Below are 72,089 nucleotides of genomic sequence, written 5' to 3'. Positions count from 1 at the left end.
TCGAAGAGCTCCAGGAAGAGTCCGACTTTCAAGTGCCCATCATTGAAGAACAACAAGTGCTGTCGGGGGATAATTGTGCGAAAGGTGAGCCGGGAAGGCACCGGGTCCTTGGCTATGAGAGGTGCAGGAAACAAGGTGTAGCAGATGCAATTACCGACAACAGTATTCAAAACAAGCAGTCCGTCTAATTTCTAGTTAATCGACAGAATCCATGATTAATCAATCCCTAATGGAAGCTTAAATGCTCTTACAAGGAAAAACTGGCTTAAATCAGGTGCTTAAACAAGAAATTGATGAAATTCTGCTTACTTTGCCTTTTGCTCCTCGATTCGAATGGTTAATAAGCTTCGAGCAGATTTTGAATGGCTAATGAGGCTTAGGGAAGGTTTAAGACGGCTTATGACTCGGGTAATGAAAGCTTAGAAGATTAGGCTCGGTTTAGGAGATAGAAACTCGATTAGGCTTAGCTTATGGTGATAGATTAGATTAAGAGAGGTTTAAAAAAAACTTAAGCTTGAGGGTTAACTCCGCTCTTGATAGCTTAAGAGCTTTGGATTATGGCTTATGAAGGGCTTTAAGCTTACGAGGATTAAGCAAGCTTGAAGATTCGGAGGAGAAGCTTAAGAATATCCCCGCTTATGAGGAGGAGATTAGGTGCTTCGGGATTATCAAGAGCTTAAGGGTATGAAGCTTAGGAGGAGGAGGAGGGGCCCTTCCGATGATGAGGTGAAAAAATCCCAACAAACCACACATTTGTTCTTTTTATGGATGCATGTCCCCTCTTGCTAAATTTAGTTAGGCACCCATTAGCGACATCGCTAATGGGTCCTCCACAAAGTGAGCACTTCATCCCGATGCATTCATTTCATTTTTATTCCGTCAGCTGCTGTTGCCCAATCTGGCACGGATCTGCAATCGACTTGAACTTTAAACTGCCATAACTTCTTCATCGTAGCTCCAATCGACGAGCCATAAAGACAGTCCAGTAGAGCACATGGAGCACTGCAATTTTAGAGCACAATACCCCATCCATGTTCACTTCAAGCATAACACTTTTTAGCATCATTAAGGCATGTTTTGGACCTTTCAGCCGCATTTGAACTCGACCTGCAACCAACCCTTAACCACTGTTCATTAAACATATAAGCTTCAAACAAACTTAATGTGCATTTTTCTAGCATCTTTCTTTGCATGTGATCGGAGCTGCATGACATTCACCCCCTCTGAACCTGCACAGCCTCCGGTCTGTGCCAATTGCACTTAATCAGCTTCATTAAAATCATCATCAGATATATCATATGATGTATACATAACATGATCCTCTGGAGGTGGATCTGAATGAGAATATTCAAGAACAATCTCGCCTTCTCGTTTCTTGAACAACTTGATTCTTTTTCCTGCTATAGGCACTTTAAGCATAGTACCATCTGGTTCACATAATTGATATGTCGCATTATCAAAAACATGTTGCACCACATATGGTCCAAACCACCTTTTCACCATTTTCCGCATAGCAGAGTATTGGTTCTCCAAGCTACTGTCATAAACAAGTACCCGTTCACCTTCCTTGATAGCATGTGGTTGTAGTCTATGCTTTCCATCAACGGCTGCCTTGTTCTTCAATCTTGCCTCCTTAAGCTTCTCTTTAGCCTGCTCAATATCCTCTTGACGCCTCTCCAACTGCCGAATACGTAGAGCAAGCAAGTCTTCAGTAGACATACCTTCTTCCCATGGCATTATGGTCCAAGTTGTAAGTGCTTCCTCTGTAGGCATAATGGGTTTATTCCCATACATTACTTTGAATGGCATAAATCTTGTAATTGAACTGTGAGTAGTGCGATCAGCCCACAAAGCAAATGGCAAGAGTTTAGGCCAATCACCAATATGTCCTTCACACGCCTTTGCTAAAGCTTTAACAATAGGCGGATGTCCTCTTTCACTCTTCCCGTTACCTTCTGGATTATATGCTGTGGTGAGGGCGAGTTTGATGCCCATATGAGCAAAAAACTCTCGAGCTTCATCTGCATCTAGCTCTCCTCTATCTGCAGTAATTCTGCCAACACATCCATACCTAGAGATAACATCTTTAAGCAAGAACTTGCATACTAAACTGGTAGCTTTGGTACGCAAAGCTCTGCCTTCAACCTGGTTTGTAAGATCTTCCCTGGCAAGAACAATATATCTCATCTGCCACACTCCTACTAGCATCGTAATAAGTTTCACCACCCACTTGTAGTGCATAGCTAGTGGATAGGTGGGATGCAACCCATCTCTATGTCGCACATTAGAGTACTGTTGACATATTAAGCATGATTCCACAAATTGAACCACATCTTTGTACATACCTTTCCACCAATATCGGTATTTAATTTTGACAAAGGTTGCCCAGGCTCCTCTGTGTCCAGCCCATATACTTTCATGAAACTCTTTAATCACCTGCTGTTGGGTCGCTTTGTCGCAAATAATTCGTTGTGGTACCCCTCCTGGGCGCTTCGGTTGCTTCCATAAATGTCCGTCTTTCAGGAAATAGTAATAGGCCTTTTTCGTGATCTTCCTGAATTCTTGATCACTCCATCGTTCTTGTCTAGTGAGAGTACTTAGGAAGCGGCCAATCATAAGCCACTCTCCATCATAAAACTCTTCAAAAAAGACTTCAAAAACACGAGCAATACTACCACAGTTGGCATGTAGATAAGAAGACGTTGTTGGGAAACAAGCAAACTGAAACACCTCTATAGTGATGTCACCCAAGAGCGTTGAAAGAGAGCTACAAGACACCAAAAGCTTTGAAAAATATTTTTGAAACACCACCAGTCCAATAGGAGTAGACCCTTGGGAATTTACTAGCCGTCGCCCACCCAAGAGACTATGTCACATAGGAGCAAAACACTGTCAAAGCATGGATTTACAGCACACGCCGACCAATGTAGATGAAGACGAGAGACTCTCCTTTCACAATCAAACATCACAAACCCATAACTTCAACATCAATTCCACAATTCGTAGATACATGCCCTCCGAATCTGTCTACACACAATTTGCCACTAGGCTGCCATAGCCATAACCCTGCAGAGAACTAGTCGTAACTTGAAGAGAACAACTCCAATTGGGGCACTTTAAAGCTTGAAAAAAATATTGAAAAATGACTGGAGAGAAAGCTAAAGATAACCAAAATTGATTCCATATGCCTCCATGAGCAAAATTGATGCGAACAGAAAGCTGTCCGAACACGACTACACGTAGAGAAGGCTAGTCGGGGCAAAAAACTGCATCCAAGAGCACCAAGGAGATACAACGAGCTAAAACCTGAAAATTTCTGATGTTTGGCTGAGATTTTTTTAATTTTGTACATGAGTTTTAGTTATATACAAGGCTCACTTCAAAAAACTCACTCCGGGCACTTATAGTAGCCCGACAGATGTCACTAGACTAGCGACTTGTAGTGCATGTACATGTGCTTGCTAAAGCAAGCTAAAAAACCCACAAAAAGAAATCCCACATGCACTTTTGACATCGGGCGTCATGTCCATATGTACAAATTTACAAAAAACGGGGTGTCAAAAATGCGCCCAACATAGTTTGCCACACCCCATCCTGCTAGATCATTCATGGTCAGCAGCACAAAAGAGATCTTGTAAACCACATGAGGGAGTCTTCACTTTATCTATCATTAGAAACATGATCAGAAAATGCTTCAAAAGAAGGCTCATCCTCAATCACAGTCATCAACCTTGCAATATACTTCTTCAACCTGTAGCCATTCACACGTGCTTTATGCGGGTACCATCCAAGTCAGCAAGCTGATATGTGCCATTTGGAAACCCGTTTAAGACCAAGAAAGGACCTTGCCACTTGATTTGAAATTTCTTTTGAAAATTTCTATCAAGCTTACTATTTTAACGAAGCACCATGTCACCCTTCTTGATGTCCTTGTCCTTTACCTTCTCATTTGCCTTTGCTTGATTCTTCTTCAAGACCTGCTCATAATGCTCAAAAGCTAACACCCTATCCAATTGTACACATTGCAAATATAAAAGTATTTCCTTGAATTCATCATTGGGCTCTTCTTCAAGCTTTATCATCATCTTCAAGGCTGGTATCTCCACCTCAATAGGGAGTAAAGCCTCTTTGGCAAAAACTAGATGGAAGGGAGAAAAACCAGTACTTGATTTGATGGCAGTCCTGTAAGCCCATAGAGCACAAGGTAGCTCTAAATCCCAAGTCTTCACATTGTTTCTTGTCATCTTTGTAAGCATCCTTATGAGCTCTCCATTAAACCTTTCATTCATGCCATTGCATTGGGGATAATATGGAGTAGTAAACCTATGATGCACATGAAGCTTCTCACATAGATAATCCACCAACTCTCCCCTGAAACCTGGACCCTTGTCAGAAAGTAACTCCAATGGCATACCAAATTTGCAAAAAATATCTTCATATATAAATAAGGAAACATCTTTACTCGTGATGTGCTTAACAGCTTTGGCTTCGGCCCACCTGGATAGATAATCAACACAGTAAGTATGTAACATTTGCCTCTAGCTGTCATAGGTAGAGGACCTATTGTATCAATACCCCACTTCTCAAACACATCTCAAACACATCATAAGCCACAATGGTGCCTCTAATTTATGATTTGAGAACCCTATTTTCCATGCTTTGACACTCTTTACAAGACTTGCATCAATGATGAACATCACGTTGAACACTTGGCCACACATAACCCTATTGCAAGACTTTTTGCAAAGTGATCTTTGAAGCAAAGTGACCACCACAAGAACCCTCATGATTCTCCTCTAAAATTTTGTAAATTTACTCTTTCCAAGGCACTTTTCTCATCACAAGATCAGCCCCCTTCATATACAAGGCATCACAAGTAGCGCATACCTTTTGGCACGACGTAGGAAGGCGTACGTTTTTGGCTTCTCCAACTCTGATGGAAGCATACCGATTTGTAGAAACTCTTCCTCCCTCTCTAAAGCTTCCTTCCCAAATAAAGAGGAGAATCATCCCTTATTACATACAAATGCCCAATTGAAGCTTGCGCTGCACCATGTGCTTCTTCATTTTGAGACCTGTCCACATGCCTTAAGCTCCAAGGTTCAAAATGCTTAAGCATATTCTTCACTTGAAAACACATATTTTTCAGCCTTGGATTCTTACTTTGCCACACCCTAAGTACTTGCTTAACCACCAAAAGAGCATCACCTCTTACCCTCACACGACGGATGCCAAGCTCAAGGCAAAGTTGAGACCTTTCTCCAAAGTAGCATACTCAGCTTCATTGTTGCTTTGTGCGGTAAGCTTCAAAATCCTTTTAGTTACCAAAGCACCTTGAGGATCATAGATTACCACACCTCCTGAAGCTTCATCATGCGCTTTCCTGTAAGAGCCATCAAAAAACAATAGATAGGCATTGTCCATGTCAGGAGCTTCCATGTGTTGCTTCTTCATTGCATCCTCCTTAAGAAGAAGAGGGATTTCCTTATAGGTAAACAAATCAGCCAATGTAGCCCTTGTACTCTCCTCAACAAGAAAAGAGAATTGGAATTCCTGTAGCTCCATAATCCACTTCATGAGCCTCTTTGACAAAGTAGGGCTATTCACCAATTGAGGTAGAAGAGTGTAGCTAGTGAGGAATGTGAATGGTTTAGGGAGAAGGTAGTGCCTAAACCTTCTACATGCATAAATCACGCTTACCATAATGAGCTCCACCTCAGTATAGCCTCTTTCCACCTCTAGCTTCACCCTGCTAGCACAATAGATAGGCTTCATGTAGTGGGATTTTTTACCTCGTTGAAGAAGCATAGCTCCAATAGCATCCTCACCTACTGATGGATTCACATAAAAATCCTTATCCCAATTAGGAGCTTGCATAGCAGGAAGAGAACCAAGAACCTCTTTGATACCTTGAAAAACCTCTTCACATTCATTTGTCCATTGTAGAGGATCCAACCTTGCTACTTGTTGTAGAGGATAAAGAAGTTGAGAGGACAAAGGAATGAACCTTGCCATATACTTCACCTTTTGAATAAAAATAAAAAGTTTTTTTGTATCTTTAGGTGATGGGAGGAGCACCAAAGCCTTCACTTTGTCAAGATCCGCTTCAATCCCATTCTCTGAGATCATATGCCCCAAAAACTTCACTGTTGGTTGAGCAAGATGACACTTCTTTGGGTTGAGTTGACCTCCACTTTCATCATATTGCTTCAATGCCATCCCAAGCTTTGCACAATGATCCTTTCTAGAGCTATAAACACAAAAGTCATCAATAAGATCCTTCACAAACTTGCCAAGAAAAGGAGAGAACACCTTGTTGACGTGCTTTTGATACCACGCACAGCCATTCATAAGACCAAAAGGAAGCACACAATAACAAAAGCATCACCATGGCATGATAATTGTGGTCTTATTTCGATCTTCTAAAGCCAAGGTGAGCTGAAAATATCCAGAGAATCCATCACATATGCTATACCTCTCATGCCCTGCAAAATAATCAAGTATGTCATCTATGAAAGGAAGAGGGTATGGATCCCTCTTCATGGCTGCGTTTAGAGGCTTAAAATCAACACATATCCTCCAATTTCCATCCTTCTTGGGTGTGACAACAACAGGACTCACCCATTCTGCAGTGCTCATAGGACATATGAAACCTGCTTCAAGAAGCTTGTCTACCTCTTCCTTTAAAGCATTAAGTTGTACGTTGTCGTGCTGTGACACATACATAGTGGGAACGCATGCTACAAGATCTATCTTGTAATTTTTTAGATACATAATTATCTTTCCTATAATGTACATATGCATATTTAGGTATAATAATAAGCCTTCTATATCATCCTATTATTTTTCTCAAGGGTAACCTATTCTTACTTTACCACCATCAGAAAATACTATGGGAAAAGCATCAATAGCTCCGCCTGTTTAACTTGGGGAAAAAAACATTGATTCTTTATTTCTACTATCTCATTATCATCTCACACCCTAGTTAGATCCTATATCTAAGTTAAACTCCAATATATATATATTCTATGTATTTTTCATATTTTTCTTATATTTCTTTTTAAATAGCTACTAGGAGGGAATCAAATCCTAGTGGGACACTAGGTGGCATGATTTCAAAGATACACTTATTTTAATGCATTATTGCAAGCATGATTACAAAAATTTGTCAAGGAGCAATGTCATGCTTTCATATGGCATGAGGTGTCCTTTGGAATCAAATGAATGTCTAAGCTAAGGGGACCACAGGAAGAATTTTGTTGCCAGAAATGGACCCTATTTTGATGAATTTTTTACACAAGGTTCCAATTTGAATTGGAAAACGATTTTAAAATGAAAATCGTAGCTAATGAGTTGCATTTTCTGCCCATATTTTTACTTTTTTATTTGGAGCCACGGTTGAGGATATAGGATCAAAATACTGGACCCCAGTCTGCCCACATCATGTAGGGACAGCTCATTTTCAACTTTTCCAATTCCTGTTCACACTGGCTCCTCTCTTCTTGTGTAAAACCTTGGGGATTCCCTTCACCTATAAAAGGGGACCTCTTCTTCCTTGAAAATGAACTTAAGCATTCAAGCCATTGATGAGAGGAATTCTTGAGGAAGTGAGTAGTGATGCCTAATTGTACTTAGCCATTAACATAAGCCTAAGCCTACACTTTCTCCTAGAGGAAGACTAGCCATCCTTGCATGCTATCCTTGGCAGATCAACTCTAATCAAAGAAGGGCGTGGACTTGGCGTATCAATCAAAGTTGAATTCTCCCCTCTTCTTCTCTCTCCATCAATAATGGTGCCGAAGGGTTTGTCAAGTAAGATGTGTTCTACATTGATGTTTTCTTGATTTCTTGTTGTTTTCTTTTTCATCTCTAACCCATTATATATATATATCTAATCTCATCTCCTTAACCAAACCTATCTCTCTCACTCTTAGTAATTCATCCTCTCTACAAATTTTAGGTTCTCCTTGCTACAGGTACATCTCTCCCCGCAGTATCCTTATTGCCTACGGGCAAGAATAGGGCTTGGGAGGGAAACTTCTCATCTCTTCACTTCTCTTATATCTACATTTCTCACATACTATCCTAGATTAATAACCCACATGATGATAATTTCTATCGCTTTCACTCTGTACGATCTATTAGAATTAACGTATGGATTAGTCGTAAAATACACTTTCAACAACGTATAGTGTTTCTCTTTGGCCCAGAAAGGCTCAATGAAATACTTCTATCACCGGATCCCATCATACTACCTCCCATAGACTATAACTTTTCTTTTGACGTAAGCGTAGTTATCTTGCTTTGAACCAAGAGGATTTGTACACACAATTAATCCCAATCACTAGACAAAATATATATATTATGGTAAACACAAAACTACAATTCCAAAGAACAATTTGTAGCATATTTGGTCAGCCAAGATTGAATTCCATTAACTCATCTATTAACCCTTTCATATTACCCATGATACGATATGACCATAGCCTTGATGTTTTCATCTTTGTGTTATTTTGACATTCTCTTTTGTGTTCTTTCTTTGTGCGTGTGAGTGCAAGAGAGAATGGGTGGGCTTCTTTGATTGTACTTCTTTCCAAACCCTAGTCTTCATGGAATCTATGGTTTAACTCCTTCATATAGTTTTTGCTGAGTTCTCTCACAAACTCTCACAGCCATAAGCCCGGTGCTTTCCTGGCAAGACCACAAATTTCTCGACAACGTGCCCAATTCTCCTTAGCTTTTGGCGTACGGGATGAGCTCCTTCCTTGATTGGAATGTGGATTCCCTCTCCATAAAAGCCTCTAATTTCCTCATAAGAAGTGATGAATAATTGGGAAAATTGTTGTATCATATGTAGGTACTCACCCTTCTCATGACTAGTCAAGTCGGGAGACAACATACCTTGTATCAGCTCCTATTTGACATTAGGTTGAACTTTGGGTTGCATCAGCTCTTCAATTTGCTCATAAGGACTAGAGATATCCTCATTCTCCATAAGGCCAATAAATATTTGTTTCTCATCATGCTCTTCTTCAAGAAACAAGGAGGAAACATCTAGATCACTATCGCTGCTATCTTCCACTTCAGTGCCATCATCCCCATTGTCTTCTTCTTCACTTGAGGACTCTTCTTCATCACTTTTCTCATCAAAATCAGCATCCAAAGATTTCTTGCTAGCCATGTCAAACTTCTTGTTATCACCCCTTCTATTGTAGAGAGTGATGGTACCATGTCCCCAATCATGTATAGCTTTGGTTGCCTGTAACCATGGTCTTCCAAGGATGAGAGGGAAAGCACCAATACCTACGGGCATAACATGACAATTGACCAGCACTTTAACATCAAATACATCCATCTCCAAGTACTTTACAACTCCCAAGCATCTCAGCCTTGATTGGTTGGCAAGCTTTATGCAAAAACCTGAATTCTTCACCATGTTGAGTCCCAACTTTGATACACAACCTGAATTCTACACCATGTTGAGTCCCAACTTTGATACACAAGCTTGAGTAATAACACATACTTGTGCACCTCCATCAATATAAGCCTCTCCAATGCACTTCCTCTTATGCCATGCATCCATAGTGGGGCATATATCAGGTAGCTCATTCAAAGATAGGACTCTCACTGACCCCCTTGTAGGCTCCTTCTTCATGGGGTTGACTACGTGCTTCCATTGCCTCTTTAACTTGGGACACATCTCCATGAGTTGCCCAAAGGTAACATCAGACTTTCTACCCACCAAATCTGCCCTTAAACTATAATTTGGTTGCCCTTCTCCCAAAGGAAAGTCAGATGCATTGTAATGTTTCCTGGGCTTTCTCTTCTTCTTCTCTTTACCTGTATCTGTTTCCCTCTTTTATGGCTGGGACTTGCATCACTCATGTCATGATCTCTTGTAACCCTCTTACCTACAGGCATGACCATAGCTCCCAAATCATCCTCTTTCTTCTCCAAACGGATTATGCTTACCACTTTTGTTTTGCCCTTTTCTTCTGCTGTCAATCCACTTGGTCCTACTTCCCGTTTAATCTCAATACCATAATCTTGAGCTCGAGAAGGAATTTGTGGAGAAAGAGGAAACATGTCACCACCCATTCTCTTTGGCTTGTCACATTGAGGGCTTTTTTGACCCGATTCACCACAATTGTAACATTGAAACATATCCCCTCTTCCAACCATGCCTCTTCCTCTACCACCTGTATAACCCTCATTGCTTCCATAACCACGTCCATATCCATAGCTTTGACCTCTTCCACCTCCCATCATATGCACACTAAGATTCTTCATAAGACCGACAACCTCTTGCATCTCCTTGCGAAAGGCATTCACATCATGAGAAGCTTGTTGATCATAACCTGGCTCCCTGATGAGGACCCTTGGTTGCTCTACCACTTTCACTTCAAGCTTTGGCTCGACATTGATTCCAAGTTGATGAAGACGCTCTGCTTTCCACTCTTTATTCTTTGCAATTTCAACTACCTCCTCAAAGGTCCTTGGCTACTTGAGCTCTACCTTCAAGCGTAGGTTACTCCTCAAAATTGCAAGAAACCTGTCCTTCTTCAACATGGCTGGAGGAATTTTAGCCCCGAAAGATGTACACCACTTTGTCCATAATGCATTGAATGCCTTGACAAAGTCTTCTATGGTTTGACCTTCACCTTGTACTAAGCCTTGAATAGACTGCCATACCTTTTGTGGGTCTTCCACCTGTTGAAAGTGTGTAAGAAAAGCATGCCTTACCATTTCATAAGTCATAACTTGAGGAGGTTGGGCTGATTTTAGATCCTTTTCGTAGCCTTCCAACCATTCCCTAGTATCTCCCTTCAAACAGAAATAGAAGATTCGCAACACCAACGCTAGGTCTTGCTTGTCAGCAAGAAGGCAAGCAAACTCCATTCTCTCAATGAAAGCTTTGGAACTTTCATTTGATTTCCCATTAAACTCCGGAAAATTAAATGCTATGTCTTCAAAACCTGTAAACTGAAGGTAACTTGAAGCGATTCCTTGGTGGCGGGCACCAAAATACTGTTGGGAACAAGTAAACTGAAACACCTCTATAGTGATGTCACCCAAGAGCGTTGAAAGAGAACTACAGGACACCAAAAGCTTTGCAAAATATTTTTGAAACACCACCAATCCAATAGGAGTAGACCCTTGGGAATTTACTAGCTGTCGCCCACCCAATGTCACTTAGGAGCAAAACCCTGTCAAAGCACGGATTTACAACACACGCCGACCAATGCAGATGAAGACGAGAGCCTCTCCTTTCACAATCAAACATCACAAATCCATAACTTCAACATCAATTCCACAATTTGTAGATACATTCCCTCCGAATCTGTCTACACACAATTTGCCACTAGGTTGCCATAGCCATAACCCTGCAGAGAACTAGTTGTAACCTGAAGAGAACAACTCCAATTGGGGCACTTTAAAGCTTGAAAAAAATATTGAAAAATGAATGGCGAGAAAGCTGAAGATAACCAAAATTGATTCCATATGCCTCCATGAGCAAAATTGACGCGAACAGAAAGCTGTCCCAACACGACTACAGGGTGAAAGCATGTTAACCTGTCGCGCTTTTTGTGCTAGTTAGCAGTTTCAAGTTAGCACATCTTCGAAACATTGGGCGTCCGGTAAATTTTTTACAAATAATATCAAAATTTTTCGGAGGTTGTACATTTGGATTACTTGTTTCAAGTGCTTTCTATTGATATATCATATGTCATAGATCTTGGAGATGTAGCTCAAGTTATTGTACTAGTTAGCATATGTCAAAATTGTGCTAGTTAGCATTGTCCGAGACATGAAAAAGCATGACAGGTTAACATGATTTCACCCTACACGTAGAGAAGGCTAGTCGGGGCAAAAAACTGCATCCAAGAGCACCAAGGAGACACAACGAGCTAAAACCTGCAAATTTCTGATGTTTGGATGAACTTTTTTAAAGTTTGTACATGAGTTTTAGTTATATACAAGGCTCACTTCAAAAAACTCACTAACGGGCACTTACAGTAGCCCAACAGCTGTCACTAGACTAGCGACTTGCAGTGCATGTACATGTGCTTGCTAAAGCAAGCTAAAAAACCCAGAAAAAGAAAGTCCACACGCCCTTTTGACATCGGGCGTCATGTCCATATGGAAAAATTTACAAAAAAAGGGGTGTCAAAAATGCGCCCAACAACGTGTAGAACTTCAAGTCAACATCATCACTCGTGGTCATCATCTCTTCTTCATCTTCAAACCTGGCTCTTGATAACATATCTACAATAGGGTTATCTCTACCTACAATATGACAAAATTCAGGATTAAGAGACTTGATATACGCTATCCAACGTAGCATGGAAATGTTTGGAGTAGAGCAATTTGCAATCATCCCTATCAGTGGCAAGCAATTTGTCTCTACCACAACGGAAGCTCCAGTAAAGTATTCTTTATCGGTCCTTAGAGCAGTAGCAACGCCCCAAAGTGCCCTCTTAACCTGTGGATATCCTCATTGACAATAATTGAGCACCTTGGCTCCAAATCTCACTGCATACCTGTGTCCTTCAACATCATCCTGACCTATAGCCCATCCAATACCTATCGGGCTAGTGTCAACTGTTAAAATAACTGGCCTGTCACATTTATAATCAACTTTCCTCAAGGTCGGAGCCTCAAGAAGCATCTTCTTTAATTTATTAATAGCTTGTGTGTGAACTTATTCAAAAACAAACCTCTTACCTTCCGTAGCAATTGATACAGCACCTCTGCAACATGGGCAAAGTGTGGCAGCCAAATACGATAGAACACACATGCGCCTAAGAATCGAAGAACCTCAGTAAGTGAAGAACATGTATCCTTCATCTTTTGGATTGCTTCAACTTTTGTTGGACTTGGCCTTCTTCCTTCAGAACTACACATATGTTCCACAATTAAGACCTCCTTAGCTCCAAAAGTCGATTTTTGACCTAAAAGTGTTAAGTTAACTTCTTCAAGTCTTAATAATATAGCATCACAGTCAACAATATGTTGAGCAACAAACTGTTTGCACCCCCTCTAGTCTTTTGCTTCATCTTTTGAGCCTTCTTCACAGCCCTTAATTGGTAGATCATCAATGAAAGGCATGGTAACATGTGCGATAAAGTCCCTTAATACCTTATTCATGCCGTTCATCATATGAGCTACCCATTTAGTAGCACCTTGTGGCAGAGTGCACATCCTTACCAAACCAAGAGGATTACGCATTGTAGTAAGATCCCTGCTCTCCCAAGCTAATTGGAATTGATCATATCCTAAATAAAGATCGCCCATGGAGTTAATAGATCTACCTGCAAAGGCCTCAGCAAATTTATCCACAATTGGGCCATTACCCACATTGCGGATTGTTACTTTGTTAACCGGTTGCATATCCTGAATGAATCTTAATGTACTATTTTTCTTCAGAACAGTAAACCATCGATTAGAATACGGAGCACATGACGGCTCCAAAACTCCCATTTGGATCTTTTCATTAAGCAAATTGATGAGCTTTGGCAAGTGAGCTTTAGGAACTGGAATAGGACGCAAGCTCCATGGCATGTGTGGAACAATGAAAATAACCATTGGTGAAACAACACTCGGATCCACACACCCTATCTTAGTTGGCTCAAAATCAAAAGCTTTACCATGTTTTTTGAGCATACCTTGAAAACATTGGATCTCCTCTTCATTGAGGAAACCGTCTTCTCCAACCTTCAGCTGCTGCTGCAGTGTCTCCTTAGTAAACTTATGCCCTATGTTAATCGGATTTCTGAGTATAGGCTGTCGAGAAGCCTCTTTGATCATCCCATCACTTCCTTCTGGCAGCAGTGTAGCCACTGGCCTCACTTTGTTTGCAACAGTCTTGTATTTGGTCTCTACCTGCGCTTCAACAGTTTCACCTAAATCATCTTCAATATGCATAAGTGCTTTATATAAACTTAACTCATCATACATGTCCATTGAATGGACCTTGACTACTTCAGTTCCACTTTGTAACCTGTTTTTCCTCATCTCTTCAAGCACTGACATAGTATCTTCATAAGATACCTCTTCAAAGACTCCTGAAATCACATCATCAGATTCAAGCACATCACAACCCTGCAATTCACTTTGAATACCTGAAACATACTGTTTTTCTCACTTCAGCAAATCATTAAATTTTCTGAAAGAGAATGAACCTTCAGATGTTAACCCCAAAAACCCCGAAGAGAAAGCTTCTCTTTGCGAGAACTTCTCCTCACTTGTACCACCATAGTCCCGCTTTATGATGGCACTCCGAGAAAATCCTATGCAAACCTGTGTTCTCTAAACTCCTTGTGTATCTTTGGCATTGGATGATCACGTAGACTGTCCTTATTCCTAGCATGGTCAACACATACAGTCAAGAATTGTACTGCTTTCTTACCATCATGGCTCCGAACCCTAGCATAGGCCGAGCCATCATCCAGCACTTTGGTTTCCATTCGCACAGCCGTAATGTATGATTGCCCCAAAATTAAAGGATAAGAGGAATGCTCTTGTATAAATAATTTTTGCTCATCACAGACATCCCCTACAATTACCTTAACATTGCACATGCACCATAGAGGTCGCCTGGAAGCATATTGGCAGCTCGAATTCGCCAACCATGGTCCACATAAATAGGCCATTTCCCCTTTTTGTGCAAGCTTTTAGCCATCAAATTGATCTCTGATCCACGATCTATGAGTGCTAAGACCGGTTCTTCAATGTCGCCTAGCTTTACAACAATTTCGGTTGTTGCTCTTGCCCAATGAGTCCTTGAAAAGTGACTCCTTGGTATGCTTTCACTATCGTCATCTTCATTGAAATGAACATGCCTTACCTCAGGTAAAGTTGGATTTGACACCACCACAGACCTCGACTCTTCTTCTTCTTCTTCTTCAAGATTCGCCAAATACTGTTCATAGTCGTCTAGAATTGCTTCAATGTGGCAAACCGCCTAGCTCTTCACTAACTCCGGCTCTTGTTCACTTGGTATCTACTGCTTCCTTTTGATGATATCTATTATCTCCTCATGAAACTCACGTTTGGCAATCCCCAATATATCACCCAATGTGAGCTCCACCTTGCTATTCAGAATTCACTCTTCAAAGACTTTCTTTAAATCCGTAGCTATATTCAATGTCAGACTTGAACTTATAAGAGGGCCCCCTGGGTTTTCTTTGCTTTTTGTCTTTAGGTGCCTCCTCCATCACCACTTCAGGAGCGGGCTTTGGAGCAGGACTTTCTTCTTTCTTGCTGTTGAACCTCGTTGTCCTCTTCGATGTCCCAAGAGCTTCTTCATCTCTTTTCCGCTTTTCCTCCACCATAGCCTCATTAGCTTGAGACTTTGCAATGAACGCATACACCGAGAGGGAATCCATTGGATCAGTCCACCCTGTGGTTTCTCGAACTGAATTCCCTACTTGCCGCAACTTCCCGTAAGTTACCTGTCCAGTTTTTGTTGTCTTCAAAGCATAAGGCCATAATTGACCCTTGGTACCTGCACCATCTTCATCACCCTTCCCGCAGACTTGCAGCCCATATGTAGTTTCCTCCACAAGAGAAACATTATGCTGAATCTCATCAACTATCTTCTTCATGCCGCCCCTACCAAAGTTTAGGTGGAGCATCTCACCTGTTGCCCTAAGGTGTATCTTCTTGTCCTTTCAGAACACCACATTATTTTTATATGCTTCATCAAAATCATCACATTCCTTAACATACTTGTGGTCTTCACTGTCACACCACATGCATTGGTCCCAGCCTTTGCATGGTGGCTGCTACCTAGGCTTCGATGTAGACCCCTTTGCAGCTACACCATCAAATTTAACAGCTTTAAAATTCAAATTCAATTCTTGAATACCTTTATCAATTTGTCAAGAACTGGCTCCTCCACTCTGGGTATTGCAGAGGTTGTTTTCTCTTTAGGTTCCTCCTCCGCAACATCCATGATGTCAGCCACGATCATTTTGTCGACTCTTATTTGTCGTTTCATGATCATGTTGACTGCTTCGGTGACTACCTTCTAGTCGGATGTTAAGCCCAATTCTCCACTTGGATCCTCTAGCAATTGCACTAAACTCTTCTGAAGTCAAGGATCAGCAGCCTGGATGAACAGCTCAACCTTCTGATCCCTCATTGAACGTTGCTCTGTCAAGGACAATTGCTCGAATTTCTTCTCAAATTCCCATAATAACTCTTGTGCAGATAGATTTTTGTTCTTCTTCTGCACCCACTTCATGAACCTTTGCCTGGTTACTCTTTGAGAATCCTCCAGGAAGTATTCCTCCTGAAGCGCCTTCTTGAAATCCTGCCAATTCGGGCCTTGAAGCACCTGAATTTCTTTAATTTGACTCGTAAGTTCTGGCTGAGCAATCAAATGGAACCCTTCTACTGCGTTCTAATCATCAATTCCATTCTCTTCCATTGCCTGTTCATAGATATTGCAAAATTTGCTAATATCCCGACCTTCAAATCGATGCAATTTCTCGGTAACTGTGTGCCGAGCTTTACGGATCCTCTCTTGCAAATTGTACTGCTGTTGGGCAGCCTGCTGTTGTTGCATGTAAGCAACAAACTGCTGCATCATTTGCTGCATGGCAGCCTCTTGCGGTGTCGACATCCTTCTTCACCACATTGCTCACCCCGGCTCGTTTCGCGTCGGGTTCACCAAGAATGTCGGGGGATAAATGTGCAAAAGGTGAGCGGGGAAGGCACCGGGCCCTTGGCTGTGAGAGGTGCGCGAAACAAGGTGTAGCATATGCAATTACTGACAACAGTATTCAAAACAAGAAGTTCGTCTAATTTCCAATTAATCGACAAAATCGATGATTAATCAATCCCTAATGGAAGATTAAATGCTCTTACAAGGAAAAATCTGGCTTAAATCAGGTGCTTAAACAAGAAATTGATGAAATTCTGCTTACTTTGCCTTATGCTCCTCGATTCGAATGGTTAATAAGCTTCGAGCAGATTTCGAATGGCTAATGAGGCTTAGGAAAGGTTTAAGACGGCTTAAGAGAGCTTATGACTCGGGTAATGAAATCTTAGAAGATTAGGCTCGGTTTAGGAGATAGAAAATCGATTAGGCTTAGCTTATGGTGATAGATTAGATTAAGAGAGGTTAAAAGTAAACTAAGCTTGAGGGTTAACTCCGCTCTTGATAGCTTAAGAGCTTTGCATTATGGCTTATGAAGGGGTTTAAGATTACGAGGATTAAGCAAGCTGGAAGATTCGGAGGAGAAGCTTAAGAATATCCCCGCGTATGAGGAGGAGATTAGGTGCTTCAGAATTATCAAGAGCTTAAGGGTATGGAGCTTAGGAGGAGCCCTTCCGATGATGAGGTGAAAAAATCCCAACAAACCACAGGTTTGTTCTTTTTATGGATGCATGTCCCCTCTTGCTAAATTTATCTAGGCACCCATTAGCGACGTCGCTAATGGGTCCTCCACAAAGTGAGCACCTCAGCCCGATGCATTCATTTCATTTTTATTCTGCCAGCTGCTGCTGTTGCCCAATCTGGCACGGATCTGCAATCGACTTGAACTTTAAACTGCCATAACTTCTTCATCGTAGCTCCAATCGACGAGCCGTAAAGATAGGCCGGTAGAGCACATCGAGCACTGCATTTTAAGAGCACAATACCCCATCCGTGTTCACTTCAAGAATAACACTTTTTAGCATCATTAAGGCATGTTTTGGCCCTTTCAACCGCATTTGAACTCGACTTGCAACCAGCCCTTAATCACTGTTCATTAAACATATAAGCTTCAAACAAACTTAATGTGCATTTTTCTGGCATCTTTCTTTGCATGTGAGTGGAGTTGCACGACAACGCCAATAGTAAATCTATGTAAAGTTGAAGAGGAGGCATTAAAATAATAGATGATCAACGAGGTAGATGTAGAGTGGAAAGTAGCTATGGATTGGGAGTTGAGAGTTCTTCATTCTATCAATGTCACTCAACTCACTCCCAACCAAATAAATGCACAATGGCATCAACAAGTACTGCCATACCCTTTGATCAAAGTAGATCTGCAACAGGTGAAAGAGAGACTGTTTAAAGAGATGCAGCAAGAAGGTGTAGAAAATGACCACCCAAAGTGGCGGAAGAGCTGGTTGAACAAGAATCCGAGGTATCTGATTCTGCTCACAAGAGCACCTGCAAACCTTCAAAAAGACCCTACTTTTGTCCTGTACCAAGAGTAACGACTTGGCAAGCACATGAAGCACTAACAAATAAAAGACCAACCTAGCTAAACTACCCCAAACTGCGAGCTCCAGAGTAGGGTCAAGTCAGCACAGAGGAGTACATGGTGAAAATCCTCACGGGCGTCATAAAATTTTTCAAGAGTGAACCGGACCTCTCCTGTGCCATGCTCTATAAAATTTGCAAAATGCTGCGCACATGTATTCAAGCATTTCATAAGCCGGAGCAGGTAGGAGCACCATGGATGTCATTGCTATGATTTGAGCGGACAACCTTCAGAGGAGGTTCTCTACGGCTTCTACGCAAGGTGTATGTTCCTGCCGTCAAGAAATATACTCGCCTTTGAAGAAGCCTTCTATACATGATTTTTTACATGGCGGACTAAAATTTTTGGACCAGTAATCAATAACTTGACATCCAGGTTCGTCGGCTACTTTGCCATAGAACTAAAAAATAAGATCACCATGAAGTTTTTGCAAGTCCTAGAAAAAGAGTGATGCCTCAGATACGAGAAAGCTTTACAAGCACTCAAAGACCGCTTTGCCAGTATCGTAAGCCTGAAGACTACCTCAGCCCATAAAGTTGTGTCAAGGGACAACACAGGCGAGGAGGGGGGGAATGTTAGCAGCAAGATAACTCGGACATTAAAAGCTAGCTCGAACAACATTTGTTGGAGCTCTCATCATTGTAAAAACATTTATTATTTTGATAAATCGAGAATATTGTAACTCCTACTTCACAGATAACTTTGTAATTGATGAGCCGGGGCTACAAGCTTCCTAGATTATTAGTTTTGACCACCAAAAACCTTGGCTAAGGTATAAAAGCCAACTTTTGTAATATTTTTATAAGATTTTGGATAAGAAATACACAGCGTGAGCTAACGGTGCTCACTTCTTGCACTCTCCCACTTCCTACTCCCTCCCCGGTTGTCACATTGCAGTCGCGTCTGTTGCGTTGCAACCGTAGGTGAGAGCTCTACGCATTGGCGTAAGCATTTCACGGTATTTCGTAGCTTTTGGCGTCGCTGACCCGCGGCCTAATTTCATCATAACTAGGAATTTACACTCTTAAATAAATAACTAAGTATAGGCGGGGTATTGGGGCATTATTGTTAAGCATTTAGATGCATTCTGGGTCGAAAACAACTAGGTCAAAATCTCACTATTGTTAATAATCGCGTTTTTTGCACTTCATCGAAAGTGGGATTTGAGACCATAAGCATTTGTGCATAGGTCTTATAGAATTGTCCTAAAAGTTTCATTACGTTTGGATGTCATTTGATGCTGTAATGGATGTGAATTGTTTGCCGATGAGCGTTTGGCTCTTGGTGATTTCGGTCATTTGAGTGTAGCTTGAGTTAGATGCGAGTTGTTAGTTGTTTTCCAAGAGATTGACACCCTCTTGTAGCCTCCATGCACTAGTCGAGTCAGCTTCATCCCATGGATTGACAATTATTCGTGGTTCTCGCTAAATCTGCAATAAGATAGGAGTGAGGTTAGACGCACGTCCCACAAGAGGTAACTAAACAAATAATCAACATTCGACTTTCTAAAGTTTTTAGAACACGCAAGAATACTTCTTTTGAACTTTTTGTGAAAGTGACTTGTTGACATGTCACATTAGCAGAGTTCTTGTATCTATCTTATCGACGAGAAATATTCAATATATCCATATGATTATGGACAAAGTCCTTGACTTGTTGAAATGCCTCATCATTAACCAACCCCACCATAATTGGTGATAGAGGTTGAAAATCGTTCATAAGCATGAAGGGATTAAACTTAATCGTAATATGCTTTGCATCATATTAACAAACTCCAAACTAGAGAGGTAATCTTCCCAATTGAATTGTTTCACGCTAATGTAGGTTCTTAGCATATCCTCTAGCACTTAATTAACATTTGCAAGTGTTAAGGTTCAGGCCATCTAGCCGGACACCCATCACATTGACCATACTAACCTTATCTATTCTTTTAATCATATAGAACAATAAGGAGTTATAAAGTAATTCCAAATCCTCACCGAGAGCTCCAACCACATTGTGCTCATGTCTGATCTTCTTCTCCCTTGCACTCCACACACATTGCGCACTCTTCAAGTGGTATTGCAGTTGGAGTGAAGGTCTTGTATCATTGCAATGTCGTGGAGGAGAATAGGACGAAGCTATAAAATTTTCAAAATTATCTTGTAGCTAAAATTTGACTAAGTAAAAGATCGATTTTAGCTTGGTTCCATAATCCTTGCTGTAAATGTCATGGTCTACTGGAAGGTGCCATTATTTTGAGGTGCCAAAACTGATAGATCTACATTTACGTTACTTAAACTATTGAACCTACATTTATGGCGGTACTGTGTAAAATGATGAATCTACACTAATGCTATCTAAATCGGTGGATCTATATTTATGGTTGTACTATCTAATTGGCAATCTGCACTAGCATTACCTAAACTAGTAGATTTGCACTAAATAATTTGGTGTTGCTTAAATTGGTGAATTGACACCATGTTGACGCTTGTACACTGCCTAAATTAGCAAATTTGTGTACTTGTGACCAAGGCAAATCATAAGATATAATACATTTATCACTTGTTTGACACAAAATTTGAGTATGTTGGGTAATGAAATACTTACGAGATTGTTATCGAGTATTCCAAATCACCTTATGTGATATGGTTTAATTTAGAAGTAATTAAAATGCTTACGGTGGATAGACCAACGAGGCATTCATCATAATAAAAAGATTCATCATAGCAATTAGCAATAAGTATTAGAGAAAATATAAATGTAAAAGGAAATAAACTTGCTTGATTGATCAAAATGAGAGTGAATTACAAGTTAAGCATGGTGGCCTTATAATGAAAGGTGGCAATAAATGATGAAAAGTGATATACACCATATGTGGAAAAATGTCAAGTAGCATGTGGGCTATGTAATGAAAATTTATAGATAATTATTTCTTGCAGGTGGCAAAAGAATAAGTGAATTATGGACTATGCAAAAGGATAGCAAGTTTATGGATATTTCATTATTAAAGTGCTCTTTATGAGCTATGGTCACTTTATGTGTGGGCAGACAATTTGTAATCATTTTAAGCATTCAAGAAATTTGTAAGTAAATATGTGCAAGAGGAAAATGCTCACTCTTGCACCGGGGGGGGGGATTGCACCCAATGTCTGTGTCCTTCTTTTCTCTTCTCACATCTCCTCTCTCAACGTGCCTGTGTAGCACTCCGCTATCGGAGATGTGCCTGCATGTGCTCTCCTACTTCTCTCTCTCTCTCTCAAATCGTGTACTATTTCTCAATTGTACATATGTGCATTTTGCCAAGTATGCAGATATGTTGATTCAATTGTCTGCAACATGCTATTTGTGTATTTTGCAGGCCCTCTGTGCACTTGACTACAACAGTGGTATCAAAGCAACAAGGCTACGATCTTGTTAACAATCGATCAAAGAGATCCAAAAATTGGCATTTGAACAAGGATACAATTATGCACTAGAGCCGAGTGCACTTACATAATTATTTTTTGGTTAATTTAAATATTTTTGTTTTATTCCTCTTTCATGTTAGCTGTTTCTTGTAAATCTTTGGATGCCTCAATGTTTAATCCTTCATTAATTTGTAATCAGTGAAAGTTATCCTAATAGGATATAAAAATTATGATATTTTATATATTGAGTAAAATCTAATTATTGCTAATACCTCAGTTAGCGCTCGATAGATATTGATATAGCTTGTTAAAACAGTGGTAAGATGGACATGAGGCTAGATATGATTAAGAAGAATATGTCATTAGATTGAGGATGTGTATAGTACAGGAAGAAGTTCTTCATATCAACGGAGGCTTAGTTAATCCTTACCTTGGCTCCCAAGAGACCAATTCCAAGAGAAGTAGAAGAAGAAGGCATGGTGAGATGTAAGAAGAAGGATGGATAGAAGAAGAATTGGAGAAAATTTAACATTGTAGACACAATCCTAAGAGACCTCAAGAATTTTTTTGAATGAGTTTCATTAAAGATCTAATGGATATGGGAAACAACCCCAAGTGACTACAAAGTCTCAAAATTTGAAGGACCTGTGTAGCATCTTGATAAAACCCATCACTCGGCAAACTCAACATATGAAGCGGAGTAGGCATGATGGAGTAATAGACTAAGGGGCCAGTATTATCGTGCTCTAGTAAGGTAAGGGGCAACCATTACCAAGGTTGCAGTAGCATCAAACCAATGCACTCTTTGACCACCCCACAATGGACATCTTTATTGTTTGACGGTGATAGTAGGGTGGGCCTTATTCAGTGGTGGTTTTTGTTAGCTCCATAGTCGTCAACACAATAGCAGCAATAGCCCGACAATGTGCATGGGAGGCACATACCCATGTAGCCCACCACCCATTCCACCCATGCAAACAAAAACGTTGTGGTGGTAGGCAAGAAATTGACAACAACAAAGAGCGGTTTGAGCTCGTGAGTTTGTAGCCTGCTAAAATTAGGGCATGCCAACCTTTTGCTCAGCCGTTATCCCAAAGACAATGACTATCAGTTTAATAAAAAAGGGTCGCTAAGCACTCATGCAAAAAAAAAAAGAATTGCCTCTATATATATCTCTCGCTCTCTCTTCCTTTCTACCAACTCTCCTTTGACTCCAGTTGCCTACCCAGTAGCACTCGCACTGCTTTGCGCCCCATTTTCCACATGATATCACCGTAGGACTGGCACACACATAACCTGGTTTTTCTCTACGTTGTGGGTGTGCTGATGATCATGGTGGAGAGAGACGGGAAAAAAACAATAGATAGCTACGACCCTTGCAGTGTGAGGAAATGCGGGTCTTCTTGACCATCATCATCATTTTAAGAAAGCGATGGCCTTACACATGCGCATAGGAGGGCTACATCTGTTGCTTGAGATTTTAGACAAGTGCAAGTTGTTTGATGGAAGGGCAACAATTGCAAACTACCATATAATAGGAAATTTGTGGCTTGTCCTGCTATCAAAAATATAAATTTACATGTGCAAAGATGCCTAAATGCCCTACTTATCCATTTTCTTGATTCTACTTTGCATGCATGTGCACATAGCATCTGCTTCTAATGTTTTTTGATTGCATAACCAAATGATGACAAGATTTTATACGCGTAGCATTTTTCTCCCCGAGAATGCAAAGCAATACAAGCAAGATAGAACAGACCCAAGAGTTGAAAAACATTGAAGTAAAGTTGGTCTCTTCTTTCAAAATTCATCTTTTTCTTCCATTCCTATTGCAATAGTTGAAAATGATTAGCGCAATCTAATGATGAGCAAGTATATTGATCCAACTAAAATTCTTTAGGTGTATAACATTTATGAGGAGACACCTTCTTGAGATCCTATTGAAAATGAGAGATCAGATTGTTTACAATGTAATGTGTCTAATTCCTTATGGGATGGTAGGGTGTGGTTTACACACCATGAGGCCTTCCACCTCATTGCTCACTAGTCGTGATTAGCGTTTTATGCATTAAAGCTTCATGATGGGGCAAACCTAACTTATGCCCCTAGTAAACTCTCCCTTAGTCCACATGCATGATTACATATCCAAAATGATTCCCACATATGTATGCATGACCCATGGACCTTTCTAGCACCTTTCCACTGCATAATGGAGCCAATAGATAGGCCAAAACAGCCCCAAAAAGGTGTACATGAGTTTTCAACTTGTACTCTCCTCTTTGGTTAATTTGAATGATCTCTCACACCTCATTGATGATGTCACTCAACCTACCACTTCTTCTCCTATATATTGAGCTCATTTCTATGCTCACAGAAAATGTAACTTGATGCTACATTGAGAACTTGACCAATTTTTGTCATTTTGTGTTCTTAAGCATTCTCTATATTAATTAGGATTAGTGTTGTCAAATCATGAATGGGACATTAACCTGTCCTCCTTAACCACACTTATCTATCACGTCAAATTTTTAAACTATGTCCAATGCTCAACTCCCACTTATACTTGGATATATTCTCTTGACTGACAAACCTCTCATATGCCCCTCTTTTAGCCATCCCCTTTTTGCCTCTTGCCTCCACCGTATGCACAAGCTGGGAAAATGATTTGTAAACATCCTATACTCATGCATCTTGAAGGTTTCTCATGATGCAAGTGTAAACTATATGGTTTCAAGGTAAAAAAGAGGCTATTGTTTTCTAAGTTGCCTAATAATTCATAAGCTAGGTAATTTAATAATTGAGTTATTGATAAAAGGGCTTTTGACAATAACTAATAAAGCCAGGTTACATATACACAATGTTTGATTTTGTGGTTTTGATTACATTGAAGGATAAATGTGAAATCTATATTGATAGGTTTTGAGGTTGTAAATTGAAGGAACTTGCCCGTGAAAAATGAGCTCAAATAGAGTTGAGGTATTTCCTGTAAAGAATGAGGATGCAAGAGAGCTACACAAGACAAGCACAAAGCACACAGAGATGGAAAGCTTCTTCTTCTTCTTCACAGAAAAGAGAGTACAAAATGACTAAGTGCTAAAGCTGAAAAGTAGCACATATGTACATGCGGTCACTAAGTGTGAACTCGCTAGAAGCGTACTAGGCTGGCACTATAAGTGTAGTCCAGCTGTAGAATCACTGGCAGAGATCCTCCGTGTCGGTCACCTAACGTGCCAGTGAGTAAATGCCGTAAGCGGCCAAGACCCGTAGTGGATGCCAACTCAAGGTGTAGAGCTTGACATCTCAACACTCCCCCTCGAGCTCTGCATGTCGCAGAGTCCAAGCATAGTCCGGAAACGTCGAAGCTTCTCAGCTCTGAGGGCCTTGGTAAAGATATCCGCTATCTGCTCCTCTGTGCTGACGTAGACCAAGTCGATGTCGCCCGCCAACACTCGCTCTCGAACGTAGTGGTAATGGACCTCTATGTGTTTGGTCCTGGCATGGAACACTGGGTTCCTAGCCAACTGCATGCTGCTGAGGTTGTCACAATGGATGAAAATCTGCTGGTCCACCTGCACTCCCAAGTCCTCAAGTAATGTGCGTAGCCAAGCTACCTCGCACGCCGCAACTGCTGCACCTCTGTACTCGGCCTCTGTGCTCGATAAAGCAACCGTAGGTTGCTTTTTGCTGCTCCAAGTAACAGCAGCACTCCCAAAAGAGAACATGAAGCCACTCGTAGATCTCCTATCAACAATGCTACCTGCCCAATCTGCATCTGTATACCCATACAATGCTAATGGTGCATCTGCTGCATAGAACAATGCATAGTCAAGAGTACCTTGCACATACCTAAGTGTGCGTCGTACTCCATCCAAATGTGGCTTCCTTGGAAGCTGCATGAACTGACTCTCCAAGCCTACTGTGTAGCTCAAGTCTGGCCTTGTGATAGTCAAGTAGATTAGACTACCCACAATCTTCCTGTACATGTTGACATCCTCAACAACATCACCCTTCTCTGCACTCAGCTTTGCATTCACATCCAAGGGAATAGAAATTGTCTTACAATCAGCCATACCATACTTTGACAACATGTCCAAAGCATACTGTCTCTGTGATAGCCATACACCCTCTGGAGTCCTGATCACCTCAATGCCAAGAAAGTAGCGCAACTCGCCTAAATCTTTCATTTCAAACTCCTGTTTGAGAAGACCCTTCACATGGTCAATCTCCATAGCATTGTCACCAACAATAATAAGGTCATCTACATATATGGTAATGACCACAATCCCCACATCACTCTCACTTACATAGAGTGAATGATCAGCATGAGCTCTCCTAAAACCAATACTGACAAGATACTTGGCAATCCTGTCATACCATGCTCTAGAGCCCTGCTTCAAACCATACAAAGCTTTGAGAAGTCTGCATACATAATCTGGGTAACCTGGATCGACATAACCAGGTGGCTGATCCATATACACTTCCTCTTGCAACTCACCATTCAAGAAGGCATTCTTTACATCCATTTGATGCATAATCCATCCTCTAGATGCAGCCACTGCTATGACAGCTCTCACTGTCGTCATCTTTGCCACTGGAGCAAAGGTCTCCTCATAGTCTATGCCATACGTCTGTGCATAACCCTTTGCGACCAGCCTTGCCTTGTGACGCTCAATGTTACCATCAGCCTTATGCTTGGTTTTATACACCCATTTACAGCCAATAGCTTTCTTGCCACTTGGCAATGGCACCAACTCCCATGTGTCATTTGCTTCCAATGCAGCCATCTCTTCATTCATTGCATCATCCCAATGCACATTTCCAACTGCATCCTCAAAACATGTGGGCTCCACATCCTGTATCACCTTAGCCATGTAGGCTTGGTGATGCGCTAGATATCCATCATAAGTCAATTTCTGAACTGGATTTCTGACTCTATTAGATCTGCGCGGTCCTGGGTCACTCCTTTGCCCTCTAGCATCTTCTTGTACTTTCCTTACACCAGGTGTCCTGACAGCCGAAATTCCAAATTCCTCATCAAGACTTTGTTCAGAACCATCTGAATCCATGTCTACATGTGAAAAACCTGATGATGCATCAGCCATAAAGGGAGGTTCATCAACCTTTTCTTTTCCTTTTCGTGATACATTCCCTGTACCTGTTGGTGGAGTAACCTGCGTACGTAGTCTACCATTCCATGGTTTCTCAACAGAGCCACGAGAAGAGGACTCTTGTGGTCCACTCAAAACCTGTGACTGTGGCCTCACATTTTGTACAACCACATCATCTTTTACATCAGCCCCAATAGTGCCATGTGCATTACTGTACCAGCTGCTCATCTCATCAAAGACTACATCTCTGCTCACTCGTAATTCTCGTGTAGTAGGATTGTAGCATCTGTACCCCTTTTGTTCAAGGGAATATCCCACAAGAATACATTTCTCTGCTTTAGGATCCAATTTCCTACGCAACTCATCTGGTACATGCACGTAAGCTATGCAGCCAAACACTTTCAAGTGTGCCAAATCAGGCTTTGTACCTGTAAACTTTTCCTCAGGTGTTACATCATGCACCGTAGCTGTAGGTGTCCTGTTCATAATGTACACAACTGTATTTACAACTTCAGCCCAGAAATGATGAGGCATGTTCTTCTCATTCATCAATGCACGTGCAACCTCTGCAATGTGCCTGTTTTTCCTTTCTGCGACCCCATTCTGCTGTGGAGTATATCTGCATGTAAACTGCCTGTGTATACCATGCATTCGCAGAAAATCTGAAAAATCATTGGAGAAGTACTCTCCCCCTCCATCTGACCTCAATGTCTTGATTTGCATATCTGTCTCCTTCTCAATCATGACTTTGAAGTCTTGAAAGTGACCAAACACTTCACTTTTGTTACGCATGAAGTAGACCCATACTTTCCTTGTATGGTCATCAATGAAAGAGACATAATACCTGCAACCATGTATACTTGCAGTATCGGTTGGACCCCAAACATCTGTGTGCACCACCTCAAGTGGCTTTTTACATACATTGCGCTCATGTGGAAATGAGCCCTTTGACTGTTTTCCAAACTGGCATGCTGCACACACTTTATGCATACCATCCACCTTGAATTTGGGCAAACCTTTTACAATCTGTTTTGATTGCATGCTGCGCAATCTCTGCTCATTGACATGGCCAATGCGTTTGTGCCAAATGTCAACATCAGCCACAACACCTGTGCCCTGTGCAAATAATGCAGCTTTTACCTCAGGCATGTCTACATTCAGCGTAAACATTCTGCCCACACATTTTCCCTCTGTGATCAGCTTACAGCCATTCTGGAAATATTCTACATAACAGCCATTTGGATTGAAGCGAACCTGCAAACCCTGCTCAACCATTTGTCCAACAGAAACAAGATTCTTTGTAATGTTTGGGACATGAAGTACATCTGCTAAATACTTTGATTTCCCACTCTTCGTATTTAGAGGTATGTCCCCTACATGAGCAATGGGGTGAGCTGTGTCATCTCCTGTCTGCACATAGCCTGACACATCTGGTTTGCGCATATCTCTAAACCACTCTCCACGAGATGTCATGTGATTAGAGGCACCTGAATCCACATACCAAACATCATCTTGGGTGGAATTCTCTGTAGTCATTGTATTCATTACATGCTGCATAACAAACATGCGCTCGTTTTTGCTGTCATCTGCATCTCTACTAGTAGATGCATAGTTGCCCTGTTCTCTCTTTCTACTTGCTTTTCCCTTTGGACAGTCACGTGACATGTGACCTCTTTCACCACAAGTCCAACATTCTCTACTATCTGGAGTATGTTGCTGCCTGCTTGATCCTGCACCACGACCTCTTTGACTCCCCCTGCCTTGAGACTGGTTTCCCCTGCCACCTGTATTGTTTTGATTTGATTGACCTTCCAGAAATTGGCCCCTGCAACCCCTTGGGCCTCGACCACGACCTCTACCTCTACCTCTGTTGGAGTTAGAATAGAAGGCCTGTTCAGAATTATTTCTACCATGAGAAGAAGATGTGTCAAGGTTCTTCTCCTCAAGAATAAGCATAGAAATCAAATCTTGGAACACGGGGATGTCGTCTCTTGTATTCATGGAAGACCTAAAATGTACATACTCATCTCCTAGACCATCCAAGCATGCACGGACAATGTCATCGTCTTCCACTGAGACTTTAATAGATCCAAGAGCCTCAATGATACTCTTGATCTTCAAAGCATAATCATTGATGGAGAGGTTGTTCCTCTTAAACTGATTTAGCTCCGACTTTAGTTGAAGCTTCCTGGCCTTGGTGTTCACCTCGAACACTCTGCCTAAGTTTTTCCATGCAATGGCGGGGGTTTCAGCATCCTGTAGATAGCCCATCATGCCATCTGTGATGCTCATAGAAAGCCAATACATCACTTTGCTCTGGCCTTGTTGCCGGTCCCTCAAAGCTTTCCTTTGTTCTGCTGTAGCATTTGCCTCGGGAATCTCTGGTTCCTTTTCATTGTCTCCTTCTACATAGTCCCAATAACCTTTTCCTTTTAGGAAATTTGTTATTCTGAACTTCCATGCAGGGTAGTTATTTTTCTCAAGCTTCTCAGTAACAATCTGACTGAAACCGTCAGACATCTTGAAGCACTAAGACAAAATAGCTGCAATCTGCAAAAACCTGCAAATCTGCTGAACCTGCTATCGTGGTTCCTGTAACGCTTTCTACACTCAACGAGTGTCCACAATCAAGCGTACATACAACCACTGTACTTGTACAGTAAATCTCTGTATACTGCACTTTGGAGACCTGTTCAGAAACTTGTGCGAAAAACCCCTAAAATTTTTTTCGCTGCGCGAGGCACCTTCGGCATCTGGTCGTGGATTGCGAACGAAGGGATTGTGATGCTCTTGCTCTCTTAGCCTCTCTTGCCTGCACCAGGCTCTTATACCATGTAAAGAATGAGGATGCAAGAGAGCTACACAAGACAAGCACAAAGCACACAGAGATGGAAAGCTTCTTCTTCTTCTTCACAGAAAAGAGAGTACAAAATGACTAAGTGCTAAAGCTGAAAAGTAGCACATATGTACATGCGGTCACTAAGTGTGAACTCGCTAGAAGCGTACTAGGCTGGCACTATAAGTGTAGTCCAGCTGTAGAATCACTGGCAGAGATCCTCCGTGTCGGTCACCTAACGCGCCAGTGAGTAAATGCCGTAAGCGGCCAAGACCCGTAGTGGATGCCAGCTCAAGGTGTAGAGCTCGACATCTCAACATTTCCTTTGCCTAGATTTTCTTAGAGGAGAAGATGATGTATGTGAGCTGATTGTGAAGTCTTTTACTCAAGATCATGCAGCATTTATTAGACAAGGACAAAAATGTCTCTGATTCAAATGCGGCAAAGAGTCCAAGCTCAATGGCTAAAGGTTTGGGCTCCCCTCTAGCATGGCATGGTAGGCCAACATCTCCTGCCCGTGCCTCAACACTTAATTAACAAGAGACAATTAGAGAAGTCTCTTTTGAAGCTCAAAGGCCACACACTAGAGCACAAAAGTGGACTTTGTCTCCACTGAATCATGCTTAGTCATTAGATGCAATGACCAAAACATTAGAAAGATCTCTCAACAATGCTTTGATGGCATGTTCATTTCCTCTAGGGGGCAATCAAAATCTCCTCTCAACATTTTACTCTTCCACATCCAGCTCATCACTTGGCTATCCAGATGCCTCGCACAATGACATGAGATATCTCACTAATGCATCAGGAACGTCAAGTGGCTCTGCTCAGTTGCCACCATTGGCAATTGGTAGACTATGAGAAGAGGCCATTGCATCACAAGAAGCTCAAAGCATGAATCAGGTCCTCAAGTGTGGTTTTGATGTTTGTGGTGATGGGATAGACATGCAAAGGCTCCCCTTGATACTTGCAGCTCTTGCAGCATCTAGAGACCGTTGTTTTGTGGCATCAATCAATCCATTGGAGAGCTTATGCCAATGAAACATTTGAAGTTTCAAAACATGACTAATGATGAAGAGAAAGATTTTTACATGACTTGTCTAGAAAGAGAAATCTCGTTATATAAAGAGATAAGACACAAACATATTGTTGGCTACATAGATATGGAAAAAGATGAAGAGGCAGTGTTCTTTATATATTTTTGGACGATGTTTTTTAGCGGATCTATTCAAAGCATGATAGAAAGATTTGGCACATTTAGTGAGTCTCTTGTTCCTGTCTACAAAACACAATTACTTCTTGGTCTTGAGTATCTTCATAAGAAAAAAAGTTTTCATAGAGATATCAAAGCTGGAAACATGCTTGTTGATTCTAATGTTTTTGTGAAATTGGCTACCTTTGGAGTATCTAAAACATTTCATGAGGACACAATAACTGATGCTTGCAAATCCATCAAAGAGTCTATTTTTTGGATGGCACCAAAATTTATAATAGGAGACAATTATGTACGTCATGTAGATATATGGAGTGTAGGATGCATGGTGATCAAGATTCTTATTGCCATCATGTATATCTAAACACATGAGTTGAAGTAACTTAGAATCATTGTCAAAACTTGTTTTCCTACTCAAACAATGCATATTATAAAAGAGCTAAGCACGACAAACTATACCAAACCTCAGGCTTCAAAAACCTCTTACATGTGCTAGTTTAATGATCGTTATAAGTCTATACATCATACAAGATCATTCTCACTAATGAGTGGGATAATTTGTGACTAGGTTGAACAAAAACAAGGTAAGTTCTCTTCTTTTTTTGGTTTTTCTTTTACGTAGTCACTTAGCACAACATTATGCACCACCTCTTAAAACGTCTTCTTATACAACAATCCCTCAATTTATTTTACTCGTTTGATAAATGCTCACTTTGTTTACTTGTTTTAAGTGATTTTGTTGTAGATATACCTAAGGAGCTACACTCAGGTAGTTTTGGACTTTTACAACAATGGAGAATACCGCCAGACAACTTTAAAAGCTACTCACATGAGCTAAGGTGATGTCAAATAAAATATACTCCAATTTGATGACAAAAAGGTAGTCAATGTTTTGTCTTTTATGCCTTGCTTAGTCCATTGGTCGTGTGCACACATATTTGCATTTAGGCAGTGTGTAAATGTTCATCTTAGTGTAGATTGTCCAATTTAGGCAACACCAATTATCCGTGTAGATCCATCGATTTAGGTAGCATGAGTGCAGATTTGCTTATTTAGGCAGCATACCAGCAAACAATAGATTCTCTAGCTTAAACATTACTAGTGCTAATTTGTCGGTTTAGGTAGCACAAGTGCATATTCAGTGATTTAGGTAGCACGCTTGATTAGTATTGATTCGTTGATTTAGGGAACATTGATTACAAAATCATGTTGCAGTGATTGTCCACCACTGGCCCTAGTATGATTTTGTTACCCAGGTATATAATGAACGTGATTTGGATTTGGATTTGGTGTTGGAGTTGGAGTTGGAGTTGGATTTTTGAATTTGGTTTATGATCATATGATTTCAATAGTATACATTGAATTAATGAAATTTGATTATGTAACAATGGTTGTGACGAATGATATCTACATACATTCAGACATATGACATATACTGTCTATTCTCGTGGTATGGGACATTATAATATACAGCATGTGGATGACGGTAGGCATAAGCAAATTCATTTGTTTCAGTTTATGGCTTTTTATTTTGTTCCATGATATTTTTTATACATAATTTTAACCATTATTTTTGAAGTATGATTTGCTGCTGGCCAACACCATATTAGTGAATTTGGAAATTTTCCAATAATCACTTTCAAAAGGAGCTTAAGATTTGAACACATGGCCAAAGCTTTGAGATCATGGCTCAAAAGAGATTTTCAAGTACTATCTTATAGAAGGAGTTGGCCTTTAAAAAAAGTTTGAGATTTGTCCATATGGCCAAATCTTTAAGACATCGGTGATTTTCAAATTGGCTCTAAAGTCTCAAACTCTCTAATATGGTGCTTGCAGATTCCTTACTTAGCAACTAAAGGTGGTCGCTTCCTAACGGAAAGGTATGTAATGGAAATCGATAAATAGTTATTTATTACAATTGTCATGCAATAAAAGCATAAGTGAACTATGCACTATGCAAAAGGATAGCAACTTTATGGATATTTCATTATTAAAGTGCTTTTTATGAGCAATGGTCACTTTATGTTCGGATGAACAATTTGTAATCATTTTGAGCATGCAAAAAATCTATAAGTAAATATGTGCAAGAGAAAACTGCTCACTCTTGTATGGGGGGAGATTGCACCCAGTGTTTGTGCCCTTTTCTCTTTTGACCTCTCCTCTCTCACTGTGCCTGTGTAGCATTCGTCTATAGGAGGTGCACATTAATGTGATCTCATTCTTTCTTTCCTTTTCTATCTCTCTCAGATCGTGTATTGTTTCTCAATTGTGCGTATGTGCCACTCACCAAGTATGCGAACCTATTGATTTTATCATTTGTAGCATGATATTTGTGTGTTTTTTAGGTTCTTCGTGTACCCACCAACTATAGTAGGCTATACCAAATAGGCACATGTGAGGCTTATAGGGTCCTTATGAAAAATGTGACTATACACATAAATGGTGCATGCTTGGCTTAAGGGTTTGTTCTCATCATGAGTGCAAGCTATAGGATTACCTCAACAAACACCCTCATAATCTGAAGCTTACATGATATAGCATGGATTTTGATAAAAGAGTCTAATACAGGTTATATTAAGGAGTAACTATATAGGGCTCATAAAGATCAAATCTGATGCAAGAAAAATAGTGTAGGTCTTACCTACAAAGTATATGGTTTGAGGAAGTGTTTAAACACTTACAGATGCAAGTCATCACTTTCTTTAGGGAACTATGAGCCTCCTTCTATGCATTACCTTCCTTGATTTTTGGGAATTTGGAGGATTCTAATGTTGATGTATATGTGGGTGCACTTGGTTTTTTGAACTGGGTTGGTGCATATCTACTTCTCGTTGTAGTGAAGGCACACCTTGGTGGATGTAGTGCTTGTGTATATGAAAAGATGGATGCAATAGGTTTATACAAAATGTGGAAATAAGCTCATGCAAATCTGTTGGCTTGGGGCTACTGGGGTAATTTTTGGATTGGATAAGACATACATTGCTTTGTGCTTAGGCTTATGGAGACTTTGCCATGGAAGTAGCAAACTTTGTTCACGGTTCTTGATGCTATTGTGTTGGAGTTGTTGATGGCACAAGAGCATGGGCTTGGATAATTTGACTTTTAAATTGAAAGCCAAAAGGTGCCAAAAGGTTTCAATGGGAAGGGGTGCTTTGAATGAGATTGATTTCAAAGTAAAAAACCTTCAAGCTTGGTATATTGCAAAAGGGTAGTTGAATTTCAAACAACATTACAAAAGAAAATGTTCATTTGGCTTTTAAGCCATGCATCTACACACTTTCAAAAAGAAAACAGGGGAACACACACACACACACAAACCAAAGGTTTATGAGCAGTGTTTAGCAAATAAATAAAACAAAGAGGGGAACAAACAAACAAGCATACACACACAAAGCAAAGATTTATGAGCACGGTTAAGTAAAGAAATCAAGCATAAAAATGTATGAAAAAATTAATAAGATTTCCTTGTTCAATGCTTGGTCCAAATGAGACATAAATTTGCGCATTTGAAACATTTGGAAAATCGCTATACACACAAATGCATTTCATTAGTACAATCAAGTGGGGTAACTCGGCTTGGAGAAAGCGAGAAGAGCAAGAAACAAAACATAATCAAGAAAGTTTTAATAAAGAAGAAAAATCACACAAATTTTAATGCTCAATCTTATTATCCCTAAACATTGGCTAGGGGAGTAGCCATATAGACTTGCCCAAATCCAAAGAGAGAGATACTTAGGCTTGAGATTAATTAGCTGCATTTCTAAAGAGATATGAATCAATTGAGTGCTTAGAGAGAGAGAGAGAGAGAGAGAGAGAGAGAGAGAGAGAGAGAGAGATCACTAAATCTAGCATAGAGGTCTAATGGATACAATTAAAAAATTCTAATTATCCATTAGCTCTGATACCATGTGTAATATCTATGGTGGATAGAACAGCGAGGCATTCATCATAATAAGAGATTCATAACAACTAGCAATAAGTATTAGAGAGAATATGCAATGTAAAATAAACTTGCTTGATTGATTAGAATGAGAGAGAGAATTGCAAGTTAAGTATGGTGGCCTTATATATGCTCAAAATAGAAGGTGGCAGTAAATGATGAAAAGTGATATGCACCACATGTGGAAAAAAGGTCAAGTACCATGTGGGCTACACCAAATAGCATGTGACTATAATTGTGTAGCACGTGTGAGGCTTACAGATTCCATAGGAAAAATGTGACTATACACATAAATGGTGCATTCTTGTCTTAAGGTTCTCACCATGAGTACAAGTTACAAGCTTATCTCAACACTAGTTTCATTCAATGTTGGACGGGCGACTCACACACCCATGAAGTGCATGCAAACACTACCTAGATCAACATAATGTCAATCGAGGACACAGATGACACGATACGCACACGGAGGAAATCTCTGTAGCTTGTCAGGCTGAGACCATCCTATACATACAACACTCTGGAAGGCCAACTAAACCACAATCAAGAACCTCATTGCCCTCAACTACACCACCTAGCCACATACACACATACGGAAGGTAACTCACCTAATCATGCCAGATTCATACGAAACTTAAGGAACACCATCCCCTCACTAGGATACACCTGTCCCTAAGCTTCTACACTCAAAACCCTCACTCAAAAAGCATCTGCGGAAAACACCTAGGATGACAGAGCAGAATTTTGAAAGTGCCCGAAACTGAAATTTATGAGTACCTATGCATAGCTTATGTTGCCACGATTCTATAGACTACTAGCACGCAGAAAACAGACATCGTTTGATACACTTACGACCACAAATAGCTCGTAGATGTGTCGACGTGTGCGCTTCGTCTCGCGTGGAATGCTTGGCGTTGTCGCGTAGCTCTCCTCTAGCCTACAGCAACTTGTGCAGTCAGATCTCCAATGTGTTGAGCGAGCCGGGCGTAGCGAGAGGATAAAGCTCACGCTCACTCTCTTTCTCTCTCACACACAGTAGACGACAACGCTAAAGTTTTGATTATGATTAAAAGTCCTTTTTACAAAATGACCTAGGTACCTTATATACTAAGGCTACCTTAGGTTTAACCAAAAAATGGGGTTGAAAGGGTCAAATGGCTTTGTATTTACAATTTGGAAGTGCCATTGCACCCCGGCTTCTGAAACTAGAATAACTACTCATTACAAATGACGTTTATAGCCATAATCCGTAGCATTTCATAACTCGCAAAAGATAATACTTTGGTACAAAACTTGAGTTATGTTGTGTTGTTGACCCAGCGGTCAACATTCCCCCCTTCCGCGTTTATGTCGTCCCGGACATGACCTGATTGTCGTTGGCGATGTGGTCTTTGCTGTCGTTTTGTTGTTGGAAAGAAAGTATAGACTATAGCCTTTGTAGTAGCTTGTCTTGTTCGTCCAATCCGATGTACATAGTCTTCACATGATTCAGGAAAATCATAATTGATGACAAACTTTATGTCTTTCACATCCATGCTCCAAGCTACAACATCTGTTTCTGTCATTATAGGTCTACTGCCAGATCTAAATTCAAAAAGAACCCAATGTCATTTAACTTGACTCTTATCATCATGGATAGAGAAAGCTCCATCCATCATTTGCTCCAGAAAATCTGTCAATTCGAAGTATTTGTGATTCTCAGAAACAACTTCTACAATCTGTAGAATTGAGTGATCGGCTTTCTGATCTTGTGAGCCAATGACAACTTTGTAAGGATTTTGTAGAAATTGTATGGTGAAACCCTTAACTTCTTTAGGCCAAGTTGCACTCCAATGCAAAGTCTGTCTGTCAGGCCGAATCCAGGACTTAATTATTCTAATTTGAGGTTCAAAACCCTGCCGAGCATTCCATGTGCATTATCAAGGACAAGCTTTTGAGATCCTCTGATTACCCTTATGTCTACTCTTTGTCATTGAGGACTTCTTTGTTCTTGAGTTATGTTGTTTTGTTGACCCATCGGTCAACACTTTGCAATTGTTTTGGCTTCATCTGTTGCACTGCTTGTATATTTGTCAAACCACAACAAGAACTATGATCCATTAGAGTGGACATCTATCATCGTAACCATTCATCTTTTGAGATCCTCTGATTACTTTTGTGTCTGCTCTTCTTCATTGGTAACTTCTTTGTTCTTGTGCAATCATGTTGTTAGTGTTGTCTGCAGCTTTGTCATTGTAGGCCATTCTTCGACTCGCCATTGAGGAGAAGTATGCTATGATCTGAAATTGGTGCTCCAATTCATTTGTCAATTGATTTGAGTAGCATTTCCTTATTGTTGATTTAGAAGGAATATGTACAAGAGAATGGTGATAGGTGTCTTTAGATTAGGGTCTAAAACCTGGATGACCAAAGGGAAAAAAATGCCTTTGGTATACGCTCATATTGGAGTTCAGCAATTGAACGTGAAGTACATGTTCATGAAAGGTGAGTGCTTGGGTGAAACACGGAAAGAGTGCCTGATGCAAGTGCCAATTATGAGACACTCTATATGCATATGAGAAATTTGTCAACAAAAGCATGCAATGTGAAAGAAGGATATGATGGGTGTTTTGAGGAATAAATGTAGCATCAAAAGATGCACATGTGACATCAAAAGATGTATCAATAGCTTCCACCTTTCCAAGAAGGGTTTTCGATGTAGAAGTTTCTTCACTCGTATCTCACTGTGCTCAGTACGTGAGTGTCTTTTGGACCTTCTCCTTCACTTCACCAGACTTAAGTACTTAGACTTCGACTCTTTTGCTCACCTATACCAGCATGAGCAAAACAATGTAAATATGCTCAACTCTTCCAGCTTGAGCAATACCTAGAATAGCTAAGACGCTTAGACCACATAGAATATTACTTGAAGCTTTGGGACTATCACCTCACTCATTTTGTGGCGTAGCTACTCGACTTTGACTTGTATGACTTGTCGGTTGCATGTTGACACTGCTTTGTGACAAGTTCTTCGGATGTTGTAGTGGCTGCTGAGACATACTTCGTGAAGTTTCATCGTTTCCTTGTACCTTCTTCTCTTTGTAGTGCTCAGGCCTCTCGTCAGTCTTTTCTTCATGTGGATTATGGATTTAAAAAAAAAAAATAAAATCAACAAAGAAAATCTTTAAAAAAACTTCACAGAAAAAAAATCATTCAAATAGAAATCTAAATGCTATGTACACTATACACATGTCCCTAGGGGCTCATATATGGATTTTGTCCCCATACTCCTGTGTAACACTACTATGAGGGCATATACTCTAAATTTTGTCAAAACATTATCACAATAAAACACAAAAATTCAATGCATCTCACAAAACATTGCCCTCTAATAGTCATAATGTTAGGTCCGCATTCAGAATGCCTCCCCCCTTCCTATTTGGAGTCATCCTTTACGACAGGGTATCGCAAAGGGTATGTGTCGTGCTTGGGCAATTAAAAGTTGTGCCTATGCAGGCCTTGTAATGTAGCCCTATTATGCATACACAGTCAATGCATGGAAAAGATTTATGTTGTGCAAGATTTGGGTATAAGCAATTTGCTTATTGGCATTTGTTGGCGAGGCTTCCTATTCTAAGAAATGTAATGGTCTTTGAAGCTCCTGTATCGTTGCTTGATTGAAGTGACTTGCTCTCTTCTAACTGTACTGTAATCGTAGGAAGAATTGTAAGAATTCAAGTGGCGATGCACTGAAATAAGTTTTGTTGTTTTTCTTTGGGACCCATTTCTTTGTGATTATTGGCTGTTTTGTTGTTGACGCTCGTTTGGGAACCCATACTTGTGCGTGCTTCGTTTGTGTTTGAAGAGACTTCTTTGGGATCCACCTTTTTGTTGTGTGAGTCAATAGTGGTCTTTGCTTCAGCCCTTGTACGCTTTGTTGGGGACGGGATTCAAGCTTTGAAAGTTGATATTGTGGTTGTTTTGGAATCCAAATGAATTCCTGACTTTTTTGTGCTTGAATCAACTTCTTTGGAGCCCAAACCTGAGTTGTGAAAGCTTGCGACTTTGTGATATTCTTACCCGTTTGTGCACGCTTTCCTTCTTTTTGTTTTGGTGTTGGATCTTGTGATTTGTCATTAGAGATCTTTGTCTTCTTGATCCATATTTGTTTTTGTCCGATCTAGATTTTTGGTATCCAGATTTGTCGAGATTTTTGGCTTTGACTTGTTGTCATGTTCTTTTGACCTGTCGTGGTTGTTGCTGAAGGGGTTGGTGATAGTGATGGCCTGAGTTGATGATAGGGGATGTCGTAAGATTCATCACTATCGCTACTATCCTCAGCAAGGTTGACTTCTTGTACTTTCCCTTGATTTTTTGGCTGGTAGTGGAAAGTTACTGTCTGTTTGCTTGTGGGTGGTAGTTTCTTGGAGGACTTTTCTAGCCCATTGATTAGAGCATTGTTAGCTCGTTTCTCTGGTTGTATTCCTCCTAGGTGAGTCTTTGCATCCTTATTAGGAGCCATGGATGAGGATGCTTGTGGTGGTTGTGTCTTCACCGAGGAGTTTGGAATCCACTTTTGATGCACATTATTCGTGTAGCGATGACATTGATTCTCGGGTCGTTGATCTTCTTGAAGCTCGAAGTGTTCTACAGAGTCATAGAACTTGTCGTCTTCTTCATCTTTTGATTCTCCACATTTCTTTGTTTGCTCCTTATTTCCAGAGCTTGTTGATGTCTGGTTCTCTTCATTTTCCTGGATTACACTCAGTGCAAAATAAGGAACGACATCATAGCCATTTTCATCACAAAACTTTGTTGTGGGAGCATCCTCCACGGCGCACACGTCCAGAGTAGCCAAGATGTGTTCCCATCCAAAAGGCTCTAACTCTTCTTCAGGAAATGGTTCTGGGATATAGTCCCTATCCTCTATAACCCGCTCTAGGATACATTCCTCGCATTTCAAGCTACCACATTGTGAAGCTCCACACATCCACATTTCTTTAGGCTTACCTAACCAAGCTGGAAGTTATGATCCTGCTACTGTGGCGGAATCAAACTCCTCAACCGGTGTTCTCATCACATCCCTATAGCTATGGTCCCTCAAGTTTATCTTTGTTATGGTTTCCATATGTCTCAGGTATATATGGTCATAACCCCAATCTTGGACCATTTTCAATTGTTGCATGAATGGTCTTCCCAGAATGATGTCATAGTTGTTCTTCTTGCCAAAGTCAACAACAGCAAAAGTGTGTTCATATTCAATGCCACAAGAAGTAACAAGTACTTTTTCTAGCAGTCCTAGGGGCTTTTCCTTGTGTCCTTCTGCAAGCTGCAGGGTCATTCATGTGGATATCAAGGCAGGTTTTCCCCATTTTTTCCAAACCTCTTTGGTTGTAATGGCCACACCAGCTCCACTGTCAAGGATTGCCATGGTTTTTACAGTATTGAATTCCACAGGAAGGGTGGTGTTTCCCTCTTCTCCCTCGTAATACTCGCCTACCTTGTTTAATGGCACTGGCCTAGTATTTAGTTGAGGCATTTCAAGCTCTTTGATGCCTTCCTCGATTTGAGTCATTGGGGTTTTTACACCAAGTTTCTCTAGACATTTACCCACATTAGCCCACATGTTTGGTCTAATTCTGAGCAACTCGGCTAACATTATTGTACAGGTGACTGGGGTAGATAGAATATCTACTAGCCCCTTTGAATCGATGGCCTTGTTGGGAGAGAGTCTGTGTGATGGGACTGCAACCACATCTGACTTGGTCTCGTACTCTCCCATGTAGGACGGTAGTGTTCTTAGCGAATGGGGTTGACTATCCATAGATTGTACAGATCCTTTGTCTCCCCAATACGATCGCACTTCTAGATTCAATTGAGATCCAGTCCCAAATTCCTCTATTGGTGGTAGAAACACTCCTCGTTCATCACTAGTCTTGTCTACTCGTCTTCTTAGGTCATCCGCTTCATTGGCCTCTCTGACTTGTTTCCACAATTCGTCAAGACCATCTATCTCTTTACAATCCTCAGGTATAGCTTGGTGAAATCCCTCGGAAGAGTTATCTGTGGTATTCAGTACTATCCTTGTTTCGAATGCTGGGTCTTTGAGGTTTGGTCTGTGCTCATGACTAGAATCTGGCTCTTTTAGTTTCTGGTTTGGTGGGATTACTTGTGTAGGCATGACACGGATCACATCCTCAGGTTTTGCAACTGGTGGTTCTAGTAAGGCTTGGGCTATTTGAATCATTTTCTGGCACATTTCAAATTTTTGCTTTTCTAGTTCCGAATAGGGATATTTCATCCACGTGTGTTCTTGGGTTTGGTTGTTTTTGAGCCTCACATCATAGGCTTTCAAGAGGGCATCTAATGTCTCATTAACCTTCTCTACCCACACAGATCCTCCTGAACTAGCACTTCTCAGTTTCTCATCCGTGGATGGTTCTTCTAGAGGTTTAACCATTTGTGTAAGAGAAGGTGCCTCCTTTTCCTCATGTTGTTTTATCTTCTCCTCAGCTTCAGTAAGCTTCTCAGCTAGGGATTTTTGCTCTCGTTCCCTGCGTGCTTTCATACTAGTTTTTCTAGCTTTCCAACTATTTCGTTTGCTCTTGGTTTTCTGATTAGGTGCGTCTGTCTTTGGTCCATCATTTTTCTTTGGACTCGTGTCACTTTCCGTGTTCTTTGTCTCTGGATTCTCATAAGCTTTCCTTTGAGCTTGTGCTGTCGTAACCACTTGAATTGGTACAACATTTTCATTTTCTGAGCTATTAGGTAGCTGAACAATCCCTAATACATTTGTCGTGATTTTCCTAATTTGGTTTGGTTTTTTCCGGCAATCGGGGATCGAGTGAGTGATGCCACACTCAAGACAATAGGCATTTACTTCAGTGATCTCCATATGAGGACATTGTTTGACCAAGTGGTTGTCATGACTTTTGTGACAATCTATCTCTGGTTGAGGAGATTCTTTTAGCATTTACTCTTGGCTATAAGCAAGCTTTGACCTAGATAAGCCACTATTTGCAATGAATCGCAATGTCCTTTCGTCCATTTCATACCTTCTTTCTTTCGACTGAAACCCAGGAGGTGGAGGTTGTACAAGCCTCACCACTCCATGTGTTTCTCTCATATTTTGTTGCTCCAAAGGGTAGTACTCACTTTGGTTGCTATACCACATTGTAGCTTGTATTGGCGTTGGTTTATTTGATGCTTCCATCATTGGCATGTATCTCATGTCTATCGGCATTCTAGCACCTGGCAGCGGAGGTTGTTGTCCTAAGACAAGCTGTGGCCTTAAAACTCCTACTGGTCCTGGCGCATTCCCCGTAATGTATCTAGGTGGAGTAGGTGCTTCTGGAACAGGTTGTACATACCTCTCCTTAGCGTTTTCCATGCTATAATAGCACTCTTCCTCCGTATGGTTCGTCCATTTTCTCTCAATTTCACACCACTTCGGCTCTCCCGAATCAGACCTTACAAGAGGAATCAACCTCTTGACCAAGTCGTCGATAAGCTTTTCTTGATCAATAGGTTTCGTTGGCTTGGCAATGGACTCACTTATCTCTGAAACACTGTGCTAAGAGGATGTGTCATCTCCTTGACTCTTTAAGTCCTTTTCTTTGTATGCCTCACAATTATCCACTAGATAAAGAACTTCTTTGATCAACTCGTTTAACGTCGTCCTCCTTATCATATGCAGATCCTTCTGAAGGCCCGCATGTCTCATTCCCTAGATAAAGATCAACATCAGTCTTGCTTGCATAGGTAATTCCGCTCTCGAACAGAGCTTAACATATCTCTTGAGCCGTAATGATGCTTTGCGTATTGATTCATTCTCTTTCTGTTTGAATCTATGGATTTGCGAGACCGTGTTGTGAGCAATGCCTTTTGGCAAGAATTTTTCAATAAACTCCTCAAACAGCTCATCTAGGGTCTCAAAATCCCATTTTTCCACCGAGTCGAACCATGTAGTTGCATCATCTTCTAGAGTCAATCCAAATCCCGCAAACTGTGTTGCAAAATCTGAAACTTCCTCTGCTCTAATCACTCTTCTAAAAGCCGCTACGTGATCTCTCGGATCTTTATCTTCGGAGTATTTTCTGTTTACCCATTTCTGGACTTGGGATGGTCTAACTCGTCCATTGTCTACAAGTCTAACCAGAGACTCTCCCAATCCTTCTGTCGTTATCGCTCTTGAAGGGAATCTTGGTGGCTCTCTTCTTGGTGGAGGCATTTGTGGTCCTTCATTGACCAAATATCCACCTCTTTCTAGTACACTCAGTGGATTTGTGCTTTCTACAACTCTGTATTCTCGTCTATACTTATCGACAACTATAGATCTCCATTGACAGTCGACTGCGTATGTGTAGACATATAAGAGCTTGTAATCCGTTATCTCTTCTAGGTATGGATGTGAGCACCTATAAAGATTGACCTCATTGTCGTCAATGTATCTATATAGTCCGTCACTCTCATGACCAATCATCCAAACTCTCTCAACAAGATGGATCTTTATCAATTGCAAGTTTGGAAGATCCATCGTGGGAGGATATTCCTCTATAGTCGGGATCTCCAAGCTTGTGTAAGCTGCGTTTGAATCTAGGGTAGACATGATTTCTGGGCTTAAGAGCTTTTTCTTGGTTCAAGTAGACTTAGTCCACTGTGTTCAAGTGCTTTGGTTAGGGAAAAGTCGAAACTATGTCCAAAACCGCAACCGTTTTCTCACAATTCTTGCAAATTGTCGCTTTTAGACACCCCTAACTTGCGGATGTATTTTGAGGCCTCAAACGAAGTTTTTTTCAAAGTTGACCTAAACGGTTGCCGTCGGCATCATTTAGTTCAAGTTTTTCTCTAAGATCTGTAGAGCCGCTCTCAGGCTACGTTTTGATATAAAAACTTTTCCAATCCGATACCGTTTGTGAAAGTTATGGCCAAAACAGTGAAATGCAGTTTAGAATGGTCAAAATGAGTCCAAATTCAAATTTAAAAGAATATTTGGGATCTCTGTGAGACTGTGAACACTCCTGTATGGTCAAAAGTATAGTTGGACCCTAAAACTGGCCTAGAGACATCCTACGCGTAGGATGTCTATATGCTCAGAATTTAACAAAATTTGGTCCACAGACTCCCCTTGAGTCTAGCAACACAATGGTATGGTCAGAATTTCCTTTGGACCTAAAAATGGCCTTGAGACATCCTACGCGCAGGATGTCTTTTTGCTCAGAATGACTTGAAATTTTCACCCCAGCTTCTCCTTGATGTGCTGATCAAGTGGTGTGCTCATAGGTTGGTTTGGAGTCCTAAATCAAGCTGGAGACATCCTACGTGTAGGATGTCTAACTGCTCAGATTTTGTCCAAACTTGATCCCAAGATTCTCCTAGTTCTCAGCAACCCAATGGTATACTCAAAATTGAATTTGGATGCCAATAGGTCAAGATTTAGGCTGCAAGAGCTTCTAGTGCACTCCAAGAGTAGGATGTCTCACAATTCTTGTCTTTGCTTGGTAAATAGGCCAAACAAGGTCCAAATTCACTTTTGAAAAAAATTCTGGAATCCTTGAGACACTTAGAACCTCCCTATATGGCCAAAGTAGAATTTTGACCACTTTATGACCCTGGAGACATCCTACGCGCAGGATGTCTTTTTGCTCTGTTTCAGCTCAAACTTGCACTGTAGCTTCCCCTTGATGTGCTAAGCTCACAACTATTTTTACTTTTTGATTCTGACACCTATAGGTTGGGCAAATGATCAAGAATCTGTTCCAAAAGCCTGATGTCTGTTCTGATGAATTCCCAAGTCAAATCAACTCCAAATTGGACCAAATTTGCCTAGGAGGCTTGCCTAAGGCTATACAACACCCTGCTATGTCCACAGTTTGAATTTGGCCTCTAAATCATGCCTTAGACATCCTACACGTAGGATGTCTAACTGCTCAGAATTGCCCCAAATTTGAACCACAGACTCTTCTTAAGGTGCTGATCACTGTGGTATGCTCAGAATTTTGTTTAGAGTCCAAAATCACACAGAAGACATCCTACGCGTAGGATGTCTTTTTGGCCTGTTTGACCCCAGACTTGTCCCACAGCTTCCCCTTGATGTCAGCAACCCAATGCTATGCTTAGATTTTAATTTGGATGTCAAAAGACCCCAAAACTAGCTGTTCTTGCCTTTTTCAGTCAAAAGTGCTAAAGTCCGCTCAATCTTCCCTTTCACTGACCCAAATGAGATGAAATTTCTCATATGCACTCAATACAACATTTAGAACATGCCTATGGAGTCACCCTATGGTTTGGTCTCAAAAATTATGCCTTTGCACAATTTGGGTAGGATGTCTGGCAATTCTCGTCTTTTGGCTTTGATCTGTCAAAATTTGGTCAAATTTCCACTTTCCAGGTGAAAATAGGGTAAAACCTACCTTCTGAACACACTGGTCAACTCAGAATTTCAAAATTTGGTCTCCAGAACCCCCTTGAGACATCCTACGCGTAGGATGTCTATGTTTACAAAATTGCAGGTTTTTTTCACAGAACCCTTGCAAATGCTCTTTTATGTGCCCAACATCAGTCAGTCATACAAAAATATCCACAAAAGCTTGTTTAATGCATTTTTACCCTCAAAAGCACACTTTTCCGTGATTTCAAATGCAATCAAGCACTTAAGCAAATAATTCAGTGCTAAATAGCTCTAGATCATAATCAGATCACTTACCTAAAGCTACTCCTACAAATCATATGGGGTTTTGCATCTATGAGTAGAAAAACGCTTCACTGCCACACACGGACTAGTAAATGCTTTTATCACCTCACAAATCACTTGACCACCAACAACTACTCTAATCCACAGATCCTAACTAAACCTATCTAGTCACAGACCCTCGGCAAGACACACGGTTCCTGGCTATCCACTTGATCCCGGAATATCCTCTTCCGGATCCACTTAAGAAAAACGTTTTCTTTAGCCGAAACTAAATCAAGCAACCATCACACGAGTGTTAGTAGGAAACCTACTTAGGTCCTTGTGTCCCCGGCAGCGGCACCAATGTTGGACGGGCGACTCACACATCCATGAAGTGCATGCAAACACTACCTAGATCAACATAATGTCAATCGAGGACATAGATGACGCGATACGCACATGGAGGAAATCTCTGTAGCTTGTCAGGCTGAGACCATCCTACACATACAACACTCTGGAAGGCCAACTAAACCACAATCAAGAACCTCAATGCCCTCAACTACACCACCTAGCCACATACACACATACGGAAGATAACTCACCTAATCATGCCAAATTCATACGAAACTTAAGGAACACCATCCCCTCACTAGGATACACCTGTCCCTAAGCTTCTACACTCAAAGCCCATCTGCGGAAAACGCGTAGGATGATAGAGCAGAATTTTGAAAGTGCTCGAAATTGAAATTTATGAGTACCTATGCGTAGCTTATGTTGCCATGATTCTATAGACTATTAGCACGCAGAAAACAGACATCGTTTGATACACTTACGGCCACAAATAGCTCGTAGATGCGTCGACATGTGCGCTTCGTCTCGCGTGGAATGCTTGGCGTTGTCACGTAGCTCTCCTCGAGCCTACAACAATGGTGCAGTCGGATCTCCAATGTGTTGAGCGAGCCGAGCGTAGCGAGTCATCTATGTCCTCACACACAGTAGACGGCAGCACTAAATTTTTTATTATGATTAAAAGTCCTTTTTTACAAAATGACCTAGGTACCTTATATACTAAGGATACCTTAGGTTTAACCAAAAAATGGGGTTGAAAGGGTCAAATGGCTTTGTATTTACAATCTGGAAGTGCCATTGCACCCCGTCTTCTGAAACTAGAATAACTACTCATTACAAATGACGTTTATAGCCATAATCTGTAGCATTTCATAACTCACAAAAGATAAGACTTTGTACGAAACTTGAGTTATGCTGTGTTGTTGACCCAGCGGTCAACATTCAATTTAAAATATGAGTTGATGTCTTACAAGATTATTTGCATCACAACTTATAAGATAATGTTGATAAGGAAAAGGTAGAAAAAGGAATACCTTTTTTATGCACATACCTGGAACATCTCCTCTGCCCAAAAATATACTTGCATGTGTATGTGGAGTGAGCTATAATTGATAGAATCTCAACCCAAACATCAAGGATTCTTGATTAGAATCCTTGTACAAGCTAGAGAGAGTTTCACCTATCAAACTCACACCAAAGTATAATTAATGAGTCAAGAGTGTGTCAATTTTGTGCTAAGAAGAGGCGATTCACAAGATTGATTTCGATACGATCGCACAAATATGATAAGCATAGTATTGAACAATGTAAAACAAAAACCATATAAGTGCATTAGTACATACAAAGCATGTTTACATATCTAACTAAAGATACTCACGAAGAAGATTGTCAGTAAATCAACTTATCCCAAAGATTTCTTATTCTAAAAGATGTAGCCAAGAATCCAAAAGTAAAAAATAAATCAATTTAGTAAAAAGCTTCTAACTCAAATGCATGGAACAAAACTTTTATTCTTTCCAAGTTCTACGACCCAAAATCATCTACAAAGCCAGCTAGTTAGAATATTAAAAACAAAATAAGTTTATTATCCTATGACTTTTTCAACTCATAATATAAATATTGACAATATAATAGGCAGTATAGTTAAAATTAGTAACTTCAAAAAACATGGATTTTCTTTTAAAATTTCTGTCCAAAAACACTATTAATATCCAAGGTCTAATATCTCTTTAGAAGAAATTCAGGTTTCTTGTGTACAATTACTGTCGTAGCTATTGTTAGGTTGCAAACTTGGTTATCTTGATTTTCCACAAGAGAAAAATTAGGGTTGTTTTAATCTACAAATTTGAAAGAATCTATACATGAAAGTTAGGAGAGTTGATTCCTAGAATAATATAACCTCTACAACACAAAGAAGATTGCATTCATAATATCTTTGGTTGGTTGTATTCTACGTTTTCCACAACAGCCACACATAAAATTATAGACATGTAGTAGTGTTAGTGTGTATACGCGCTTCACCAGGGGCACTTTTGTCCCACTGGGTTTTTCCCCCTGGACATCCGGTGTGAAAGGACACCTTATCTCTTATGGTCTCATATAAGCTTTGTAGCTCTGAGTTTGTAAATACTCTATTATTCTAATACAGAGAGATAGACTACAGAGATCTCGTACGCAAGCTCTGTGTCTTCTCCTTCTCCATCTTCTTCCTACTCTGAGTTGCTATCTTCCTTCTGTTTCCTGTTTCATCATCTTCAACAATTGGTACAGAGCAAGGTGATTTCCAGATCCTCTACTTGCGTTTTTGCGTCCGCGCGCGCAATCACAGTTTTCAGGCAGTTTTTGAAAAATTTGCTCGTGGGAGCATCCTCGACGTTCCAGGAGTATTCTCAAAACGCGACCTAGGGTTTTACCCCCCTTTTGAAGCCGTTCAAGCCCTCAGAATTTTGTTATGAGCAGCGTAGCAAAAGTTACTTTTTGGAGGCGTTTAGATCAAGAGGGTGTGCTTTTTGATAGATTTTCTTCAAGTAAACAGTTCTTTTGGGAAGCAGCTTGTCTTAGCTTTGTGCTGAGATTTTGTGTAGAGTTTTGCTTGCATTGGAGAGGAGATTTGTGAATCTCTTGGAGGTTCTTTTGCTCTCTTGTGTGCATCCACAGTATGGCTCAATCTACGGAGAAAGAGATTTTTTGTGTGTTTACATCCGAAGACAAATTGGATGGTACCAACTATTCTCTTTGGTCTTTTATGGCCAAAAATGTTTTGGTTGGTAAAAGATTGTGGGATTATGTCTGTGGAGATGAAGTTCTTCCAGGTAGCATTGCACCTGCCACGCCTGGTCGTGGTGCAGCTGTTGGTGCAGGACCCTTACAAGTCACTCCAGAGCAAAAGAAATGGGATACTAAAGATGCACAAGCTATGGCTGTGATTGCCTTAACCATAAAGAGGAAAATCACACCACATATCAGATCTTGCAGAACTTCTAAGGATGCTTGGGACACTCTACAAGCTATGTTTGGAGGAAGAAACGCTGCGAGAATAGAGTTTTTGAAGAAACAACTTGACAAAATACAGATGGACGAAGGTGACGATATCGTCGAGCATCTTACAAAAATCAAGGATCTTAAAGAGCAATTGCTTAGCATTGATGAAGTGATTCCAGAGAAGGACTTGGTTTCCAAAACACTCAATTCACTACCACCATCTTATTTGACTTTTCAGACTTCTTTGACTCTGTCTTTATGAGCTAATCCTGAGCCTCTTCGTTTTGAAGAGTTAGTGGTTTTGCTATTGTAGGAGGATCAATCACGTAAGAAAAAGTCTTTACAGGTGGATGGTATGGATCATGCTCTTGTTGTACAAAACAAAAACAAGGGTAAAGAGAGTGCTCATCACTCCAAGTCTGGTGCAGGACAGACTTCAGAGAAGTCTAAAGGTGATTCCGACAAGTCCAAGAAGAAAGGTAAATGTCACTACTGCAAGAAACCTGGTCACTACATTAGTGAGTGTAAAAAGCGAATTGCTAAAGAAAAGAAGAAAGAGTCAAGTTTGGTTGTTTCAGCTTCTAGTGATTCTTCTACAGCTAAAGAAGAGTCTGCAAACTTTGTGCAGGATTCTTATGCTTTCTTAGTATGTTCATATTTTTCTGCTTACAGTGTTGACGAGACACAAATGATTTGGTACTTTGATAGTGGTGCATCCAGGCATATTACTTCAAGGAAGGATTTGTTTTGTTCATTGGATGCAGCTCCAGCAGGAAAGAAGGTGACATGTGAAAATAATGCTTCTTATCCAATCAAAGGCGTTGGTAAGATTTTGATTACCATTTCAGATGGTTCTGATTTATGCTTGCCAGATGTCTTATATGTTCCAGGGATCAAGAAGAATTTGTTGTCTGTATCCTCTCTTGCAAAAAATGGTCTTCGGGTCATTTTTGAGGATGACAGATGTGTTGTACGAGATCGAGAGAATGGTTATTCTCTTATCACTACAGGTACACTGGAAAATGGACTATTTGTGCTAGATCGTTATGAAAAGCAGATTCAGGTATGTATTGCAGAAACAAAGACTCAGGCCATGCAGGATGCTGAGTTGTGGCATGCTAGATTTGGGCATGTTGGTTATGGAAGTTTGATGACTTTACAACGTCATAATATGGTGCATGATTTGTCTTTATTGGAGATGCCACCAAGACATGTATGTGAAGGTTGCGTTCTTGGAAAGATGCACAGATTTGCATTTTCGCAGGATGGTTCAGTTAGAGGGACACGAAAGTTGCAGCTTGTACACAGTGATGTATGTGGTCCTATGAGGACGCCATCTATGGGAAACAGCCTTTAATTTGTGACCTTCATTGATGTTTTGTTGGGTGTATCCACTCAAAGCAAAGTCAGATGTGTTTTGCAATTTTTCAACATTATGTCGCCATGGTTGAAAATGAAACAGGTTGCAAAGTACAGACTCTTCGTACCGATCGAGGAGGTGAATACATGTCAGGTGCATTTAAGGATTTTTTGGGAAAGAAAGGCATTAAACACCAATGCACTATGCCATACACACCACAACAGAATGGTGTTGCAGAAAGGAAGAACAGGTCTTTAATGGAGACGGCTAGATGTATGCTCAAGGCTAAGAGTTTGCCTCATAAGCTATGGATGGAGGCAGTTGCTTGTGAAACACATGTTTTGAACAGGTGTCCTACTCGTGCCTTGAAGACCATTACTCCATATGAAGCTTGGTATGACAGAAAACCTTCAATCAGTTATCTTGGTGTTTTTGGTTGTCTTGCTTATGCTCACATCCCTCAACAGTTACGTGGGAAGCTTGATGATAAGGCAATCAAATGTATATTTGTGGGGTACAGTAGTGGAAGTAAAGGTTATATACTTTACAATCCTGCTACAAACAAGATTTTTGAAAGTCGTGATGTAATTTTTGCAGAAACTACTGCTCAACCTATGGTTGCTTTTGATGTACCTCATATGCAGACACATGATGTATTTGAAGGTTTGCTTCCTTCTTTTGTGGAGAATCAAGAATCACAATAGGTTGATAATCTTGATCAATCTTTTGATCAGCATGTGACACCTCATGATGTAGAGGAAATTGTGCGTGAAGAGCAAGAAGTTCTCAGGGAAGAAAGAACCTTGCCTAAATGGGTTCAAAAAACTTTGCAGGATAGCAAGTTGGATGCACCGTTACCACGAAAAACACGTGATGGTACTACTTTTGGCAGAGAGCAAGTAGATTTGGCTTGCTTTAGCACTCTTTGTGATGCAGATGAGCCTGATTCATTTGAACAAGCTTTAGGGTTTTTTCGGTGGAAAGATGCTATGCAGCAAGAAATTGATTCTATTCATAAGAATCATACATGGGATCTATGGACTTGCCTACAGGTAAAAAGCCTATTGGTACAAAGTGGGTATTTAAGGTAAAAAGGAAACAAGATGGTACTGTTGACAGATACAAATCAAAGCTTGTGTCAAAAGGCTATGCGCAACAGAAAGGCATAGATTATGATGAAACCTTTGCTCCTACTTCTCGTGCGTCCACAGTTAGATCACTAGTTGCAATTGCTGCTCATCATGGTTGGAAAGTGCATCAATTGGATATCAAAATTGCTTTTTTGAATGGTGATTTGCAGGAAGAAGTTTATGTAAGTCAACCAAGTGGTTTTGTTGTAAAAGGTCAAGAGCAAAAGGTATGTAGATTGCGTAAAGCTTTGTATGGTCTCAAACAGGCTCCAAGAGCATGGTATGAGAAGATACATACTTATTTGATTGGCCAGGGATTTCAGAATAGTCCAACAAAAAGTACTTTGTATGTCAAAAAGAGAGATAGAGTTCTCATTATGCTAACACTTTATGTGCATGATATGCTTCTTACAGGCAATACTACAGATGAAATTGAAGCGTTTAAATATGCTTTGAGAAAAACCTTTGAGATGTCTGATCTTGGTTTGCTACATTATTACTTGGGTATTCAGTTTGTACAATCAGAGGATGGCATATACATGTTGTAGGCAAAATATTTGCATAAAATTTTGGACAAGTTTGGTATGAAAAATTGTAAACCAATCTCTACACCCGTAGAAACTGGATCAAAGTTGAGCATGCACGATGCTGGAGAACCTTTTGATGTATATACTTACGCAGCAGTGGTTGGTTGCTTGATATATTTGGCAGGCAACACTCGTCCAGACATTCAATTTGGGGTTTCACAAGAAAGCAGATTTATGCACAGCCCAGGTATGCATCATTGGCAGGCTGTGAAGCGCATACTTCGTTACCTTTCAGGTACCCCTAATCTTTCCATGTTCTTTCCAAGGGGGGATATGTATGGAAAGCACAGTTCTATGCAGCTTCTTGGTTACAGCGATTCAGATTGGGCTGGTGATTTTGACACATGACATTCCACAAGTGGGAATTGTTTTTTCTTGGGAAATGCATGTATATCTTGGCTAAGCAAGAAGCAACCCACAATGGCTACATCAACTTGTGAAGCTAAGTACAAGGCAGCTTTCATGACAATAGTTGATTGTGTATGGATACGCAGGTTATTGGCAAATCTTTGTGAGTGTCAACGGACACACACTACCATTTTCACTGACAGTCAGATAGCTATGGCAGTTGAAAGGAATCCAGTATTTCATGCAAGAACAAAGCACATAGAGGTTCACTACCATTATGTCAGGGAAAGGCTACATGCAAGGGAGATCACACTAACTTACTGTCCTACACAGGATAACATTGCACATCTATTTACGAAGGCGTTATCACGAGAAAAGTTTGAAGCTTTCCGAAAAGCTTTGGGCTTACTCTCATACACATGATGATCTGCTACCTTGTACAAATTCACACTATCACTACAGGGGGGATTTGTAGACATGTAGTAGTGTTAGTGTGTATACGCGCTTCACTAGGGGCACTTTTGTCCCACTGGTTTTTCCCCCTAGACATCTGGTGTGAAAGGACACCTTATCTCTTAGGGTCTCATATAAGCTTTGTAGCTCTGAGTTTGTAAATACTCTATTATTCTAATACAGAGAGATAGACTACAGAGATCTTGTACGCAAGCTCTGTGTCTTCTCCTTCTCCATCTTCTTCCTACTCTAAGTTGCTATCTTCCTTCTGTTTCCTATTTCATTGTCTTCTCCTTCTCCATCTTCTTCCTACTCTGAGTTGCTATCTTCCTTCCGTTTCCTGTTTCATCATCTTCAACAAAAATTGAGTTCCCGACATTTTGGGTTAACATCCATGGTTGTCCCATGACATGGATGCAACTACCCCTGCATAGAATCTTGTGTAGCCATTGTACCCATTGTTTCACTACCCTATTGACAACATCTATCTCCTCCTCTCCTCCTCCTCTCTTGCCTTTTCAAACTCAAGTATGTTGTCAATGGCACTACTGACAACCACCAAGTTATGCCCTCCTCCTCTCTTGTCTTTTCAAGATAATTGTGTTGTCAATGGGACTAATGACAACCACCAAGTTATGCACTCCTCCTCTTTCTTGCATGTCCAAGGTTCCACATAGTTTGTCCCCATATAATAAAGGATGGTGATATGCCCTAGTCTCTAGTTGTCTCTAGTGTGACACAAGCATGATATAGAGGTAGGGAGACATTATTAATATTATGCAATCTATTATGATTGAAACTCTTCATGAGAGAGAGAGAGAGAGAGAGAGAGAGAGAGAGAGAGAGAGAGAGAGAGAGAGAGAGAGAGTGGAAAGAACCTTATTATGAGCCAAGCAGAGAATGATTCTGATTGTCCTTAGAAGAAGAGGTAGTGGTTGGAATGAAGAAGGTGGGCTAGAGTGAGAGGGGAAAATACATTACCAATTGTCATCCTAATCATCATCAACATTTTGGGAGAATGTTGGTCATATACATCCCTCCAAAGTGATTGTGGTCATGACTTGTAGCAGTAGAGTCTTACCTCTAGTGTAAAGACTAGGATTAACAATTCCAAGTCTAAAGAATTAACCATGTCGATTTGTTGTAAGGTGTATCTAACATCAACAAATCCAAGTATCTATATCTATTGTAAACTTGTATTAATCACAAAGTGGTATTGACAAGCTTGTATCCTCATTATTAACTTGCTTATGAAAAAGCACATAGTTATGTGGTTCAAATTTTGGGAATTGGTTTATTAGAAAATATCTTGGAAGATACATGCATTTGGATGAAATGGAAAAAGGCAAAGTGATGACAAGTGGTAGCCCTGGTGAGGGAGGCAAGTGGCAAAGGAGGCTGCATGAATGAGGAGACTGCCATGCGGTGGTGCAGGTGTAGTGTGATTTCTTTTAATCATGCAAGGCTCATATACTAGGCATGCCCCTCTTGCGCTACAATGGTTTAGGCTAGTGTCTTTGTCTAACATTCAAGGTTTTGAGCTCAATTGTGAGCCATTGCTACAGAGTGCGATTGAATAAAATAAGACTTGCACACAAATTGAATCTGCAAAAATTTGTCTAATAGGAATATGTGGATTGTAGTATGTTTGCACCACAACCAAAAAAAAGAGAAAATCAAAGATACTTTAGTAGATTCTCTCTCCCTCTCGCCTGATCAAAGCCTCTGCCTCTTTTTCTATTCCCGGTGCTTAATCTCTCTCTCTCTCTCTCTCTCTCTCTCTCTCTCTCTCTCTCTCTCTCTCTCTCTCTCTCTATGTGTGTGTGCAAGGTGGGGCCAAGGAGAGGGCGCAATATGTGTCTCCACGAGGGAAGAGTTTTGGGACAAAGAGGTTGCAAGGATAGGGTTTGGGGGAGGCACCTCTCCACCTGTGTGTGTGCAAGGTGGGGATGAGGGCACAGAATAGCAAGTGTGTCGCATGAGGTAGAGCTTTGACTTGGATTTTCAAAGGGATGGCCATCTTATTATTGATTGAATTTATTTTTGTTTGATCCAATAGGTGCTACACATTTTGAAGAATCAACAAAACTTCTCTCTTTCACTCTTAAATAAAAAGTGATGCCATTTTTCAAGCTTTGCATGAGGTGCCATTTTGGGACTGCTCTCTCTCTCTCTCTCTCTCTCTCTCTCTCTCTCTCTCTCTCTCTCTCTCTCTCTCTCTCTCTCTCTCTCTCTCTCTCTCTCTCATTCCGGAGTTTATGATCAAGGTAGGCTGCACAAAAATAGAAGCTCGCATATAAAATGCACGCAACATAGTTTGCCAACCCCAAAGCCTACTAGAACATTCATGCTCATTAGTAGCAAACAATTTCATGGTCACCTAGATCAAATGGCCATAAAACACATGCTACAACTTCATAAAGTTAAAGCACCCAAGTTAATGTTTCCGACCTCAAACCATGGAATATATATGCCATCTATTCCCCTTGGAAATAAAAAATAGTATTCACAAATACCATATATAAAGTCTCCTCACTCATCATATCATGTACATCATCCTTTACCATCCCCTTAAAAATGGCATCAACCTTTTCATCAAGCATCATCATATACTTATGCATAACCAAATCATATTCTTCACCCATTAAAAAAAATTCATTCATTTCAAAAGTGTCCAGCTTAAAGGTAAGACATCTTCTACACATAGCTTAATCTCCTTAGCAAAAGAGGATCTAGAAAGTTACCATGAACCATATTATCATTACGCATCAAATTACATTTCCATGGCTTCCCACATAGCCTCAAGAACCATCTTATGCACTTCATCATTGACAGCATGGATACCTACATCATCATAGATAGAATCATGAAATTACTTATGGATAGTCTCCTCATTACAAGGTCCACAGCATGTTCAATAGCAGCATCATTTTTTGTCGTAGAACCAACCATACAATATACTTGAGAAGCCTCTTCTTGGGTATAATCCTCTTGCACATGAAAAGCTTTGTTGATGTGCAAGTCCTTTTCAACTAAAACATAAAGGAGAGGGACAATCTATATCCACTTTAGCATCATACAAGCTCCTCTTCCAATGCACGTGCATATAGTAGACATGACATTTATGGTATCCATATCTTGATTCTCATCATGATCCTTTTTTGGAACTTCACTAATTTCATTCTTTTCCTTTCCATTCATTTTCACATCCATCGAAACATCATCTTTGCCATGTGAAGCACCATTAAGTGGAAAAGACAACAAGGATGACATGATTTGTACATTCTTCTTAACATCTTTCTCCTCATTATATGCTTGTTGTTCTTTTGCAAGAGAAACACCATGATATAATATTGAATTAGAGGCTCTCTTTGTATATACATCAATGCATGGAGAAACCTTTGGCTTCACATCACATGCAATCCAAGCCCTCTCAATCTCTCTAGTGTCCATTCCTCATGCTTTGCAACCTTTACTACATCCTCAAATGTAAGCCACCTTTTTAGCTCAACTTTGAATCTCAAATCAGCCCTTAAGATTCGCATAAACATGGTCAATTCAAGCATAAGAGGAGGACTCATTTCTTAAAACATTACAATATTTTCTCCATAACTCATTAAACTACCTCACATGCATATCCATTGTTTCATGTTCACCTTGCATAAGGCTCTTGACACAAATACCTACCTTCTCTAGATCCTCACCTTCTTAAACCTCTCAAGAAAATCCTTCTTAATTGCATTGTCAGTCATCACCATGGAGATCGAGATGATTTCAACTACAATTTATATTCATTGTACCATGTCCTTGCATTCTCTTTCAAGCAAAAAGTATATATATATTCAGCATAACCAATGGATCTTCTTGATTTGTAATCAAACAAGAAAACTCCATCTTTTCAATGAATGCATCAACATCCTCGCCTACATTACCATAAAAATTTGGAAATTCTGCTATCACATCAATCAAAACCTATAACTTGAAGGTCACGTGAAAGAGTTTTGCGGTGGAGGGCATCAAAACATTGTTAAGAAAACAAGAAAAGGGGCACCTCTACAACAATGTATCCCAATAGTCCTCAATATGCAAATTCATCACCACAAACCATATCAAAATAACTCCACAAAACCACAAGTCAAAGACAAGTGATCCCGTGGGAATTTACAAGCACATGCCAACTTAGAAGACCACCATGGAAACTAGGAAGAAGCACCTGCCCTAGCATGGATTTACACCACATACCAACCAATGCACTTGAAAAAAGATCTTCTCCATTTTGAAAAACCATAATTTCAAATTTTACATATGTCACAAAGCATGTAAGCTTTCACAACTTGCTCTAGATCAAATTGCATGTAGGCTACCATATCATGTACCCTGCAGGGAACATACTATAGCTTCTAAAGAACAAATCCAAAAGGGATGCTTTCAAGGTTAAAAAAATTTCTAATTTTTTTACAACAATTTTTTTGAAGATGTCAATGTTTGAATCTATGCATTACTATGTGAAAAATTGATGCAAACAACAGGCTATATAGCACTACTACATAGAGAGAAGTTAGTTGAGGGCAAAAGAATTATAACGACAAAAAAACTACAAAATTTTGATTATAAGATACCACAGTGCTTGCTTAAAACTCACATCTCATATACATAGATTAGGGGCATATAAAAAAAATTCAAACTGCACACACTTGCCCCTATAACGGCTGACCTACTAGCTGGGTGACTTGACGCACATGTACATGTGCCTAACATACCAAGCTAAAAAGGCCACAAACTAAACTCATAAAGACTCTCATATAATTCCATGGCATCACCATATCTACGATAAGTACAAAAAATGGATCTTCAAAATAGACGTTTAGGTTTTTGGTTGAAAATTTGTAAAACCGGATGTCTACTATCGTTTCTTCTTGGTCACTCAAGTTATCAGAGCATTCATTGTCTACGTCTTCCTCTCGTGCAAAATGCTCCGAAGAGTCATAGAACTCTTCAACCTCTTGTTTGATCAATCTATCACCCCTGGGATGTTCTGAGGAAACCTTTCCTAGGATTGTATTGACCATAAAACACAAAACCACATCATATCCATCCTTATCGTAGAATTTTGTTGTGGGACCATCTGAGATAGCACACACATCTAAGGTTTCTAGAATATGAGTCCATTACAATGGCTCTAATGCTTCCTTCGAGAAAGGTTCAGGAATATATATGTCATCTTCAAGAGCCCTTTCCAAAATACACTCTTCTCTTAAAAAATCTCCATCTGCTCTCGCGCTACCTACATTTGGTCACGTGGTAGCTATCTCGCCTTTGCTGCCAGCTATGTCCTCTTGTGCCCTGCCACCTGCCTCCTTTGTAAAATTTCCCTCACCGTCCACCTACCACAAGTTGCTTGCCATCTGCCTATGACACCTAGTAGGCCTCTACTTTTTCACTTTGATCACAAAGAGGGTATCTTTTAAGATTCCTCCTAATAAAATGCACTTCAAAATTGGAGCAACTTGCTGACGTACTAATGGTGCACCTACTACAGCTCTATCTTTAAAAAAGTCCAATAGGTAGGAATATCCCCCGCCCCCCAAAAAATAAAATAAAAATCAATCTCATGCCGTATTCGTAACTCTACACATGAGGCCTCCCCCCTCCTTGGATGGCCCCATGCCTTCTTTCTCTTGCTCCTAACACACACACTTCTCCTCTTCTCCCCTCCTCTTTCTACAGCATCCCGCAATCATTGCATTCCAAGAGACGATGTTCCAAATAAGAAGATCCTCAAGCACTTGTTGTGATTTTTAAAGTTTACCACACTTAATAAACATGTCAGTCAAGGCATTTCCAAGCACGTCATTCTTTATCAACAACCCCTAACTAACAATATCATCCTCAATTCTTTTGCCCAAATCAACATCTTGCATACTAGCACATCCCTTCAAGATGCATGCATAGGTGATTGCAACTAGAGAGGCGCCCTCCTTTTGCATCTATTAAAAGGAGTCATACCCTTGTTGGGAATATCTTGCAATTGGTGTGCGTCAAGATAGAACCCCTCAGAGGAACCTCCTCAAGCACTTTTTGTGCTTTCTAAAGTACATATTTGGCAAACATGTCGACCTAGGCAGTACCAAAACATAGTTTCTTTGCAATAGCCCCTAGCAAACAATATCATCATTAATTTTGACGGGTAGCATTAGCATCTTGCATAATGCCACATGCCTATAAGATGCAAGTGTAGGTGATTGCCTTCCAAGAGAAACCATCCATCGAAAATAGAGATTGATTCTTCACACACACGATGAAAAAAAGGGGACCTAGAGTAAGGATAAGTGATTGCAACTAGAGAGATTCCCTTGCTTTGTATCCATGTGATTTCATTCAGAGAGATGCCATCCATAGAAATAGAGATTGAGGCTTTGTGTGCGCGGATGATGGAGAGCCCCCCCTTTTTCGTAGATGCTTAGAGTTTTATTGCAATGAGTGGCTAGGCCTATGTGTCTCTATTCTTGGCCTATGTGTCTCTATTACCCAGGTCCACGAAAACTTCATGTAGCTCCTCCATTCAAATGAAAACCATAAACCTAAGGCAGCTTGGTGACAGTGGCCAATGTCTGCCAAAAACCGGTAATGTATTTTAAACCGGGCCACATACTTGCTCACACCAAACCTATCTGTCATACAGGTTGTTCTTTTTTCCGATGGGATGCATCAACAGCGGATTACACTCCCATCGTCGATCCCTTGACTTCCTCAGTGTCACTTATGGACGAGGAAGTGCGGGCACAAAAGCAGGGGCGACTGAGGAAGTCGAATGCTGAAAAGTAAACGAGGACAAAGGGGGGAGTAAACAAGAGCTTACTTTATAATGGTATTAGTTGGCAGATGTTTCAACAAACCACACACACCTGAATGGTTAGCTCGCCAAACAAGCATTTTCACATGAAGAGGATTTTGACTCTTGCAAGACATCTAGTGCATGCTGTATAGGTGCAGGAAATTATTTTTGTTGAAAAATATGTGATGTTAGTGACAAACCTTGAAATTGTTTACAAGAAGACTTGAAATCTAGTAACTCTTGTTTGAGCATCAAAATCAAAATTCAAGCTCAAATTTCATATTTGAATCCTCATACATACACACCACAACTGAGCTAGAGGAAGTTTTCGAGGTAAAATGGGATTCAAAGTGTCACATATGTATAGATACATGTGTGTGTGTCCTTGTATGACTACATAACCTATTACCATACACACTAAAAGATCATAAACCAACACACCAACTTTCACAATCATATGCGTATAATACACCTCCGTATAATGCCCTCAAAGTGTTCAGCAAACAGTACATAGTCCGGCATGGTTAAAAACAACAAGAACTAAACACATAATTAAAATAAACAGCCTTTGTTATCAGGCATTGAGAAACTATATCCTAGAGAGCAGACAGCAGCCTGCAAGTAAGTCCCTACACGCACAGAGTCCCATATAACCATCCAGGTATATAGCTTCAAGCACTCAGACAATAAACAGCTCATTGGATTAACAGTAAACACCTGCAACCAGGCTTTTACATTTTGTATCCTCTCTACACAACCTGCATAATGTACCCTGAGGACTACCTGTCCTCAACATAAATCATTACGCATCACTGAACATCATCAGAACCAAAAAAAGTCCTCATCACTCTACAGCGAGCCCATAGTCTCATGTACAGTATCATACGTACCATGACCACATTCAAACAGATCTACATACTAGCAAAAATCGCTGCATCCCAGATAAACAATGTTGTAGGCCATAAATATCTCAGAAGCTCCAGACAAACAGCACCCCACATCTGAACTCTTCAGCAGGGCGGATAAACAACGTTGTAGGCCATAAATAACTCAGAAGCTCTAGACAAACAGCACCCCACATCTGAACTCTTCAGCAGGGCGGATAAACAACGTTGTAGGCCATAAATAACTCAGAAGCTCCAGACAAACAGTACCCCACATCTGAACTCTTCAGCACGGCCTGTCCAATCAATATATATAAAATGAATACAGGCAACATTCAAACAATAAACAAATAAAAGCAACAAGAGTAGCAGGTGTACCTGGTAGACGGGTCATCTTCAATGTCAAACTTCGCCGCCTTTCCAATACAGAGAAATATTTGGACCTGTTCACGCGACATAGGCCCTCTATGAAAATAAATTCTCCCATTGGCGGCCTGCAGTTCAGCCAATTCTTTACCTGCGTGCACATGCTGCGAAAGAATGTTGTATATAGTATGACAGTGCGCTGCTTGCTTCCGCACATCTTGCGGTGGAATATTGGTGTGCTTCTCTACGCAAGCAGCCAAGTTCGGAGACCACTTGAGGATTTTTTCCCACAAAATGGAAGCTTTGTTTCCTTTAGCACGTGCATATGTTGCAAGGACCTCCTGCATTCTCTCGAACAACCCACGTGTATTGTTCAAACCCTTGGATCTAAGGAGGTCTACCTCCACATATGCGATCAGCTTGTTTTGATACTCAATTTCTTTCCGTTTCTGTTTACAGGCCTCCTTTTGATATTCAATTTCTTTCTGTTTCTGTTTCCAGACCTCCTTCTCTAAACAGGACACGTCCATGAGGCCTTGAAAAAGTTCCTTCCCGGAACTTGTGACATGCGGCTCCAAGGCCGCGAGCAGCTGACTGGATGATCGCGGATGCAATTGATCACCGAGCTCCTGCTTGTGGCAGAAGCCTCTTGAAGGATGCAGCAGGGCCCCCAGGCGGCGGATAACCTTGCGAGACGCCATTCTCCTGCAGAAAAACTGGCTCAAACCCTAATCCCTAAACACGCTCTATCTCTATGAGAGTGAGAGACCAAACTGTCTCGGTACAAAATAAAAAGGGAAAATTACCAAAATACCCCTATAATTTTTGGAAATTCCCAATATACCCCTCAAATTTCAAAAATTCCCAAAATACCCTTGTATCTATTTTCGTTGGATCTTCAAGATTTTTTAATCTTTATTCTTGTTTGACAATTGAGATCGGTTTTTTAGTGCTTATAAGCGCATGTAATTTTTTGCAAATCACCTCCCAAAAAAAAGGTAATTATGTCTAAAAATATTGAAGAAATTCATCTCCAAAGCCTACATAACCAACTCAATTTTTTGTTTTAGCATCTTGTATGGTAGACAATCACTCTTCTTATGAAAAGCTACAAATTTTTTGTTTTTGAAGAAATTTACTCTCACAATCAGGGGTATTTTGGGAATTTGGAAAATTTGAAGGGCATTTTGAAAATTTATGACAAATTATAGGGGTACTTTGGGAATTTTTGAAATTTGAGGGGTATTTTGGGAATTTCCACAAATTAGAGGGGTATTTTGGTAATTTTCCCAAATAAAAATGAAATAAATAAAAATAAAAGCTAAATAGCTATTATCATGGTTCACAACTGTTTAGGGTAGTACAATCCGAGTGTATGAACATCAATGTTCGAGGATATCCGGCATTGGGCTCTATTATTCGAGGATGTCCAGCATCGGGCGCTGTCTGAGGATGTATTGTATCGGTCACTATAGAATATTGTCAATGTCCGCCATGGTAAGTACCTTTACTATCAAGCTAAAGTGATCCATATCATCTACTGTAATCTCTGTCAATGTTGTGAAGTACCCCCAATTGTGGGCGTCTGGATCTCCGTAGCTCAGTAGCCTCTGGGCTCTGTTGTGTGGTCTGCCCCTCTGTCTGCCAGTAGGTGGTCTAAAGAATTTTGTAATCTACCTTGAGATTGTCTCTCTCCTGATCTCCAAAGCAGCAAAGTCAATGAAATCGCCCCTGTATCTCATGATATACAAAACAGTGACATATGTAATGTAGCTCTATCTCAAGCTCCAAATGGCATAGCTGTCATATCCTATCCTCTGTAGATATCCCCCTAAACCTGCGAGTCTTGACCTCAAGTTGATGTGAAGAGGTGCGTAGGTGACCAATAGCGCATCGTATCCCCCGAGATAAATGTGTTTCCATGTAACTAGGTCTAGTCACAAACCCGTCCTCCGTCAGATGGAGAAGATTCTCTCTACAGAAAGCCATCTTCATGCCCACTCTCGTGTCGGCTAAATCCAAGTCCTCCTGGCATTGAGCTGAGATAGGTCATCCTGATGGACGAATGAGTCTGGCAATCTTTCTGCCCGTAATAGACATAGAGGGTGCACCATCCAAAGAATACTAGGCAATCTATCCATATTGAAACCGTGCAACTAAAACCATGATGTTATCTTTCCATACCAATGAGTAGTATCCCCCTGCAATGCTAGCTTTCGGGAAGACTCAAAAGCTAAACGAGCATATATGTGTCTAGGGAGGTCCCATAAATTGTTCAAAAAAGAAACTGATATGGTGAGTGCCTCGACCACAAGTGAAGATGCAGCCAGCCCTGCTCTGATAATCTCATGTGGTACTAAAGCCTTAACTCTTATCATCCAAGAGATCATAGAAACCAAAGGCCTCTCCATACATCTCCACCCATCAGTGCTACCAGATCTGCTATTGTGGTCCATTGAATGTACCCATATCTGGGCTCCATAAAGTATAACTAATGCCACTAAAGTATCAAAGAGCCATAGATTTGTTTGAGGTTCTTGGAACGAAACCTTCGAACACATCCTCTCTAATTTGCCTAGGGTAGCATATGCTCTAGTCAATCTCGTCTCAACTGCTCTCCTCGATGAAAACACTGGACCACTAAAGGCTATCCCAAGGTAAGTGTATGCATTTGTATACTTCACTGACTCCTGGCCATAAGAAAATGTGGGTGTTGATCTCCTAACCCATTGCGGTGTGGTATTGAATACCATAACCTTGGTTTTGCCAAGGTTGACAAACAATACATTATCATGGGCAAACGCATGTAATGGTCGGTGTTATCGTCTAGTTGAGAACTTACTTAGGGCTAGCACATTAAGTTTTACCACCCCAACAACCTCCCACTTAAAGGCCAATGTGCCTTTAAGTATGGGGTATAAAATATATATGTATGTACAATCATGTTAGAGTAGCCTATCTAGCTCACGCCCATAAGTAGCTAAACCTTTGGTGAGAAGATCTACAGGGTTATCATCTATGTGCATCTTCACAAGCTCCATATGCTTGTCCTCAAGCACATCCTGAATGAAGTGGTACTTTACATATTTCATAAAATCTAATATCTACCTATTCCAAAAAGACTTTCTCATAATGAGCTGATCATTTAATATGGGAGAGATAAATGGAAACAAGAGGTAGAATATAGACATGTGCTTACAGATCTATCTCAACAAGGGGCCAATGGTAAAGGGGCTCAAATGAGAGATGGTCTGTCAAAGAGCAAGGCTACCAATGGAGCTTAGAAGACCTTAGGGTTAGCTTCATTAAAGACCTCCAAAGGTTAGTGTTAAAAGTTCTTGACCTAAGTTAGGGTTGAGCTTGAGGTGGGAATCCAGCCCAAGCTCGAGATGCTTGTCTTGCTTGAGGTGCTTGATTAAGGTGCTTGAGGTGCTTGATTAAGGTGCTTGAGGTGCTTGACCTGCTGCATGACTAAGGTGCTTGGACATGCTTACTTGAGATGCTTGTGGGAACACCCCCTAGTCCAAGTGCTTAGTCATGCTTGGTGACTAAGGTGCTTGATCAAATCAAGTCAAAAATATCCCTACAAGAGGGGGGTCGAGTCCTTTTCCTAGGGGGTAGAGAGAGAACACACACTCAAGGTGAGCCCAAGCCTAGAGATGCAGCAAGGACACATGTCAAGACCCTACCCATGTTACCTTCATGAGGTGCTTGAATCCTATTGGCCAGGCTTAAAAGGGGTCCAATGATAAATTACCACATTTATTTAATTTCTTTTGCATTTATCAAGTCCTCTCTCTCAAAGTGGAAAGGGGGACACTTGTCCCAAGACTACCCTTGTTGCTTGATATGCACTAAGGCTGTGATTGGCCAGGCTTGAGGAGGTCCAATAAAATGCCTAGGAGTGCTAAAAGAGGGGATTGACCAAGGAAGCATGGGCCTAGATTGCAAGGTATACTAACCCACACACTCTCACATTCACTCTCATTATGTGGTTGGCAAGTGCAAGAGCTCCATCTCCTTCTCTAACCTCCTTGAGAAGAGTGAGCCTACACTTAACCTCTTTGGCTATGGAGTGAAATCCAACCAAGAGACATGCTTCAAAGCTTGAGCTTGCCATCTTCTTCATCTTCATCATTACTAAGCTATTATGCTATGCTAAAGAAGAGTGATGATAAGTAAGGGAATAGCTCTTTCTGGTATACTACTTCTTCTTCCTCTTCCCTATCCTCACTCGCTGCTAGCTCTCTCCACCTTCGAAGGTTTTTGAGGTCTTGGGATTGAGGCTTGGTCCAGTTAATGCTTTCTTCAAAGATTATGCTATGCTAGTGGTGCATGAAGCTTTCCATCTTCATAGCATCACTTAGGTCAAAAAGAACACAAAGATTGTATTGTACCAAGTCTCCTTTAATGGGAGAATCTATAATACAAATGCTATTGGAGGGGGGACCGGCTCCACATAAATCCGGTCCTCAATTTTTGTAATGTTCTCTAATTCTCTCTCATGCAAAAGTATTGTTCATGTCTAGTTAATTAATTGTTATGTTTATGTTGCTACCATTAATGAAGTTCACCCATTATTCTCTCATAGTAATTTCAGCAAACACTTTCTCTTAATTCCGCTACTCTACAAGTTATTAGGCCATTTCTATTACATTGGTATCAGAGCATTTGGTTTCTCTTTTCTTGCTTAAGAAGAGATGTCCTTAAGTAGCCTATAAATGGTTGGTTTTGTTAATTATATTAGGGTAAGTGGGACTGGGATCTAGTAACGGTTTTGTTGCAGCCCACTATGTGGGGTATGGTGCACACCTCGGGAGCTTTGGTCTTAATAATGGAGTCTCTTTAGACTTGCCTACGGCTTTACCATTATTGAGCCATAAGAAGTCTGAAAGGAGCTATCCCTCGGCAATGCTGCAATATTAGACTCACCTCACTACTCTCTATAGTTAACCAAATTCCAGCCGTGGGTATAGATACCTTAGGGCCAAAATTTTCAAAGGCTAAGAGGAGTAGCAACTGAAGTTTTGAATTGCCAAAAAGTACATTAAACAAACATATAAGTTTAATTAACATGGCCAACCATAATCAAGAGAGTAGAATGAACATTGATAGCTTTGATTTTGCACGTGAAGGTGCTAATGATGGTGCCCCCATGTTTGTTAACTACCTTATTACTAGGTTGCAGCAAGCCATGGGTAACCCTACCTTGCAAGCCGAAGTTACTCAACAACTTCGTGCTTATGGGATAACCCTTCCTCTTCAAATAGGAGAGAGAGCTTAGGAGGTCTCTTGAAGAGACTCCCAAAAGAAGATTCTCTCCCATTCAAGAGGAGGAATCCAAGGAACGAGAAAGCACTGAGTCCCTAAGTTCATATGAAGATTTGGCTCCAAGAAGACGGCGGTCTAGGCGATTGCCAACACCTCCCAAGAGGAAATCTTCAAACCATAGTCCGGCCGTCTCCTTGCCACTCTGAACGGGAAGAGAGGAAACCAAGGAAGAAAAGGGCAAGGAAGAGGTCACCCTCTTCTCCTTCTTCTTCACCTTCCTCCTCTTTTGATGAAAGCTATGGCTATTCTCCTAGGGAATACAAGAGGGGAGGACATACCTACCGTTCTTGCCCCAAAAAAAATGCTCGCGATGGGACTCCTAGAGCTTCCGCCATCGAAGCTCCAAAAGAGGATGTTCATTGCAAAGGAGCAGCTCTCTCCTATGCATGTGGAAGAATAAGAGAGCATGATGCCTTCATCTTGTTTGACCCTGGCTCTACTCACAACTTCATATCAACGGAGTTGGCCACCAAGTTGGGCATTCAAGCTTTCGAGATGGGAGATACTGTAATGACTGATGCAGCTTTCAAGGGACAGCAAGCCTCCGTTACTCCCTTGATTGGGAAGTTGAGGCTTCATGTTCAAAGCTATGTCGACAAAGAAGACTTCTTCATCTCTCCTCTCCAACATGAGGATGCTATCCTAGGGGCACCATGGTTCGACCGCATGGCTGCCAACATAAAGTTTCCTGAAAGGAGAATTTACTTCACTTTACAGGGACAAGAATATGTATATAGATGCTAATGAGCCCGGTCGCACTATTCCACTTGTAAATCTTCCTGTTTTTGACAAATCAATGAAGAGCTCAATTTCTGCGTACATGATTTTTGTCAAAGAGTCTCAAAAAGGTTCTAATGTTTATCAAAAGTAGATGGTAGGAATCAAGAAGAGTTAGACTTGTCTAATTTTCTAAAAGGATTCCAAGATGTGTTCAATGATGATATCCCTATGGACTTACCTTCAAAACGAGGGGATGATGACCATCCCATTGAGCTTATCCCAGCAAGCTCACAGCCTAACAAACCTCCTTATTGAGTTTCTCAAGCTCAATAGGAGGAGATCATGAGGCAAGTACAATAATTGGTAGACAAAGGTATGGTGAGGCTAGCTCCTCTCCCTTTTGTTCTCCCGTTCTTTTAGTGCAAAAGAAAGATGGAACATACCGTATGTGTGTGGACTATCGTGCACTAAACCATATGACTATCAAAAATAGATTCCCCGGGCCTTGGGTAGAAGATCTGTTTGATAAGTTACAAGGCTCTACCTACTTCAGTATTATTGACCTTAAAAGTGGCTATCATCAAATAAGGATAGTGGATGAAGATATCCTAAAGACCGCGTTTCGTACAACATCTGGTCTTTATGAATATCTAGTCATGCCTTTTGGCTTGACCAACGCACCAGCCACGTTCAATCGTCTAATGGAGAAGATCTTTAGACCTTACTGTAAATTCACTGGAGTGTTCTTCGATGATATTATCATCTACTCCAAGTCTTTGGAGGAACATAACAATGATTTGTCAAGCGCTAAGGAAGAATAATCTTCTTCTCATCCAAAAGAAAAGATAATTTTTCCTCCAAAAGATTCAATACTTAGGTCATATTATCTCTCAAGATGGTATCCGAATGGATCTATCAAAGTTAGAGGTAATAAAAGCATGGCATAATCCAAGGAATCTACATGACCTAAGAAGCTTTATAAGTATGTGTGCATACTATAGACGCTTCATAGCAAAATTATCTCAAATAGCAGGACCATTGCTTAACAAAAAAGAACATTAAGTATTCATAGACTGCTAAGGAGCAAAATGCTTTTGACAAGCTCAAAGAGAAGCTTACCTCCCAACCAATCCTCATGCTTCCAGATCTCTCAAAACCATTTATGGTCCAATGTGATTCTTGTGGTGATTGCCTTGGAGCAGTCTTGCTTCAAGAAGGGAACACCATAGCATATGAGAGCCGAAGGCTCAACACAAATGAACGTGTCCTACACATCTATGAGAAAGAGCTTTTAGCTGTTATTCATGCCCTAGACACGTGGAAGCACTATCTATTGGGGACTCCATTTATTCTACAAACCAACCATCAAAGTCTCAAGTACTTCATGATGCAGACCAAGCTTTCCGACAAACAAATGAGGTGGGCAAATTTTCTTTTGCAATTTAATTTTCATATTGCTCACATTGCTGGTAAGCACAATCAAGTGGCTGATGCACTTTCACGATGACCAAAGGTTAATGCAGTGTCAATAGCTACTCACAATGATCTATCTTCTATGATAGATCAGTATGCTACTGACCCTGACTTTAAAGACGTAATGTCAGCCCTTGCTTTGGGGAAGAAAGAGGAACCATTCACCTTGCAGGATGGTTATCTTCTCCATGGCAATAGGCTATGTATTACCCATTCCCTTCGTGAGAAAGTCATGTTTGAATCCCATGATCCTCCCTATGCGGGGCATAGACGTATTCAACCTACTCTCGAGGAGTAGAGACATACTTCTATTGGCCTACCATGAAAGTGGACATACAAGAGTATGTTTCCAAATGTGTAGTATGCCAAAAGACTAAGTATGATAGAGGGAAGCAACCTGGATTACTCCAGCCACCATTGACAATCCCTAATTCACCATGGGAGAGTATATCCATGGATTTTATCTTTGGATTACCCAAGTCTATCCATGGGAATACGGAGATATGGACAATACTTGACAGGTTTAGCAAGCAAGCACACTTTATTCCTATCAAAAAGACTATTAAGGCACACCAAATGGCTACTCTCTTCATATCTCAGATTTTCAAACACCATGGATTTCCAACATCCATCGTGTCAAATAGAGATCATAGAATGACTAGTAATTTCTGGAAGGGTCTCTTTGAAAGTTTAGGTACAAGATTGAATTTCTCTTCGGCCTATCACCCACAAATAGATGGCCAAAGTGAGATAGCCAATCTTACAATACTTGATCTACTAAAGACTTATGTTACAGAAGTAGATCAATGCTCACAATGGGAAAGGTATTTACCTCTTGTAAAGTATGCATACAATAATATTGTACATACTTCTATAGGAAAAGCACCTTTTGAAATCATTGAGGGAAGATCTAAAAGTCCCTTGCTACTTAAGGTACATGGGAATATCTTCGCTGCTGATGAGTATAGCCGTGACCTACAAGAATCTTTTCAAAAGATTAAGGAGGCTATATCCATCTCTCAACAAAGGCAAAAAGTTGTTGCCGATAAGCACAGAAGGGCATTAACGTTCAAAGAAAACGATTGGGTCTTACTCAAGTTCCCGAAGGCTCGATTAAGGCAAACGGAGGGCAAAAATCCTACGGGCCATCAAAAGTATTATGCTAAACTAGAAAAAAGATTCTATGGCCCTTTTCAAATTTTGAAGCCAATCAACGAGATGGCTTACCAACTTAAATTGCCCAACCATTGGCTCATACACAATGCTTTTCATGTGAGTCTACTTAAGCCCTACAAAGGAGAGCCACCAAGTGAACCAATTATTGAAGACCCTCCCAAAGTAGAAGATCAAGAAGAGGTGCTACAACCCGAAGCTGTCCTTCGACATGAAGATAAGGTACTGCGACATGGTAAGATTATCCGTCGGTATCTTATTAAGTTCAAAACTATCCTTTTGAAGATGCTAAAATGGATGTAAGGAGTACAACTTAAGGATAGTATGAACCTTATCAATGCTTACAATGCTACATTAGAGTAAGCAAATGTACAAATTTCTTTTTAATGACCAATATTTTTGTCTTATAAGAGTAGTTCTCTTTTTATTGTGCACAAATATAAGTAGTATGCATGCTTAGAATCATGTTTGGTTGACGACGTCTCTCAAACACCAAGTAGAACTTGTCATTCTACTTTGCATTATGATATGGACTAAAGAGCATACATGGCTGCGGAAGCTATGTCTCCCAAGCACCAAATGGATTAGTCATCCATCTTGGAATGATGTCATAGGGTAAAAAGTGTTAAGTATGGAGCCAGATTTACCCCTTGTAATTTTCTCTGGTAAAAGCGCACATTTGTAAGGCCCCCATTATGAGGAGAATCCATCGTGTGTGAAGGAAAATCACTCACCGGAAATAAAAATCACTCGCCGGAAACCAAAATTTTCACGGCCAAAAATCAGGGGCCGGAATATTATGGCCGGACGGCGACCGGAAAACAGTCGGCTGGTCGTTGGCCGGTGGGTGGCCGGTGGTCGGAAGAAGTCAATGGCCGGTGACCGGTGGCCGAATTCAATGGATGGTGGCCGAATTCAAAAGCGGATTTGTCTACACAAGGGCGGCCACACATAGGCAGATTGGAGGGTCCGATTTGGACTTATTCACACAAGGGCGGCTACACATGGCTGCCTCTCATAAGAGAGGGCAACCCTTTTGGCCTATAAAAGGAGGCCATTTCTACACACATTTCATAGTGTGAAGTTGATGCAACAAGATGGGTGTGAGGTGGTGAGAGTGAAGCAATGCGGGAGCTCCAAAAGGGTATAATCTCTTTGTAAACTACTTCTTGTTTTGAAGTACTAAAGCCATTGAGTGGCTGCTTTTTCGTGGACGTAGCCCACATTGGGTGAACCACGTATATCGTGTGTACTCTCTCTCTCTCTCTACTCTATAATCTCGTGTATGTAAATTTGTCTCTCTCCATTAAGTAATCTACTCAATTATCTATTTAGCTACGTCTTATTTCCTAACAAAAAGGGACCCTCTACCCGCTAAGTAACGTAGACTAATGACTAAGAATTTATCTCTTCTACCTCATAGTTGAGGATGATTATGATTTCAAGAGAGAGGAAATGTCATAAAATCTAATATCTACCTATTCCAAAAAGACTTTCTCATATTGAATTGATCATTTAATATGGGAGAGATAAATGGAAATAAGAGGTAGAATATAGACATGTGCTTACAGATCTATCTCAACAAGGGGCCAATGGTAAAGGGGCTCAAATGAGACATGGTCTGTCAAAGAGTAAGGCTACCAATGGAGCTTAGAAGACCTTATGGTTAGCTTCATTAAAGACCTCCAAAGGTTAGTGTTAAAAGTCCTTGACCTAAGTTAGGGCTGAGCTTGAGGTGGGAACCCAGCCCAAGCTTGAGATGCTTGTCCTGCTTGAGGTGCTTGATTAAGGTGCTTGAGGTGCTTGTCATTCTTGAGGTGCTTGATTAAGGTTCTTGAGGTGCTTGACCTGCTGCATCACTAAGGTGCTTGAGGTGCTTGGACATGCTTGCTTGAGATGCTTGCACCCCCTAGTCCAAGTGCTTAGTCATGCTTGATGACTAAGGTGCTTGATCAAAGCAAGTCAAAAATATCCCTACAAGAGGGGGGGTGAGCCCTTTTCCTAGGGGGTAGAGAGATAACACACACTCACACACTCAAGGTGAGCCCAAGCCTAGAGAGGCAGCAAGGACACATGTCAAGACCCTACCCATGTTACCTTCATGAGGTGCTTGAATCCTATTGGCCAGGCTTAAAAGGGGTCCAATGATAAATTGCCACATTTATTTAATTGCTTTTGCATTTATCAAGTCCTCTCTCTCAAAGTGGAAAGGGGGACACTTGTCCCAAGACTACCCTTGTTGCTTGATATGCACTAAGGCTGTGATTGGCCAGAGGGGGTCGACCAAGGAAGCATGGGCCTAGCTTGCACGGTATACTCACCCACACACTCTCACATTCACTCTCATTATGTGCTTGGCAAGTGCAAGAGCTCCATCTCCTTCTCTAAGCTCCTTGAGAAGAGTGAGCCTACACTTAGCCTCTCTGGCTATGGGGTGCAAATCCAACCAAGAGACATGCTTCAAAGCTTGAGCTTGCCATCTTCTTCATCTTCATCATTACTAAGCTATTATGCTATGCTAAAGAAGAGTGATGATAAGTAAGGGAATATCTCTTTCTCGTATACTACTTCTTCTTCCTCTTCCCTATCCTCACTCCATGCTAGCTCTCTCCCCCTTCGAAGGTGTTTGAGGTCTTGGGACTGAGGCTTGGTCCAGTTAATGTATTATTCAAAGATTATGCTATGCTAGTGGTGCATGAAGC

At 40.7% G+C, this 72,089-nt stretch overlaps 2 protein-coding genes and 1 pseudogene across 2 annotated transcripts; 2 read left to right on the top strand and 1 right to left on the bottom strand.

The window, feature by feature from the left end:
• Positions 1-29,989: 29,989 nt before the first annotated feature.
• On the top strand, positions 29,990-30,592 carry LOC147464692 (uncharacterized; annotated as a pseudogene).
• Positions 30,593-30,597: 5 nt separating this feature from the next.
• LOC147464691 (mitogen-activated protein kinase kinase kinase 2-like) lies at positions 30,598-31,173 on the top strand (the record flags this gene model as incomplete). Its single annotated transcript, XM_086516527.1, has 1 exon — positions 30,598-31,173. A coding segment is annotated over one exon (576 nt), but the record flags the coding sequence as incomplete, so codon positions are not given.
• A 28,949-nt stretch (positions 31,174-60,122) lies between these two features.
• LOC147464690 (uncharacterized) lies at positions 60,123-61,450 on the bottom strand. The gene is made up of 2 exons (XM_086509967.1): positions 60,703-61,450; positions 60,123-60,620 (listed from the first exon to the last, which is right to left on the bottom strand). The coding sequence occupies exons 1-2, from the start codon at positions 61,389-61,391 to the stop codon at positions 60,611-60,613; spliced, it is 699 nt and encodes a 232-aa protein (XP_086366093.1). The 5' UTR covers positions 61,392-61,450; the 3' UTR covers positions 60,123-60,610.
• Positions 61,451-72,089: the final 10,639 nt, after the last annotated feature.

This window comes from Adiantum capillus-veneris, chromosome 1 (assembly GCF_014529385.1).
Source record: "Adiantum capillus-veneris isolate H3 chromosome 1, ASM1452938v2, whole genome shotgun sequence".
Classification (NCBI taxonomy): domain Eukaryota; kingdom Viridiplantae; phylum Streptophyta; class Polypodiopsida; order Polypodiales; family Pteridaceae; genus Adiantum; species Adiantum capillus-veneris.
Note: the sequence above shows the minus strand (reverse complement) of the source record. Positions and strands in the feature narration are given on the sequence as shown.

Excerpts from the sequence above, each read along its gene's own strand:
- LOC147464690 (XM_086509967.1), bottom strand. The coding sequence starts at position 61,391 with ATGGCGTCTCGCAAGGTTATCCGCCGCCTGGGGGCCCTGCTGCATCCT.